The sequence below is a fragment of the Nansenia antarctica genome (assembly GCF_963989245.1).
Source record: "Nansenia antarctica genome assembly, chromosome: 19".
NCBI classification, from domain to species: Eukaryota; Metazoa; Chordata; class Actinopteri; order Argentiniformes; family Microstomatidae; genus Nansenia; species Nansenia antarctica.
This window is the reverse complement of record NC_137692.1, coordinates 5,556,488-5,628,576: the sequence shown is the minus strand read 5'-3', so window position 1 is coordinate 5,628,576 and position 72,089 is coordinate 5,556,488. Positions and strand designations below refer to the sequence as shown.

The following is a 72,089-nucleotide window of genomic DNA, read 5'->3' as shown; positions in this document are numbered from 1 at the left end:
AAAACCATAGGACTGGGACATAATACATGCAGGCTATTTCTTCACTGCTTGTCAGTTTTGTTTATGTTATCCCCGATCTGATATAGAATTCACTGAATAATAAATTGAATCATTAATATACTCTACTCAGATTTATTTGGTGAATGTGGTTGTGATAGTGGAAAAGATGTGCTGGTACCTTGTCATAATTGATCTATACAGTGCCATGTAACTGAACACACTACTTATTAATCAATGTTCACCATGTGCATAATGTATACATGCCATGTGCATATTGTACACGCTATGTGCATTTATATTATTGCATCATTTAAATATGTTCTTTGGATGGAACACTGATCTCATAGAATTCCTGTTTCCTGGGGAACAAGGAAACAAGGTACTGTATTTAAACAGCATTAAAGACTGCATTTTTGTACAACAAGAAGTCCAAACAGAATTGCACACAAACACAAAAAGTCCAATAGACTTGGTTGTGAAGATAATGCAAGGTAAAGTTACACCTATTGTTGAATCTAAGTGAACTGAATGTTATCCTCTGTTTATGCAAAAATATATGAAAATAGTTCACTGTATGCATCACTTTTGCTGATATATTCAAAAACAGTTAGCTATGCTGTCTTGGATCTCACATGAGCTTGATATTTAGCATTCTGTTACTGTTGCAACAGCCAGAAACCAGCAGGGGGCACCATGTGGCGAGGTAGACCCTCTGTTCATCCTCAAAGTCACAACCGCTGAGATGGTGTGTGGGGAGAGGAAGTATAAGTGCTCAGGGTGTCTGAGGTACCACGACAACCTGGGCACCCTGATGGGCCACATCGACCAGGGCTGGAGGGAGGGCTTCAGCTGCAGAGTGTTCTACACCAAACTGAAGATCATGGAGGACCGGAGAGCACGTCTGACCAGCGGCCGCCAGACAGAGGACCCATCCAGCCTCGCCACGTACCTGAGCTCCCTTTCGCTGGCTGCTACGCCCACACACACACCCACACTTACACCCTTGCCCACCGATGGGAATAAGAGCCACTCATCATGGGACAGGAAGGCCGACATGATCCACATGTGGTTACGGCATACAGAGATGGCTGCTACATTCCCCTGAATGTAGCTGAGATACTGTAGTATATTTTACTTGAAACATACATGTACTGTGGTTAGTAGGTACACAACAATACACACATACCATGAATTGCAGAGGGTTTGGGACAGCTTGTAAGCACAGACACACACACACACACACACACCCTTTTTTCTCAAAACACCCAGATGACCAACACACACACACACACACTGACCATATCCATATAGGGTAAAGAACGGGGGAAAAGGCTCAAGAGAGCGAGAGAGAGAGAGAGAGAGAGAGAGAGAGAGAGAGAGAGAGAGAGAGAGAGAGAGAGAGAGAGAGAGAGAGAGAAGACTACAAGTCCTAGAGTGCAATAGCTACAAGCGGATGTTGGCATTAGAGAAATTTGGCGCTGATCTATCCGGGTACTACGTTCACTTCTTCCTTTTGCGCCGGTGACTGAAGAGCCGTGCGTCCATGTGCGCAGAGACTGGGAAGTCATAGTCCACAAGAAATACAGAATCCGAGCCACGACAGAGCTTTAGCTGAACGATAAGTGAAATCAAATAAGCAGTAAACAGATAAAACTGAACTGCCTGCCTTCAGTTTAAACTGTGAACATTCAATGCTGGCATTTAATTACTGTGTCATCAAAATACTACATATATGTTTGCACTTGAACTTCAATCTTGTTATTACTCCAAAGATAACTTGAACGTAGGGTATTTTACCGGTCTTGTAAACAATTTGTGTTGCTGAAAGACTATTGGTGGAGAAATGTGTGTACGCTTGATATCACAACAACAAAGTGCTAGGCTACACCTCATAATGGTGTGAAGTATACTATTTCCAATCAGTTGTTTATCAAATGCAGTTGATTGTAAATCTATAAACAATCTGTGATGTGAAAAAAATAAAAATAAATGCCACCCACACAACCAGATGAAACAGTCCTACTATTCAACATTACAATGAAATATCTGGCATGAAACTCCATCACGTCAATCCAAATATCTATAGAAGGAGAACAACTTTCATTGCCAACACATAATACTTTTTTACGGCCTATTTGACCATAACGCAAAACACTTGGAAAACAGCGAGCTAGTCGTCTTCCATCTATCTTATAGACAGCATGTAGTTGTCTGAAGTCTGAGGTCATGTTCTCACATGAAAGTCCGAATCGAGACCCGGAGCAAGTGGATGAGTTAACAACATTGTTGCATAAATTATTTCTCTGATTTGCGTTCTCACAGCCCTTCATGTAAACAAAGTAACATACGCAATCAAAGCAACAGACGTGGTAGTTGATTGGTCAGATTGATTGATTGCCCGTTGTCCCGCTCTTATACAGATCAATTGACTCTTAACACACCTCACACCACAGGATAATCTTATAGGATAAGAGCCATCCGATAATCGTGCGTTTTCTGTCTTTGGTCGGAAGGGGGAAAATCGGCCCGATTATCTTTGTGTGTACCCGGCTTTAGTTGGCACTGTATCTGGGATGTGATGCTGCTGTTGCTGCAGTGTGAACTAGTGATGGGTATAGGCCCTAGGCCTAATGGATTTATTAGCCCCCCCACTCAGTATCACCACCAGCCGCCACTGCTGGCCTCAATGTCAATGTTTGGTCCTTGTGATGGCTTGGTGTATGATGTGGACCCAGGTGCAATGCAGGACAAGGAGTAGATAGTAGGCAACGATTGGCTAAACAAAGTTATCTTTACTGAGGCTATGTCCACACCAATACGTTTTTTTGATAAACGTTTTCTGTATATAAAAATATCACCTTCCACACGAGCACGTTTATAAAAATATCTGCATCCACATGCATACTGAGTTAGATGCGGGGCAGCTCTTACGAAGTATGTTAGTTACTTTTCTGTTCTGTATGTGTGCACAGTTGTGGCACTGCCACATGTGCCATAAATGTATATGGTGCACTATATTTAATTACCCAGAAAATAACTTATGAAAGGGGTTATTGAAATGAAATGTCCTCAAAGTTGTATATGGTGTGGGTAAATGAAAAAGGTTTTGTGCAATTGCCTTTTTGGGGGGGTTTAATTAGGACTGATCAGTCTCGTTGCGCCGTGCGTTTTTTCCATCCTGCGTTGGATTATATGACTTTGATTCAGCCTGGAACCCTGTGGACGGGCCTAATAGGCTAGGGTTGTTGAGACTCATTTTCTTTGATCGAGCTATAGTTCGCATTGCGGACAAACGGGACTGGTTAGGGATTGCTATTTGTGTTGTATATCGTTGTTATGAACTTTCATGTGATTTGGAAATACAGTTTACTGATGATTCAAGCCATTGTTTTCATGTCATATATCAATTCATTACTTTAGCAGAGGGAAGTTAACTCTATCCATAAAAGAATCCGAGTTTGCTATGGCACAGATTTGTTCACTACAGGTCTGATTGTTATAGATGGTGGCCAGTACGGGTACGGAATATATCCATTCACTATATTTGTTATTTTCCTTGAAGTAATTTTGATGTTGACTGTGCACTAGAAGTTTATATCCTGTGATTGTTGTTGGGATAACAGTGCATAATAATACATGGTAAAAAAATAAAATAAATATTAAAAAAATAATACAAGATATATATTTAATTAGAGAGAGAGGTCAGAATGAGTGATCAGGAAATCGATGAGCCTGTGGCAGAGGAGCTACCAGGCCACACAGATGACCGGTCAGCTACGTCTTCCCCCACAGGAAGTATTGTTCCTCCAGAGCTCAGGGACCATTGGGTAACAAGACGAAACCCTGTAGGGGAAGTAACATCACTGCTGAGCTCACTATACATATCCGATGAGGATGAAGCAGACGGGGTAGAGGAAGATGAGGGGGAGGAGGACGATGCCAAGGAAGATGCATCCACCTCCATACTCATAGCCCTCAATGAAACTGTTGGTCTGTTTACCGACAAAGTGAATGACCTGGAGGAGAGATTCAACTCATCAGTGGACAGTGCTATAAACAGGGAAGCAGGTCTAAGGGAGTATGTGACCAGGGAAATGGAAGACATGGAATCATGGGTCGCGACCTCTTTTAAACATCTTGATGAGCAAATAGTTGCTTGTCTCAGGAGGCGGGATGAGACGTGGAAAGCAGAGACTCAACGGATGATTCGTGCCTACACCCCTGCTATTCAGAGGACATTCCCCTACACTAGTCATTCCCCTGGCCAAGTCGCTGTTAGCTCAATCCAAGCCCATCCATCCAGCTATGGCCTGCAGAGTAGCTCAGTCCAGGCCCTAGCAATGCCCCTGTGAGTCAAGGCCCAAGTAGCTCTATTAGACACACACCATTTTCCTCCAGCCTGACCTCTCAGGGCCAAACCTCTGCAGGGCGTGGCACTAGCTGTATTATCTTGTAGATAGTACTAGTTTTTTTTGTCTGTCTTACATGTTACGATGAATTGAGAATCAAGGACCCCAATTGAAATAAGCCAGTGGCTTTCTTGGGTTTTTATCCTTTTAGTTGACCTTGTATGTAATATGTACTTTCATGTACCTACTTCTGCAAATCTTCTAATAAAGTTTTCAATCAATTCAATCAATCAATCAATCAAAGCCTCCCCTCACCACCAGGTGTCACCCCTGGCCGAACCTCTATTGGGATGGGCACTAGCCTCCCCTCCCCACTAGGGGTCAGCTTCGGCCAACCCTCTCTGGTGATTGACACTAGCCTCTCCCCACCACTAGGGGTTCCTCTCAGCCAAGCAGCTGGTGGGCCTGTACACTTTACTAAGCCTCCTATCAGGATGGACTTCCCAGTCTTTGGGGGTTCAAGGGAAGTATCAGATGTGATGAACTTTATTGAGAAGTGTGAAACATTTCTATCGATCAGACCGCTCTCAGATCCAGTACTCATTGGAACGCTGTCCATTGTTCTCAAAGGACCAGCCCACAGCTGGTGGACCGTGGAAAAAAAGAAGGTCCGCAACTGGACAGAGTTTAAAGAAGCCTTCCATGGTGCATTTCTTACCTCTGATTACAAGACAGAGGTGGAGGAGAAACTGAGGGATATGGTCCAGACCCCCAACCAATGTGTGCGAGATTTTGCATATGACTATCGTGCACTCTGCTTGAGGTGGAAGTCTGATATTTCAGAGAAGGAGCTGGTGAGAAAAATCCTCAACAACTGTAACCCCAGGATGATGGTAAGGAAAGGCCAAGCGGAGGCACCTCAGCGCTGGGGAGTGTGGTAGTCTGGGGAGCAGCGCCCAGGGCACCCATGCCCTCACACAGCCCCATTCCGTTGTCCATGGCAACCCTATTCCTAACCTCTTACCGAGAACCCCCACCAAAAAGAAGAGGAGAGAATCTGCTAGATTACTAGCTAGATCTAGTAATCTAGACGTGACGGGTAGAGTCAGGGTCGTCAGTCCTCAGAAGGCCGCCCAGCCTTCCACCCCTGTAAAGACAGAAACACCCCATGCAGTGTTCACTCCAAAACAAAAGGAACCAGAGCCGGAGGAGGAGGAGGAGGCGTTTACCACACCCATGAAGGAGGAGCCTCCAGAGGAAATGATGGACTGTCTGGAGGGGCTGACGGAGGCCATGTACGGGGACGACGAGGAGTTTGAGCGCTCCTCCTCCTTGGGAGCAGGACAGGAGGATCCAGGCTGTGTGTTCCAGCAGGAGGAGGACGAGGTGGACGCTCTTCCCGACGCCCACTACGGCCTCCTGGGCACCAGCCAGGCCCCGGCCCAGCCCCAGGGCCACATGGAGGACCTCCCGGGGGAGATACTGATGCTGGTGTTTGGTCTCCTCCCTGCCGAGGACCTCTATCGTCACGTGGGCCTGATCTGTCACCGCTGGAGGGAGATCGTCACCCAGCCTCTGTTTGTTCCATGGAAGAAGCTGTATTACCGTTACCAGAAAAGAGAGAGAGAGGCCGTTCGGGAGATCAGCTGCATTCTGAAGGCCAACAGCATCACCAAGGAGGACGACCTGAGTGTCATCAACCTTGTCAGGTTCATGGCCCAGTATAAGCCCAGGGAGAGGGTGGAGGCTGCCGCGGTGCTGCAGAGTTGAGGAGCCACAGTCTCTTCCCCCAGGCGGAGGCCTGCCTCAAACACAGGCTCCCTCAACTAGAGGGCATGGAGGAGGGTCCTAACCCGTGGGCGGCCATGACTCTGGTCCTCGTGCTGAGTGACGGAGTGGGGGACGTCCAGGCCCTGGTGGCCCGGCTGAGGCGCTGCCTGGCCTCACACACCGCCATCACAGAGTACCTCAGCGCCGTGGCAACCCTGCTGCTCGCCATGAGGAACAACAACATCAGCATCAGCAACAGGTGGCACTACAACATCTTCTATGTCCTCCACCTGATGGAGAACGCCCCCCCCTCAGCCGTCACCAGCCAGAGCGGCCCCATGTTACACAGGAGACCCCAGTGTCAGGTGACCCACGAACAGCAGCAGATCCTGAACCATGACATCCAGAGCGGCCACGTGGTTAAGATCATGGCCTTTGCAGGCACTGGGAAGACCACCACACTGGTGTGGTATGCCCAGCAGAGGCCACACCTCCGTTTTCTGTACGTGGCCTTCAACAAGTCGGTTGCCATGGCGGCGCAGCGGTTGTTTCCCTCCAACGTAGACTGCCGGACGGTTCACTCCATGGCCTTTGCAGCCGTTGGCAAGAAGTATCAGGAGAAGAAGAAGCTGTCGTTCAACGTGAAGCCCTTCTCGGTGGCCTGGGTCCTGCCCAAGGGGCGCGGCGGCTTCGTCAACGCCAAGGTGGTCACCCAGACCCTCACCGCCTACATGGCCTCGGCCGACACGCACATGACCCCGGAGCACGTCCCTGCGAGGTACAAGAACACGAAAGGGAACATGCAGATAACCAGCGAGGAACAGAAGAGGTTGTTTGTGAATGACGCCCAGGACATCTGGGACAGAATGGTGGACTTGGGACACAGGAGCAGAGATTCAGGATACCACATGTGCGCTGACGGCTATCTGAAGCTGTGGCAGCTAGAGAGGCCGTGTCTGGACAAGTATGATGCTATCTTTATTGACGAGGCCCAAGACTGCACGCCAGCCATCATGGACATCATGTTGTCTCAGTGTTGTGGGAAGATCCTGGTTGGAGACCCTCACCAGCAGATCTACACCTTCAGGGCAGCGGTCAACGCTCTTCATCTAGTGGCACACACACCTTTCCAGACCTGTTTAGAATGACTATTTTGGTCGTGATATATTGAATTTTAAACAATTGTATTGAGGAATGAAGTTAATCGGAACAGAATGCTAGAAGATACGGTACAACATGCCTCTTATCCGATTAACCTCCATATCTGTTCCCCTTTAGGTCATGAGCCTGGTTTCTGTATGATGTGCACCATGCAAAACCACATCACCCAGGTCTTTGCTAACTCGGGGAACGTCATCAAGCCCATTGGTGTCTTCAATGAACTAAAACGTGAGTGTCCACTCACAATCAGAAAAAAACTATATTACTATTTAATATATGCTTGATGGAAATATGTGTTGTTGTAAAAAAAAAAAATAATAATAATAATAACTGCCTGCAATCACATCAGAACAAAACAAAAAAACATATTTGCTGTATCAAAATAATAGATATATGGACAATATGACCAGCCTGTCAGCTAAATAGTTTTCCCTCCAAAAATGCAAAGAGAGTTGGATAGCATCACAGGTGCCAAATCCAGGGAACACACAGTATCTTCAGAAAATGTATTTTCCCTCCAAAAAAGTAGAAGGTGCTATCAATTTATTTTGGAGGGAGAACTATTTGACAGACAGCTTCTTAGCAATAGCATCCTATGCTTCCACCAAAATACCAAACGATAAGTAACAGCTAACCATAACCATGTCAATGTGATTGTTTGATGCTCTCAAGTGTTTGTCAACTGTATGGTTTGGTCATCTACCTGCCCTGTTACACCCGGTAGAGATGGCAAAGCACTTCCGCTTAGGGAGTCAGGAGGATGCCCACGAGTTCCTGCGATGCACAGTGGATGCTATGCAAAAGTCCTGCCTGCCTGGAACCAAGTAGGTGTTACTGAGGGAGTTATGGAAATCAGTGTTCAGCCACTAGGATGTAGTGTACTTGGATCTGACCTACATTCATATTTAGCTTAGAATACAGTGAGACATGATTAATAGATATGTTGCAATGACCCTCGCTTATAGAAGCGACCCTTAAAACTGACTGTAGCAAGCTCTTGTGGATAGTGGATTTCCTTTCTGCGCCAACAGGTTACCTTTCTGTAATTATCTTTGCTCTATTTCCTCTGCTGTCTCTTCCCCTTTATTTATTCTTCTCAAAGGGCTGTAACAGTTTGTGTTGCTAATGGTTAATAAACGAGTATCTTGATTTGAGAATGTACTGTAGTACAGACTGGCTGACTATTAGGAATAATTCATTCACATTTTGAGTAGTTTGTAGTTTGTCTTTTTAATTCTTCTGACATTTCTTTTTTCAATAGATTGGACAGGCAAACGCAGGCAACCAGTTTTATCCACCAAGTCTTTGGAGGGTACCTACGATCCAGGGGTAAGTTATTGGTCCAAACGTGCATTGCTCATTTGTATGCTGCTTATACTGTATGTATGTTGCTTACCCGTACAAAGTTAGCAAAGAAAAGCACTGAATCTTCAATGCTCAATCTTTCACAGTAAAATGTTTAAACTGCAAAGCAGTCTCTGACACGTTTGACCCCTACTTGGATGTCGCATTGGAAATAAAGGTAACACACAATTATACATAATCATTCTGCTGTTTCACATCAATCAAGTACCTTTTACAAGAATTATTCATCGTGATATGAGATATTGGTAATAAGTAAATAATTGAGAATTGTGTCTGTCGTCTTGCAGACGGCTCCCAGCATAACCAAGGCACTGGAGCAGTTTGTCAAGCCAAAGCAACTGGATGGAGAGAATGCATACAAATGCACAAAGTTAGTATATACCTGTATTCATTTATTTGTGCAGCCTATTGAGTTTTGATTCCTCACATCATAATGGAATGCAACTGACTAAAACCTGTCTGCAGGTGTAAGAAAATGGTTCCAGCCTCAAAGAGATTCACCATCCACCGGAGCTCCAACGTGCTCACCATCTCACTGAAGCGCTTTGCCAACTTCAACGGGGGCAAGATTGGAAAGGTAAGATCATTTTGGGAATATTTGGATTCAGGTTTAGAATGTTAAATGCAATAGGGTATTTTTTTCCCCTTCTCAGACAATCAGAAATGCCTTAGTTATTTTGAAGATGTACCCCCTGTTCGTTTCCCTGTGTGGTGCTGACCACGTCCTTACTCTCCTTACTCAGGACGTGAGGTACCCCGAGTACCTGGACCTTAGGCCCTTCATGTCCCAGTCCCACGGGGAGCCCCAGGTCTATGTTCTGTACGCAGTGCTGGTCCACTCAGGCCGTAGCTGCCATGCTGGACACTACTACTGCTACATCAAGGTATCACACACACACACACACACACACACACCCCTCATAAAAATTCAGTTCACCAGTGCATCAGCCAGTCTCATTTTGCTCAGAATTAGATGTTGATGTGATGTGACGTTAACAGTCCTCTTCTTAATTCTCAGGCCAGTAACGGGCAGTGGTATCAGATGAACGACTCCTCGGTGTCTGTCAGTGACATCAGATCCGTTCTCAACCAACAGGCTTACGTGCTCTTCTACATCAGGTGAGTACCACAGAGGCGCAAAGACATTTCACAACTTACATTTCTTGTGCATGCCCCCCCCCCCCCTGTACTGTAACCTCGTGAGCCGCACCCCAGGCCAGTCGTCCCCGCGCTCTGTCCTCACGCCCCGTGTCAACCTCGGGCCTCGCCACAACTCCACCGGCTTCATCGGCCCCCAGCTGCCCCCAAACATGGCTAAGGTACAGCCTCTATACTGCACTGTATACACACACACACTCTTTGATTGTCATATGAGCCTCCACACGCAGCTTCACACCACATTGGCATGATACTTAATGATAATTCTGATGATTATTAAAGATCAATGAATGATAATACTGTATTCACAGCAAGCTCGCGTACCAGTGTTTCGCACAGATTTGTTTTTGGCAGGGCACATGAGTACACATCCAGCGATGCCATTACCATTTACTCATTTTCTATTGAGTTCTATCTAAGCCAAAACTCCAGACAGGGGGGTCCGCCCCACCTATTCAATGGTAAGGGAAACAGCAGTGTGTAATGAGGCTTGTAGCTAACTTATTTTGGTTGTTTCACAGAACACCCTTCACGTCAACGGGAACGGCTCTCTAAGAGACAATCCATCTGGCTCCAAGCCTAGCACCAGCAGTGGTGGCCTCGGAAAACCGAGCCACGTGCTGCCCTCCGCCTCCTCTTCTTCATCCTCCTCGTCCTCCATCTCCTCAAACCCACTCTGCCGTCCCACTGGGATCCCCGACCCTGCTCTCCTTCTACAGAAGCTCTCCTTCTACATTGGCCAGGGCAAGCAGATCCGCCCCTCCTCATCCTCTTCTTCAGCCTCAGCTTCCTCCTCTTACGTCCAGCCGTCCGCCTCCTCCTCTTCCTCACAGTCTACCTCAGCCTGTATGTCCGCCCCTCGCCCGCCTCGTGTGAACGGCACGTTAGCCAGTAATGGGAATCACGGCTCCTCCTTCCTGGTGCCGTACGGCTACGAGTCATCAGAGGAGTCTGATCAGGAGGGCGGCGCTCTAGAAAACGGCCTGGCCAAGCCTAATTTCAACGGGAGGAACGGAGGAACCGTCTACGGACCGGCCCCGCGACCCCAGCCGGCCGTTAAGACCAACGGTGCTGGTGGGAGTGAGGCTGGGGCGTACCACAACAGTAACGGCATCGCCAAACCCAACCAGAACGGTCACCAGAACGGACACCACAAAGTCAATGGCCTCAAACACACTGACAAGGTACTTAGTCAAATAACATGCCAAAACGGTAGCATAGAATAGTTTCTATCTGATAAAGTGTGGTTATCTGATATCGGGCCACATATAGGATTGTTGTCATGGTATTTGGCTGCTTGCAAGGACAAGAGAAGAAGGTATTGTTGTTGAAATACTATTGCAAAGCATTATCCTGCAGTATGTCATCATGTCATTATCCTGCAGTATGTCATCATGTCATTATCCTGCAGTATGTAATCATGTCATTATCCTGCAGTATGTAATCATGTCATTATCCTGCAGTATGTAATCATGTCATTATCCTGCAGTATGTCATCATGTCATTATCCTGCAGTATGTCATCATGTCATTATCCTGCAGTATGTCATCATGTCATTATCCTGCAGTATGTCATCATGTCATTATCCTGCAGTATGTCATCATGTCATTATCCTGCAGTATGTCATCATGTCATTATCCTGCAGTATGTCATCATGTCATTATCCTGCAGTATGTCATCATGTCATTATCCTGCAGTATGTCATCATGTCATTATCCTGCAGTATGTAATCATGTCATTATCCTGCAGTATGTAATCATGTCATTATCCTGCAGTATGTAATCATGTCATTATCCTGCAGTATGTAATCATGTCATTATCCTGCAGTATGTAATCATGTCCTGTAAATATTTTCATCAGTGCGCCCATTGATGTTTGTGTTTGTGGTCTGTGGCAGGTGTCTAGCAGTGGTCCTGGGCTGTCGTCTGGTGTGGGTCCAAGCATAGCTGACGGCAGGGAGTCTCATCACAGTCGGCCAAGGTGAGACAACCCTCACACCTCCAGGCACTGTGCAGATTTCAATGATTTTAAATTATGATATTAAGAATGTAATTGTATTAAGCCTGTATGCTTTTCTTCTTCTTTTTTTCTAGCAAAGAGGTATATAATACCCAGGCCACCCCTTCTCAGAGTGAGAGTCTGCATGGTGCAGTTAGTGAGGGTCGACTCTCCCTTACACCAGAGATATGCGCCTCCACCCATGACAACGGAGCTAATCCGCTCCCTCACCACGCACCATCCTCTGCTGCTAGTTCGCCAATGCCCACTGCCACCATGAACACATCGGATGTAGGAGCTAATTCGCTAACCGATGCCCAGAGGGCAAGTAGTTCCACTACGCACCCCAACAACCAGACGGCCTTATCCACCCAGCCGACACCCTCCCTCGACACCCCGGTCACCTCTGCCTTCTCCAAGCCCCCGCCTGGCCCAGCCCCGGGGGCCTCTGTGGGCCTGGTAGCCCCACACAAATACGACACCAGGGAGATCCAGAGAACTGTCTCTGAGACCGACAGCCTGGCCACAGGGCCGGAGCGACGAGAAGAGGGCAGAGAGCCCCATCTGGACAAGCCCAGCTCCAAAGAAGCAGTGAGGAGGGCAGGAAGCAGTGAGGAGAGGCCGAACCGGAAGCGCCGTTACCATGGCGACGACCATGTCAACGACCACTCTCCTAATAAACAACGCCGCACCGACTACGATGACTTCAGCCTCCCTTCTGGTCATGCATCGCCAACGGCACCCCATCAAGGAAGCAGTGAGGAGAGGCCGAACCGGAAGCGCCGTTACCATGGCGACGACCATGTCAACGACCACTCTCCTAATAAACAACGCCGCACCGACTACGATGACTTCAGCCTCCCTTCTGGTCATGCATCGCCAACGGCACCCTTTTTTTCTCTGCATCCCTCTTTTCACACTCACTGAGACACCCTTTCTTTCTATCCTTTCTTTTAAACTCATTATTCAAGTATACAAAAAAACATAAAAAAAATAAACATGTTATCACTTTTGGCTGTGGACCTTTTGTGTTTGCTTTTTAAAAATCCAGTTAGTTTTTTCTAGCGTTCATAAGAAAGAATACTGTGAATTTAATTTTGAACTGTACTATCAGTTATTTTTTATACATAAACAGTCCTGTATCAGGAATACCAATAGAGATTTTTTTTTTCCATGTTTCTGGTTTGTTTTAGACAATTCCCACAACTTAATTTAGACCATGTTCTATGGACATAAGTCAGTGAAATGGGTATCGTTTGCTGTTTTTTCTACGTTAAAAAAAAACAGTTATGTTATACCTTTTAGTTCAACAATAGCATGTAAAATGTATACATTGTACAAGGTATATAAAAAGCCTTAAATACATTTGTTAATGTCAGAAATTGTAACCCTCACTTTGTTTGCAAGCATTGTTTGTTGGAGTGAATGCTTATGATGGGACATGTACACCACAATGGGTAAAATGTCCGCCTTTCTACCAGATGGAGTTATTATATGGAAGCTACCCCTTTTGGTTAAATCATTTTCGTATGAGTGATTGATATACTGAACTGAGTGTCACAGACTTTTTTTGGGAGGTCAGAGAATGGTTGTTTGTTGTACCACTTCTTGGATTCAGGGCTTATCATACGTATACAGTGCAATGGCATGGTCGTTTTTGTAGGTTTTTCTAGTCATACAATGACAGGATGGGTTTAACATGGGAGCTAAATACTCATTTCTTATTCACGTGACACAGTATTGAAATTATAAAGCCAAAGACTAGTTTGGAGCCAGTTAGGCCTTTAGTTGTCTAGTCAGTCTTTATACGGTACACACAGGAAGGTTGAACATCACATTTTATTCAAAGTTCTCATTTATCTATTGCTGCTGGATTGAAAAAATCAGGTGTAGTGCTGAGGCACAAATGTGTAAAAACTGCGACACTTTAAATGAATGTGCAATAACACTATGTGCAATATGACAACCCTAGTCGTTTTATCTGTACAGTATAGTATAGTGGATAGTGTACATAGCCTTTATTTATGTAAACCAGCTCCTTTCCCTTCTTGTTTTTTTAGTTTTTTTTTCTTTCCTAGCACCAGGGGAGCCACCCCTCCCAAATTTCGTTGTTTGGTACCTGTACTATAGCAATGACAATAAAGACCATTCATTCATTAATCTTTAGCTGTCTAGTTTTAGGTTTTTGTAGTTTTAGTTTAGTTTTAGATTATCTTAGACTGTTTTAGACTATGTAGTTTTAGTTACGTTTTAGTCTATATTGACGGAAAGTTTTGATTATTTTAGACTATTTTAGACTATTTTTAGTTTTAGACTATGTAGTTTTTAGTTTAGTTTTTAGACTATGTAGGCCAGGTTTTGTATTGTATTTGTTTGTGGTGGATGTTGTATGCCTGTGAACAGGTTACAATTGAAAATGAGCTCTTGGGGCTCAATGTGTTTTTTACCTGTATAAATAAAGGTAAAAAAAAAAAAAAAAGTTACGTTACCCTTAAAACTTTTAATAAATTTGTTCATTCTTAGGCTTCTCTCTGTCTAAAAATAACAAGTGCTTCTCTGTTCATAAGACCAAGGACTTCCTCGTAGTGAGATGAAGTCACTGACACTGATCTAGGGTCAGTTTTGGGTTTTCCCCGTGAACGCTAAAGGATATTACTTATTTGTGGTTGGTAAATTGATCCTTGATCCATGGGAACTAGGGAGTGGCCTCTAGTGATGACCTGGTCACACTGACCACATGATCCTTCACTGGGGATTTTTGTTTGTTTTATGTTCATGTTTTCTTGCCAAACCTTGTGAATGAAATTTACTACCTCCAACCAAATCTCATATAATTTGACCAACATGACATAGGGCCGGTTGCTCAGACAGGGCTTAAATAAAGACAGGACTAGGCCTAATCTTGACTAGTTAAACTAGGTAATTTAAGCCGCTTGCATGAAAGTATCTCAACTGTGGCTTAGTAAATCGGAGACTATGGAGTCCTGGAGTAAGCTAAGTAAGCCTTATTGCAAACACCTGGATTAAGCCTCATTTGAGGGAGGCGGAGCCAGGCTAGTTCATACAATGGTCCCCATGAAAACCCGGAATGGAACAGAAAACACAATTTTTTGTGAGAACATTGATAGAAAAAAATACCAGGAGCTTTTATTTTGAAAGCAAATGGTTTTATCTTAATTGTCTGAAAAATATGTAAGAAACTGATGTGACTGATGTGGATCTTGAGATGGAACAATGGCAGTGGCAACCAGAATTCGTTCAAAGAACTACACTGAGTTGGAAAAGACGCTACTAAAACAAATTGCATCAAACCATCCAATCATTGAAAGTAAAAACCATACTGCTGCTACCGAGCAAAAGAAGAAGAGTAGTTGGATTGCAATTAGCAGTGAATTTAATGCAAATGAACAAGTAACAAAACGAACAGTACAGCAACTTCAGGTGAGATCTTCATTCATCTCTTCATGAGATTATCAGCATTTCACTTCTTATTTGCTGCTTTTTTTGGCCTCGGCTCACCTGTAAAAGAGATGCAAATCTCAGTGTGACTTCCCTGGATAAATAAAGGTTAAATTAAAAAAAAAAAAAATATTTGTGTAAGATAATTCATATTGAATGACATCTGCTTTTATAGACTCTCTGGAAGAACATCAAACTGACTTTAAAAAAACAGAGTGCAGAAGCCAGAAGAGAGCGATTCACTACTGGTGGCGGACCACCAAAAGATCACCAAACTGATGAATTCAGTGATGTGCTTTCTGGAATGATAGAGCACCAGCAACCCCTGGATGGTATTCCAGATGATGACCATTTGGACAGTGCAAATGAAGAACTGAGCCTGAGCCCAAATGGTAACCTCCATATTCAACTGTCAATCTTCATTCTAAGGTTCATATAAGTAAATGTGTGCTTCTAACACTGTTCATTTCCCCAGAGGAAACAATTGTGACCCAAGTGACAGAGCCAGTGCACAATGAGTGTTTACCGTCCACATCTGCTGCCGCCATAACTGAAGTTGTCAGCACCTGTCAGCGAAGAAGAATAAAGATGACAATGCATGAAAAGTTAGCCAGAGAATTTCATGAAGAGAAAATGAAATATCTAAAGGAAGAACATGAATTGAAAATGAGTATACTCCAGGTTGAATTGGAAATGAAGTTGGAGGAGAAAGCTATGAACACAATGAAGTACAGTGCTGAGACAATTGTGCTTAACTCTTGTGATTCACAATAAAAGTGTCTTGTAATTTCCCAAGAGTATTTACACGAGTACTGACCATTTTATTCCAGCCTTGTCACTCATTTAATTTTACTCTTAAATGATGTACAAAGCAAACAATAAATGCATCTCACCCTAGTTGAAGTGCTGCAATGTGAAGGCATTCCTGTGTGCAAGTCCTCGTTGGTCACCGACTGCCACAACCATGGGCACATCTGCATCATCTTCACCTTCCTGTGGAGGTTCAGGACAGTGCTGCCTCCTCAGGTAGTTGTGCAGCACAGCTGTAGCAATGATCACTATGCAGCATCTTCTTGGGTTGAAGCGGAGTGTGTTGCGTAAACACTGGAATCAATTTTTCCATACCCAAAACATATGCTCAACCATACCTCGAGTGCGGATATGAGCCCTGTTGTACCTCTTCTGTGGCGCTGTTATGGGATTAATGTATGGTGTGAATAAAAATGTACTCTGGCCGTATCCACTGTCACCAAGCAATAGTCCACTATGTTGTCCCCTCAGAAACTCAGCACACAATGAAGAATTGAAAAAGATCTGTGAGTCGTGAGTTGAACCTTTCCAACGGGCAACAATATTTGAGAACTCCAAATTAGGAGTGCATACACCCTGAACATTAATGGAGAACCAGTTATTGCGGTTCCTGTACTCCTCAGCATCAGGAGTTGATGGGCACTTGATTGGAATATGACATCCATCGATACAGCCAATCACTCCTGGAAAGTGTCCATACTCATAAAACTCTACTTTATAGTTGGCTTGGCTAGCAGCATCAGGAAAGTTGATATATGTACTCTTCAGTCCACAAATGGCCCTGCAAACTTTGTGCACTATTCTACATGCAGTAGATTCATGGACACCACACAGATCACCTGTTTCCCGGTGAAAGGTTCCAGATGCCAAGAACCTCAAGGTAATGAGGACTTGGAGTGGAATAGGTACAGGCCTTCCTCGTTGAGACAGCTGAATGGATAGTCCAGGCTCAAGCAAAGAAATTATTTCTGATGCATTTTCCTTGTGTAGGGTTACTGTAAGTGCAGCCTTTGATACGGTTGACCATTCCATACTTATTGAGAGACTTGAAAACTGGGTTGGCCTCTCAGGTCCGGTCTTAAACTGGTTCAGGACTTACCTGGCTGACCGAGACTACTTTGTAGCCCTTGGTGACCATAAGTTTAAAAATTATAGCGCAACCTGTGGAGTTCCCCAGGGGTCCATTTTAGGACCGTTGCTTTTTAGCCTATACATGCTACCCCTCAGTTCTGTTATCAAGAGGCATAGCGTTAACTACCACAGCTATGCTGAGACACTCAGCTTTATATCTCAGTAACTCCCAACGACTACAAGATGATGGACCACCTGATAGATTGTATTGCTGATATTAATATTTGGATGACACAAAATGTTCTCCAACTCAATCAAGAAAAAACAGAGGTATTGATCATTGGCGAGAAAACTGGGAGAGAGAAATTATCTGCACACTTGAAAACACTAGCTCTTAACACTAAGTGTCAGGCTAGGAATCTTGGTGTCATAATTGACCCAGATCTAAATTTTGAAACTCATATTAATAATAATATTAAAACATCCTTCTACCATTTAAGAAACATCACTAAGGTACAATCATTTCTCTCCCAGGCAGACACCGAAAAAGTAATGCATGCTTTTGTTACTAGTAGGCTAGATTACTGTAATGCTCTCCTGACAGGTCTCCCCAAAAAAATCTGAACAAAGACAGATGTGTTAGGTACCTCCATCAGAACAAAGACAGATGTGTTAGGTACCTCCATCAGAACAAAGACAGATGTGTTAGGTACCTCCATCAGAACAAAGACAGGTGTGTTAGGTACCTCCATCAGAACAAAGACAGGTGTGTTAGGTACCTCCATCAGAACAAAGACAGATGTGTTAGGTACCTCCATCAGAACAAAGACAGGTGTGTTAGGTACCTCCATCAGAACAAAGACAGATGTGTTAGGTACCTCCATCAGAACAAAGACAGATGTGTTAGGTGTACAGGTGTAACTGGCAATACTGTTTTTATAAAATAAAGATCTTTTCTCAGACCAGATTGTTGATGGTTGGCTCGTCAACCTGAACAGTTCTAAGAATTACTTTTAATACCACTTACAGTACACTGACACTAATGTTGAGAGGCACATTCCATTTGTTACACTTGAGTATTCTTGCTTGAATGTGTATACATTGGTCAAAATAAGGTCAACATAAATGAAACAGCAATTGTCCCCGTTTCTGTATTTCATCATGATAAAATGTATACATTTTTCCTAAAAAGTTGGAAATGTCCCCAGATTGCATCTGAGAAATCTGGTCACCTTACCTTAGGTGAATACAAGATAATTAAATAACATGCATACAGGTCTACTTGGGGATGATAGTCAATTGTCTACAGTGGGCCTGTTCATGTTCTTCACTGTATGGATATTGCAATCATTGGACTTATCGGGAATGTTACCCTTATGAAGACGTACATTACTGTGAAGTCAATGCAGACGGTGGTCAACCTCGCGCTATACGTGCAATGAATATGAATGTAAAAAGTAAATATATTTGCATGAATATCAATATGATATGAACAGTAAATATATATGTATAGTGTGATGCGTACAGGACATGGACGAATACGATATGTGCAGTGTGCACGTATCCTTTGTGTGCACTCCTTCATAATAGCCTACGTGAGAGGCAATATTTCTTATGTCGGTGGAAATGGTATCCACTTCAAAGCGTTTCTCCTCTTTCACCCTTCTGCCAGCGGAGTCGCAGTTGCTCATTTCTGTCTGATGATGCATCGGTAACGTTAGCTACCTTAGCTAGCTAACACCTGGTGGTAACGTTAGCTACCTTAGCTAGCTAGCACCTGGTGGTAACGTTAGTTAGCTACCTTAGTTAGCTAGCACCTGGTGGTAACGTTAGCTACCGTAGCTGGCTAGCACCTGGTGGTAACGTTAGCTACCGTAGCTAGCTAGCACCTGGTGGTAACGTTAGCTACCGTAGCTAGCTAGCACCTGGTGGTAACATTAGCTACCTTAGCTGGCTAGCACCTGGTGGTAACATTAGCTACCTTAGTTAGCTAGCACCTGGTGGTAACGTTAGCTACCTTAAGGCCGGTTTAGGCTTCTGCGTCGAATTTACGTGCGGCTACGCCGTAGACTACGCGAGGGGTCTCCAAGTTTATAGTTCTACGTTGGTCCGCGGACCACGTCGCGTTGGTCGGTGTACTCATAGCGGCATAATAGCGATCAAAAAACTTGTTTTTTTTATGCTTGTTGTAAAGAAAATGTCTATAATGCATTGAAATGACAGTAAACTAATAAGATGGTTATCATAATTTTTCAAATCTTTATTAATGAGTAATTACAGAAAAGGTAAATGACATTTCTGTCATGGCTTCCGCATTTTGGTCTATCGCTGCGATGCGAAACGGAAATAGAAGTCGGAATCATGTGACGCAACCAAGCGGACCAATCACAGAGCTTACGGTTACGTGCGCTCGGACGCGTGGATAGATTTTTTGAGAGGAGCACGTCAAGGCTACGCACGGTCACGCGGGACTACGTAAGCTTACGCGTAGCCTACGGCGTCGACTTTACGCAGAAGCCTAAACCGGCCTTTAGTTAGCTAGCACCTGGTGGTAACGTTAGCTACCGTAGCTAGCTAGCACCTGGTGGTAATGTTAGCTACCGTAGCTGGCTAGCACCTGGTGGTAACGTTAGCTACCGTAGCTGGCTAGCACCTGGTGGTAACGTTAGCTACCGTAGCTGGCAAGCACCTGGTGGTAACGTTAGCTACCGTAGCTAGCTAGCACCTGGTGGTAACGTTAGCTACCGTAGCTAGCTAGCACCTGGTGGTAACGTTAGTGTAAGAGTCTCTAGGCACAGAGGGAGGTCGACACAAAGGAATAGCTGTACAAACGTGTTTGTTAACGTACAGCACGGCTCAGTACCGTCACTGACGGGCTAACACACACACACACACACACACACACACACACACACACTGCACCGTCACTGACGGGCTAACACACACACACACACACACACACTGCACCGTCACTGACGGGCTAACACACACTGCACCGTCACTGACGGGCTAACACACACACACACACACTGCACCATCACTGACGGGCTAACACACACACACACACACACTGCACCGTCACTGACGGGCTGAGCGAGACGTTCAAAATAATCAAGAATAAATACTAAGTGCAGCGCGCGGCCGTCACTGCCGCTCAAACTTTCCATACAGTGTGTGTGTGTGTGTGTGTGTGTGTGTGTGTGTTGTGGTCGCTCGTATCTGTGGACTGTTTAGCTCTAGCCACCCGCACAGTTGTTGCCAACTCCAGTGAGAAGAGCGCAAAGGCTTTTGAATGACGACAGATGCCGTTATATAGGCGGAGGGTCCCGTCCCTCGTGACACAAGCGTCGCCTGGGCCAGCCAATGGGCTGGCGCAGTGTAATTCAGTTTCTGATGAGGTCACGCAGGGGGCGTTCCCATAGTTGCCCCATAACTTGAAACCAGTTGGTCACTGAGTAGTGAGTAACAGACTCAGTGAGTACTGTTTTTGTTGCTTGAATAAAGGCTGGCAGTCTTTAATAGCCAAATGTTGTGGACTATACTGGGGAAGTATTTGTTATTATTCAGGAGTAAAACAATAAATACAAATATCGGATTGATATCGGTATCGCAGATACCTGAAGCCCAGGTATCGGTAGTGAAAAAATGGGATCGGGACATCCCTACCTAATTTCATCCAATACAGGCCTTTCAATATCTTATTGATAATCACAACCTAGAGAAACAAGATTTCTACAGGTATTTACAACTGAGGCATTACTACTTCTATAAGAATATAAAGAATAATGAGGTTTCTGAAATGAGTCTCGTCAACATTTGTATTGATGCGTATAAGGGCAACACCCACAAGAAACTGGTGTCAAGAATTATACAGAAGAGTATACAGTCCACCAAGAATCACTCCACCTTATATGTTAGGGATAAGTGGGAGACGGAAGCAAACATAGTCCTAACTGAGGAAGAATGGTTGAACATATGTAAAATACAATCCACCACCTCTAGCTCTGGACAATGGAGAGAATTTTCATGGAAGAACATTATTAGGTTTTTTATTACCCCAAGAAGAAAATACTTACAGAATGGTACACCGGGAACTGGGAATTGCTGGAGAGAGTGCAACAATTCAATGGCTCATTTCTATCACATTTTTTGGGAATGCAGGGGTGCCGGCCCCAAAAGGTGACAAAATTATTTTCACTGAAAACGACGGAAATTATCATTGCGTGGCGCCCAGGCACCTTCCTATGATGCATGCTATAATTTTTCTATACAAGCTCTGTTCAAGGGACACATATAAAGCCTGTCAGTGTTATTCAGACCTATGAAGCAGCGGTAACAATAATGAAAACGCATCTATTAGAATTAGAAGAAAGATGTATTTATTTTGTAAATATATTTTGTTTGTTTTTGTTTTTGTTTTTTTGGTTTGTCACTTAAAACATTTATTCCCACATACATGAAACCACACATCAATCCCAAAAAAGAAAAGTCGCTTTGGATAAAGGCATCTGTTAAATGCCCAAACATTTAAATGTATCATGAGACTTGTTAACCAAGGGCAGTGTGGTGAGTGGGAATGTAACGATGGACATACTGTATGTGCTGAGAGAACATTCCACAACAAACAGTATCAAAACTAAACTTCAAAATGGGAATTTCTTAACAAGGTTCCCATACGTAGGGACGTCTACAGCTCCATGAGGGCTTTTATTTCATTAATGCGTGACGCCTTCTTGTCGGTGGGGTTCTTGGAGCCGAAAGCCTTGTCCACCAGATCCTGCTTCTGCCTCTGAATCTTCACCATGTTCTCCTCCACAGAGTCCTTCACGATGAACTTGGTGATGAAGACGTCTCTCTTCTGGCCCAGGCGGTGACAGCGATCCACACACTGGTCCTCTGCTGCAGGGTTCCACGCTGGATCCATGAGGAAAACACGGGAGGCGGCTGTCAGGTTGAGTCCCACCCCGCCAGCTTTGAGTGACAGCAGCATGATCGTGGGGCCGTCAGGAGCGGGGCTCTGGAACTTCTGGATGACCTGGGTCCGCCTCCTTTTTTTTCTTCCAAAGATTCAAACATTTTTACAATATAATTGTACAATTTTTTTCTTGTTTCCCCGCCCCCTTGTATCCACCCCCTCCCCCCCACCCACCATTGTGCGGCAACGCCCAACGACAACACAACAAAAAGATAATAATAATAAGACAAAACACACATGCCTACATACACACACACACACACACACACAATAATACATTCATTAGGGATGCGCTATGATATTAACAGCAATTCACATCACCGTGCATCCCTACAAGAAACACTGTCCATCAAACAATAGTACCTGAAGCTGCCCTTCTTGCCATAAAATCTATATGTGGTTGCCATATTTTTACAAAGTCCTGACTCTTATGTCTTATATTATAGTATATTTTATCTAATGGAATGTAGCTAGAGATTTCATTTAACCAATGTGATATTGTAGGAGAGTAATCGGATCTCCAATGGATTGCAATACACTTCTTTGCAGCAATCAAAGCAAGATCAATATATATTTTTTGAAATTCATTCCAATGATCCATATTGATTGTGCCTAAAAGACACAAACGAGATGATTTTGCAATGTGAATATTTAAAAATAATGCTATCGTGTCAATTACAAAGTTCCAAAATGTTAACAACAAATTACATGACCAAAACATATGGTAAAACTCCCCTTTCTGTTTTTTGCAGCGCCAGCACAAAAAGGACATTTCATTATTAATTTTATAAAGTTTTGCAGGTGTATAATAAGTTCAATGCAAAATTTTAAAAAGAAGGAGTTTGTGCCTCATATTGTAAGAACATTTATGAACTTTAAGACAAAAGAAAGACCAGTCCTCTTTACTTATATCCATGTCTAAATCATTTTCCCATTTGAATGAATGAATGAATGAATGAATGAATGGTCTTTATTGTCATTGCTATAGTACAGGTACCAAACAACGACATTTAGGAGGGGTGGCTCCCCTGGTGCTAGGAAAGAAAAAAAACTAAAAAAACAAGAAGGGAAAGGAGCTGGTTTACATAAATAAAGGCTATGTACACTATCCACTATACTATACTGTACAGATAGACGACTAGGGTTGTCATATTGCACATAGTGTTATTGCACATTCATTTAAAGTGTCGCAGTTTGCAGGCTTGAAATTTACATATTTGTGCCTCAGCACTACACCTGATTTTTTCAATCCAGCAGCTGCCATCAATCCGTCCAGACTGTCCAGGGCCCAGAACCTAGGTCTTTGCTGTGTTCAGGGCCTGGATGGCCCTGGGGTAGAAGCTGTGTTTCAGTCTGTTTGTCCTTGCGGCCATGGTCCTGTACCGCCTTTTCGAGGGCAGCCGGGCAAAGTGTTCGTACCCAGGGTGGGTTGGGTCTCTGGAGATCTTGGAGGCCTTCCTGAGACAGCGTGTGTTGTACAGCTCTTCCAGAGAGGGGAGGGGGGCGCCGGTGATCTTCTGGGCTGTTCTCACGACTCTCTGTAGCGCATTTCTCTCCGCGGTTGTGCAGCTGGAGAACCAGTTGCAGATGCCGTAGGTGAGGATGCTCTCCACTCCGCCGCGGTAGAAGGCCACCAGTATCTCCTGCTTGTTGTGTTCCTTCCTGAGGACTCTCAGGAAGTAGAGCCGCTGTTGTGCCTTCTTGATGGTGGCTGCTGTGTTGTTCTTCCAGGACAGGTCATCCTGTATGTGCAACCCCAGGAATCAGAGGGCTGAGACTCTCTCCACGCTCTCTCCGTCGATGAGCAGTCGCTGGACCTCAGATTTTTTCCTCCTGAAGTCCACGATGATTTCCTGGGTCTTTGACTTGTTCAGCAGCAGGTTGTTAGCCTTGCACAGCTTGCTCAGCTGCTCTACCTCATCCCTGTACGCCGCATCGTCCCCCCCCGAGATGCAGCCCACCACGGTGGTGTCGTCTGCAAACTTTACGATGGAGTTGCTGGGGTGGACGGGGGTGAAGTCGTAGGTGTAGAGGTTGTAGAGGATGGGGCTTAGCACGCAGCCCTGGGGGGACCCAGTGCTGAGTCTGAGGGCTGTGGGGGCCCACCCGCACCCTCTGGGGGCGGTCGGTCAGGAAGTCCTTGATCCACGCACACATAGAGTGTGATAGACCCAGGTCTAGTAGTTTGGTCACTAGCCTGTCTGGAAGGATGGTGTTGAAGGCGGAGCTGAAGTCCACGAAGAGCAGTCTCGCGTAGCTGTTTCCCCTCTCCAGGTGGGATAGAGTGGTGTGGAGAGTCGTCGCGATGGCGTCCTCTGTGGACCTGTGGGCTCTGTAGGCGAACTGGTATGGATCCAGGTTGGGCGGGAGGCGTGTGAGTATGTGGGCCCGGACTAGTTTCTCAAAGCACTTCATGATGATTGGTGTGAGTGCCACCGGACGGTAGTCGTTTAGGCAGCTCACCGTGCTTTTCTTCGGGACTGGGATGATAGTTGAGGTTTTCAGGCAGGGTGGGATGGTGGCCTGGGACAGGGACTGGTTGAAGATGTTGGTGAAAACCCCGGCCAGCTGGTCGGCGCAGTCCCTCAGCACCCGTCCCAGGACGCCATCCGGCCCCGAGGCTTTCCTGGGGTCCACCGCCTTCAGTACGCGTCTCACTTCATGCTCTGTGAGGGTGAGGCTGCTGAGAGCTGGAGAGAGTGGTGTTTGTGTTGCGGTTACCTCCGTTCGCCCCTCGTCGAACCGGGCGTAGAAGGTGTTCAGCTTTCCCGCCAGCAGGGGGTCGTCCTCTGCGGCTGTGAGCCTGTTGGCTCTGAAGTTTGTCATCTGCTGAACCCCCTGCCACATCCGCCTGGAGTCGTTGCTCAGGAGGCATTCCTCAATCTTCTCTCTGTGGTCTGCCTTGGCCGCTTTGATTCCGCGCTTTAGGTTAGCCCTGGTGGAGCTGTACAGCGGTGTGCTCTTCCCTGCGAAGAAGGTGTTGTCCCTCTCGTTGATCAGTTTTTGGACCTTCCCAGTCATCCATGGCTTCGTGTTGGGGTAGACCCGGACCCGTTTGTCCACGGTGACTGAGTTGGTGCTGTTCACTATGTGGTTCAGAACCGACGACGTGTACTGTTCCAGGTCCTCATGCTCATATTCCTGCCATGGGGTGTCATTTAGGCAGATCTGCAGTGGAGCGTTGTACTCTTAGACTTAGACTTAGAGTGTGTTTATGATGAGATAATTAAAATAAACCTTCTGTGTCAAGAAGATAGTCTCTCCAGAATCCGAGTACACAGGTTTCTGCCTGTCGCCTTGTGCACCCTGCTTCACTGAGCTGAAAAATAAAAATACCTACGGCTTAAATTCAGATGTCAATCCTCGTCTGGTTTCTTTGAAAAACATTAGGTTTAAAACATCCAATACCAGCACATTTGGCATATTGGTGCAGTGGGGTGCACACTGCCCGTAAACATTTGACAAAGATGCTAGAAATAAATTGGAAATCCACACAATTCTGAGTAAACTAGCAAATGTGTAAAGGTTGCATCTGTCAACACAGCTTACCTGTAGAAGTTGTTCTGACCCCGGGCACATTTATCTTGTTCCTGGACTGCGGTTTGTCCTCCATCCTAGTTTTACCCCAAAAATTAGCAGTTAATTTAATGACAGTGTTATTGGCTTAGTAGCTAAAACAGCACACATTACATGTAGTTTGGCTTGGTGAATTAATGAAATTATTTACAGGCATTTTATAATTTCAGGTTCACACATTCAACACTAGAGGATATGGATTTTCTTACTTGATGAGATGCTGTCTGTAAGCGTCTGGCAGGTCTGGAAAAAAAAAACAATTTAAACTGCTGTACTGTATTGTGCTGCTTGTGCAAGAAAAGTTCATGTTGACTGTGCTGTGTTTTACCCTTGCAAAATGTTCTCCATTCTTGGAGTGCTCACTTCATTTGGAGTGCTCACTTCATTTGGATCGTCGCACACCTGCATACAACACACAGACGACAGATTAGATCAAATGAAAATATTATCAAAATATTGTCAATTCACTTAATTTAAGGAGAAATGCCATGATGCAAACTGACCACGGTGTCTGAAAGTGGACTGTCTCCAGATGCCAAATTAACCATTTGAACCACACCGTCATCATCTTCACTTGAAGACTGTCCACTGTAACCTTTGAAAAATAATAATTGGCATAATTGATGTGGGTATAAAGATGAATTTCACTCATTGCCTCAGTTTTACAGAGTGGAGCTTAAAACAAGGTGGAAACTTGCACTTACAACTGTTTGTGAATTGTTCACCAGGGCAAATGTACAGTGTTATTCTTTGGTAGGCCTTTCCAATGGCCTCCTTGTATTTCTCCACTGTGAAAGCGGTGTCTGTTCCTGGAATGTTTCGAACTTCCTGACCATCGGGGTACAGCAAGACATAGGCAACATCTTTCATGTCCTGGTTAAAATCTTTCAGCTTCTTTAAAGCAGCATCCAACAGTTGGTCAGATGACCATTGTGGTTGAACATCAAGGGGTGACTTCCCTCTCACAGGTTTAAGGAAGTCACCTGTCCTCCTCATAATGCCAACAAATATCTTGACAGAACCAGCCTACGTTATGTCTGAATACGATCCAACGGCTAATTCCCAATAAAGAATCCCTCCACTGCACAAGCTTCTACGAACCCTTCGTAGGGTGTAGGGCATAGAATGAGCCCTTCGGTTTGAAATACAGCACAAGTTATCTGCAGACATAAATAAGAAATATTATATGTACCTTTTATGTCGCCTCTTCACTCCACAACCTCTTCAGAACTGCTTTTCGGAACTTCTTCAAAAACACGTCTCCGGTCCGTTCCACTTATCGTTCCCCCCCAGAACACTTCCGTTGTGTTGTGAGAACACTTCCGTTGTGTTGTGAACTGAATTGCAGCGTTTTCTACACTTCCGTTGTGTTGTGAGAACACTTCCGTTGTGTTGTGAACTGAATTGCAGCGTTTCTCTATATGCAGCGCGTTTCTCTATATGCAGCGCGTTTCTCTATATGTAGCGCGTTTCTCTATATGCAGCGCGTTTCTCTATATGTAGCGCGTTTCTCTATATGTAGCGAGTTTCTCTATATGTAGCGCGTTTCTCTATATGTAGCGCGTTTCTCTATATGCAGCGCGTTTCTCTATATGTAGCGCGTTTCTCTATATGCAGCGCGTTTCTCTATATGTAGCGCGTTTCTCTATATGCAGCGCGTTTCTCTATATGCAGCGCGTTTCGGTATTTGCAGCGCGTTTGCCCTTGTCGGCCACCATATTGATCAGCTGTCATCAGTGTTATTACGGGACAAAACCTTGTTTTCAGTCAGATCGCCCATCTCTGAACGCTCCCAGAGCGCAGAGCTCTGAACTTTGGAACTTTGTTATGTTTTGATATGTTTTGATATGACAAATTTGAAGTGGTCAGTTTATGAAAACAATACCATAGAATACTAAATAAAATATTAAAATAATAGCCCCCTAGCGTTTGCCGCCATATTGTGACACCCCCCCCCCCCCCAAAGTCAGATCAAAAATGAATAAATATTAGCATCATAAAACAGCAATTTGGAGAAATGCAACACCAGCACACTTAAAAAAAACTAACAATGTTAGTTGTAATGTACAGTTCTGCAGCCTACTGTTTGTTCTGCATCGGACATGTGTGAAATTGCTGCTGTTCCGTAGCAGTCTGTTTGTATTCTCTGATGTTGTCTGAGTTTGTTTAACACTCAGAAACAGCATTTTTATTCACATTCACATGGCTTTTCTGCTCTCTGGTAAACTAATGATAATGATATTCCAACTGCCCAGTTAAATCCAATCTATTATTTGGCATTCAGTGACATGCTGTTTAAATTATATAACACAGAATATTAGTCAACATTAATATTTAGAAGAAAATAAGCCTACTTTTTTTGATGGAGGGGGGGGCGGTAAGAGGCCTGGATAATGGTCAGGGGGGCGCTGGCTGGCCCAAAAAAGGTTGAGAACCACTGATGTAGATGAAGCTGCATGCCTATAGATAACATCACCGTAATCTAATACGGACAGGAATACCGCCTCGACAACTCTCTTCCTACAAAGCAAGGGGAAGCTAGACCGATTACGGTAAAGAAAGCCCACCTTTTGCCGAAGTTTGGAGGCGAGGCCGTCGACATGCGTTTTGAATGATTGCTTCTCATCCAACCACAGCCCAAGATATTTGTAGTCGGTAACTCTCTCAATGGAGGAGCCGTCAACTGTGGATATAAGAAGCTTTGTAAGGTCCACATTTCTAGCCCTAGTAAACAACATGAATTTCGCAGGATATGTCCTTGGCCTCGGCTCACCTGTAAAAGAGATGCAAATCTCAGTGTGACTTCCCTGGATAAATAAAGGTTAAATAAAAATAAAAAATCATATTTGTGTAAGATAATTCATATTGAATGACATCTGCTTTTATAGACTCTCTGGAAGAACATCAAATTGACTTTAAAAAAACAGAGTGCAGAAGCCAGAAGAGAGCGATTCACTACTGCTGGCGGACCACCAAAAGATCACCAAACTGATGAATTCAGTGATGGGCTTTCTGGAATGATAGAGCACCAGCTCTGTGAAAGGAGGGAGGAGGGATTGATTAAGAGACATGAAATATGTCTGAATATTTATGAATATTTATGACTGAAAACATTGAATATGAATGAATTAATGAATATGTAAACGAACGAATGAATACGTAAACAGATACGGCCAGCACTAATGTTGTTGGGGGGGTTTTCAACATAAAAGGACATGAACTAGAGTGATTGTTATTTATACTCAATATACCTTCACTCAATTTCCATTATGATGTTTCACAAAGCTTTATCATACTGTGTCAACTTCAAGTTCCTAATTATCATATGTTGCAACTTTGAGACTTGTTGATAGTCACACCTTGTTCAAGAATAAACAATTTAACAAAGAAAACAAGCTTCCTTGGTTTCATATTTGTTCACCTATAGCCTACATTGTGAAGGAATGCCCCACAACAATAGAGCAATGAATGAGATAATTGATGCACTATAGCTAGCTAGTAGTAGTAGCATAAGTAGTAGTAGTAGCATCTATGGCTCATCCTCGCCGTAGAATTGTAGTATTGTTACGTGCGCCGTTACCATGGCGTCTGTGGTTGTTACCATGCACGCGCGAGCTTCCCCACAACTGAATGCTGATCGTGTGCTCAAGAAAGGCCACACGCTCTTCACTTTCCCTTATCGTTGACGAAAACAGGGTAAGACACGTTTAAAATGACCTGTTTCTCTGTTTCTCCTGGTGTGTTGCGTTGCTATAGGCCTGTCTCGTTGGCTAAAGCCTCTCTCAGCCTGGGTGGGAGGAGGGAACAGTTGTCGTAAACGTGCGTGTTCTGCACGAGCCAGCCGTCAAGTTTGTTATTTGATCAATTCTGCCCCCTCCGAAGTCATGATGTGGTTCCTGTAACTAGGCACGCTGGACGAGAATTCTACTGTACACAAACGTTTACGCCCCTAACACCCTACTGTAACGTTGTCACGTGTCCGTGAATCTAGTGTGTACGAGCCATTTATTTGGTACAAGCAGGCGCATTTTTAGTTTGGCAATATTATTCGGTGAAATCTTATTTAACGAACGGTTGTATCGGTGGGCAAATTCTTAAAGTGATAGGAATGTTTTGCCATGCATTGTAAACCTGGTGGTTAATATGACATACTAATGGATCTCCATAATACACTACTATGCTCCAAATGCTTCTAGATGTATGCTTATTCCTGTGCGTATTACTGACACTGTCCCTCACTTACTTAGGAGCTCTATCTCTCTTTCCTTCTCTTTCTTAGCTATGTACATTTGATTCAAAAACCAAAAACTGGCTTGGGTTGCTAGCTACTCTTTTTGTGAACCCTTCTTTGTTCCTCAAGCTTTCATTTGAAACGATTTTGTTCTGCCATATTTCATGGGGATTGACTGAGTATCATAAGCCCCTCTCAGTACCAGACAGGGAGTCATTCCTGCTATAATGTATGAATAGATCCACCAACTGAATCTGTCATACCCAGAAGTCACCCATTTATAATAGAAAATCAGTGTGTTTGATTTAGATGCTGGACAGAACATGCATGCATGCAGGTAGCTAAGGATGACACTGTATTAAAGTGTTGCTTCATAGGTTGTTTAGAGCATCCTATATACACTGCACTTTATTTGGCACTCTTGGACTACAATCGGAATATCATAGCGTAATACTAACCCACTAGAGCTCCAGTGAAGATTGTATGTGTGCTTGGTTCAGATACAACTTCACTAATCTCTACCAGGGTTATCATTCCTCAACTAGTTGTCAATACTTACATATTAAATAGCTAACACTTTCATCTGTGTTTGTTGTTTTTGCCCATCAGCAATGAACAATGACCATAGTTGACAGATCTTCAGAGAAGTCTGACCTTGAGTCAGTCGGGTGCAAGCGCTCCCCCTTCAGTAGTGGAGACGGGATGGACAGCAGCTGCTCCAGCTGGGGGGTGGGCCCCTCACCCAATGACACCCCCAGGGTGAAGACAGGCGGCTGCCTGGGCCCCACACCTGGAGCTACCATCTACAGCAGTGCGACCCACTCAGTGGATCGGCCCAAGGAGCAAGGTGAGAAGATATGGTTTGTTAAATCAAAAGGTCTCTTGATGCTGGGTAAAAACGAGGGCAAATACCTGCACTCACTGTAAATGTATTCACTGTGTGTGCTGAGGGAATTCCCGCCCAATTGACCGACTGAACAGGTTTCCTAGGTGTTGTGTGTCTTTTCTCTATGGCATGGCAAGTTATGTAAGCATGTTGTACTGTGAGGGGAGGTAATCAATCGCTTAATGTAGCCCCAAGCAAATGACCCAGAATGAGGTTCTCTCTTGTAGAACCTACTGTGTGATGTCAGTAATAAAGACAGCATCTCTCTGCCCTCTGCTCTCACCTAGCACTCCATCGCTTGTTTCCAAGTTGAATGAATGAATGAATGAATGAATGAATGAATGAATGAATGGTCTTTATTGTCATTGCTACAGTACAGGTACCAAACAACGAAATTTAGGAGGGGTGGCTCCCCTGGTGTTAGAAAAAAAAAAAAAAAAACTTTTAAGAAAAAACACAAGAAGGGAAGGAGCTGGTTTACATAAATAAAGGCTATGTACACTATCCACTATACTATACTGTACAGATAGACGACTAGGGTTGTCATATTGCACAATAGTGTTATTGCACATTTATTTAAAGTGTCGCAGTTTGCAGGCTTGAAATGTACATATTTGTGCCTCAGCACTACACCTGATTTTTTTCCCATATAAACAAAACGTAAAACTTTCTTTAAAAGTATTTTCCGCCTGTGACTAATCTCAGTGTTTTTTTTGTGTTTCCCCACCCTCCCCAGTGGTGCTGAGCAGTGGGGACGGCATTGGCCTCCCCCAGAAGGTCCTGTTCCCTATGGAGCGGCTCAACTTGAAGTGGAGCCAGATCCACCGCATCGGAGCGGGCCTCCAGAACCTGGGAAACACCTGCTTCCTCAACTCGGCTCTGCAGTGTCTCACCTACACCGTTCCCCTCACCAACTACATGCTGACCCGGGAACATTCCAAAACATGTATGTGAATGAAGATATAACCAATCTGGTTTCCAGACTGAATGACTATTTAGGTCGTGATATATTGAATTTTAAACAATTGTATTGAGGAATGAAGTTAATCGGAACAGAATGCTAAAAGATACGGTACAACATGCCTCTTATCCGATTAACCTCCATATCTGTTCCCCTTTAGGTCATGAGCCTGGTTTCTGTATGATGTGCACCATGCAGAACCACATCACCCAGGTCTTTGCTAACTCGGGGAACGTCATCAAGCCCATTGGTGTCTTCAATGAACTAAAACGTGAGTGTCCACTCACAATCAGAAAAAAAACTATATTACTATTTAATATATGCTTGATGGAAATATGTGTTGTTGTAAAAAAATACAATAATAACAATAATAACTGCCTGCAATCACATCAGAACAAAACCAAAAAACATATTTGCTGTATCAAAATAATAGATATATGGACAATATGTCCAGCCTGTCAGCTAAATAGTTTTCCCTCCAAAAATGCAAAGAGAGTTGGATAGCATCACAGGTGCCAAATCCAGGGAACACACAGTATCTTCAGAAAATGTATTTTCCCTCCAAAAAAGTAGAAGGTGCTATCAATTTATTTTGGAGGCAGAACTATTTGACAGACAGCTTCTTAGCAATAGCATCCTATGCTTCCACCAAAATACCAAACGATAAGTAACAGCTAACCATAACCATGTCAATGTGATTGTTTGATGCTCTCAAGTGTTTGTCAACTGTATGGTTTCGTCATCTACCTGCCCTGTTACACCCGGTAGAGATCGCAAAGCACTTCCGCTTAGGGAGTCAGGAGGATGCCCACAAGTTCCTGCGATGCACAGTGGATGCTATGCAAAAGTCCTGCCTGCCTGGAACCAAGTAGGTGTTACTGAGGGAGTTATGGAAATCAGTGTTCAGCCACTAGGATGTAGTGTACTTGGATCTGACCTACATTCATATTTAGCTTAGAATACAGTGAGACATGATTAATAGATATGTTGCAATGACCCTCGCTTATAGAAGCGACCCTTAAAACTGACTGTAGCAAGCTCTTGTGGATAGTGGATTTCCTTTCTGCGCCAACAGGTTACCTTTCTGTAATTATCTTTGCTCTATTTCCTCTGCTGTCTCTTCCCCTTTATTTCTTCTTCTCAAAGGGCTGTAACAGTTTGTGTTGCTAATGGTTAATAAACGAGTATCTTGATTTGAGAATGTACTGTAGTACAGACTGGCTGACTATTAGGAATAATTAATTCACATTTTGAGTAGTTTGTAGTTTGTCTTTTTAATTCTTCTGACATTTCTTTTTTCAATAGATTGGACAGGCAAACGCAGGCAACCAGTTTTATCCACCAAGTCTTTGGAGGGTACCTACGATCCAGGGGTAAGTTATTGGTCCAAACTTGCATTGCTCATTTGTATGCTGCTTATACTGTATGTATGTTGCTTACCCGTACAAAGTTAGCAAAGAAAAGCACTGAATCTTCAATGCTCAATCTTTCACAGTAAAATGTTTAAACTGCAAAGCAGTCTCTGACACGTTTGACCCCTACTTGGATGTCGCATTGGAAATAAAGGTAACACACAATTATACATAATCATTCTGCTGTTTCACATCAATCAAGTACCTTTTGCAAGAATTATTCATCGTGATATGAGATATTGGTAATAAGTAAATAATTGAGAATTGTGTCTGTCGTCTTGCAGATGGCTCCCAGCATAACCAAGGCACTGGAGCAGTTTGTCAAGCCAGAGCAACTGGATGGAGAGAATGCATACAAATGCACAAAGTTAGTATATACCTGTATTCATTTATTTGTGCAGCCTATTGAGTTTTGATTCCTCACATCATAATGGAATGCAACTGACTAAAACCTGTCTGCAGGTGTAAGAAAATGGTTCCAGCCTCAAAGAGATTCACCATCCACCGGAGCTCCAACGTGCTCACCATCTCACTGAAGCGCTTTGCCAACTTCAACGGGGGCAAGATTGGAAAGGTAAGATCATTTTGGGAATATTTGGATTCAGGTTTAGAATGTTAAATGCAATAGGGTATTTTTTTCCTCTTCTCAGACAATCAGAAATGCCATAGTTATTTTGAAGATGTACCCCCTGTTCGTTTCCCTGTGTGGTGCTGACCACGTCCTTACACTCCTTACTCAGGACGTGAGGTACCCTGAGTACCTGGACCTTAGGCCCTTCATGTCCCAGTCCCACGGGGAGCCCCAGGTCTATGTTCTGTACGCAGTGCTGGTCCACTCAGGCCGTAGCTGCCATGCTGGACACTACTACTGCTACATCAAGGTATCACACACACACACACACACACACACACACACACCATAAAAATTCAGTTCACCAGTGCATCAGCCAGTCTCATTTTGCTCAGAATTAGATGTTGATGTGATGTGACGTTAACAGTCCTCTTCTTAATTCTCAGGCCAGTAACGGGCAGTGGTATCAGATGTACGACTCCTCTGTGTCTGTCAGTGACATCAGATCCGTTCTCAACCAACAGGCTTACGTGCGCTTCTACATCAGGTGAGTACCACAGAGGCGCAAAGACATTTCACAACTTACATTTCTTGTGCATGCCCCCCCCCCCCCCCCCTGTACTGTAACCTCGTGAGCCGCACCCCAGGCCAGTCGTCCCCGCGCCCTGTCCTCACGCCCCGTGTCAACCTTGGGCCTCGCCACAACTCCACCGGCTTCATCGGCCCCCAGCTGCCCCCAAACATGGCTAAGTTACAGCCTCTATACTGCACTGTATACACACACACACTCTTTGATTGTCATATGAGCCTCCACACGCAGCTTCACACCACATTGGCATGATACTTAATGATAATTCTGATGATTATTAAAGATCAATGAATGATAATACTGTATTCACAGCAAGCTCGCGTACCAGTGTTTCGCACAGATTTGTTTTTGGCAGGGCACATGAGTACACATCCAGCGATGCCATTACCATTTACATATTTTCTATTGAGTTCTATCTAAGCCAAAACTCCAGACAGGGGGGTCAGTAGTGAGTATGGGGCACTTTTCTTTGATCTCGATTTCCTTTGTTCTTTTTTATGAGGGGGGGTCATAAAACATGGGCTCTTTTACAGAAGGGGGGGGTTTATTTACCCCCCGCGTTGTGGTTTTATTAACCCTCGCCATTTGCTCAGAACACGCAGGTGTTTAGGAAGGGGGGCCAAAACGATTGTTGTTAGAAAGAGACTTAGGGTTAGAAATGAAATTAGAGGAAAAGATGCCCAGTGGGAGCGAACTCTCTCTCCGGTCGATACAATATATAATAACATATAATACTCACATTATCATGTCCTTTCGGGCTTTCATGTGGCCAGGGGATGTCATACTGTCTCCCTAAAAAAGTATGTACATCTATGTATATCTATCTGACTCTAACTCTAACTCTTAAGAGAGTGAACGTGGGTTTCGTATCAGCAGTCAGATATGCGTTCAGACAGCCTCTGTTGTTAGACAGACACATCGAGTTGCTTTTTCACGCCTCTCTGCTACTCCCAACCCCTCTCTCTCTCTGAAGCGTCATTCTGACAGCAAGAGACAATCTTGGTCTCTGACAATCTTGGTTACCAGAATGGTCCTAGAGTTTGCGTCGACATCGAAACTTTCAAACTTTCAAACTTTGGCAAAAGGACACCCCCGCAAAAACACATCTAGAATGCCAGGTTTGATCAACCTGAATGTGATACCTTCCAACCAGCTGCATCCCAAAATACCCTGCATCCCAAAATAGTAGTAGTTGTCATCAGTTGTCTTTTAGCGGACCTCTAGGACACCCAATTTATGCCAAGTTATAACAATAGTAGCGGCCAATAGTAGTGACTACCCCATCCCTGGCATATTACTTTTTCAGCTATCGCCAACATTCACAATGTTATTAACATGCTTATAGAAATAGACTGTAAATTGTAGTAATGACAACAATTGACTTTATCGTAACAATTATAATTAGAAATTATGTTGAAACACTCTTGACTACAAGAGAACCACAATGAATGAATCAAATGAATCAATGTAATCGCGTTATTTCCAGATTGTAAGCTTTCAAATGATGTGTCATACATAGACATCGGGGAAAAATGTAAGACAACATGAGTATTTGAAACTTGTTAACCCTGAAAACTAAACATTTCAGGGTTGTAGATGTTGCGTGGCAGAGCATTGAGATTGTTACATCATCGCGTCTTTTTGAGAACGCACTAACGGTATCCCAAATGCTTGGACGCACAGCCGAGTGCTGGCGAACGGGTTTTGATTTGATTTGTTGGTGAACTTATAATACAGGGCAGGTATTATAAGCCCCCTGTGAGTAGGCTACTCGGAATTCACTATTCTAGCCTATTTGTTCGGTTGTCAACCGATTGTCAAGTCAAAAACAGAAATGTATCATTTTACGCACGAAAATAAATCCTTATCCTACCTCACTCAATGAGCGACATCTGAGACAGCTGAGACAGCTGGGACAGCTGGAACAGCTGGGACACCTGAGACACTGAGACACCAGGTGTCCCAGCTGTTCCAGCTGTCCCAGCTGTCCCAGCTGTCCCAGCCCACCCAGGTGTCTCAGGAGACACTTTTCAGGAACCCGCTGCCTAATACCGTCAATCATACTATCATATACCACATAAATTATTAGATTGATTATCTAAATATTCTTCTAATCTGTTTAAAAATGACACAATGGTAACACGTTTTGTGAAAAAGTTGCAACCGTGTGTGTGTGTGTGTGTGTTCATAATGTGTTTAGTTGTGTTCAACATGTTCAGACAATTGTGTAAGATTGTGCAAGTCAATAAAATGTTGGTCAAATAAATTATCAGAGTTCATGTATCATTACAATCATTTTTATTTAGTCAAGCAAGGGGTTTAAGTCAAACAATAACATAGTCATTCACAGTCATTCACAATAAAAATAAAAAATACAAACATTGTATACAAATTGGCGCAAGGGGTTTTAGTCAAACAATAACATAGTCATTCACAGTCATTCACAATAAAATAAAAAATACAAACATTGTATACAAATTGGCTGTAGCAGAAATACATTCACAATGTTAACAAGGGTTAAAAATGTTAAAACAAAAAACAAGTAAATAAAAGAAATTAAAATAACAAATCTAGACCTAATCATGCCACAACAAGTCTCTATGAGATTCTGGATTCAGAATTCAGACATTTCAGCCACTCGTCTTCCTCTGTTTGTACACAACCTGATAAGGGGAGCATAACGCTGTTCTGAGACGATAGGCCTCTGGCGTTTTAGCTTTATAATCAACCAACAAATACCCATAAGGGGCTTCTGTAGCATCTTTAAATGACTCCATAAAATATTTAGTATTACCAGGATACATTTGTCTAGCCAATACAGAGATTTGATTATTATCACGGGGGTTTTTAAATAACACTAAATAGTTTGTGTTCAAGCTAATTGTCCTACTGGTTTTACCTTGGAAAAACAAATTCTGTACTAGATATAAAACACTGAGATTTCTATGGTGAACATACTGGGTAAAAACCTTCTCAACTTCGAGGCTATTACTGGCGTCATTCATGACGTCGTCAATGATTAACAAATTATTCTTGGACACCGGCAGGATTTCATCATTGTCTAGTCTTTCGGGAATCCCCTCGACAACATTGATATCCCTAATCTTTAACAAATCATCATATAACGGTTGCCAGCAAGCATATATGTATACAATATTTTCTATGTGATGCGAGAGTAAAAGCTCTGCATTAGTTAACAGCTCCTTAACAAAATAGGTTTTACCCGAGTTAGAAGGGCCCGACAACAGCAAGCTGAACGGATGCTGTAGTCTAAAATCAAAATCACTATTGCCAAAATCGGCCATGATTCAAAAACCATACGTGTTATGAAGGCCCACAATTTAGAGCCAGTTAGTTTCCCCAAATCAGCCCTATTTTGCCCCTGTTATTTCCTTAATTATTTTCCATACTATTCATGTACGTTTTCATGAAGGTGTATGTATGGTTATTGTAATTGTATAAGTTCTGTCTTGGATTTGTTCAGTGTTGTGCAAGCGCCAGATTAGTGGGCGTGGTTTTGATTGGCGTACGTGACTTGATGTATGTCCGGTTGGTATATATAGCTACGGAAGTGGTCTGTGCGTTAGAAGAAGAAGAAGAAGCTTCGCGGGAACGTGCTCAAAACCAATGTGACAGCTCTGTGTGAACTTTCTAGCTAGCCAGCCAGGTTCAGGAAGTTTGCTCAATAAAGTCGCTCTTTATTCTGAATGTCCAGGGAACTGTGAGCCGTACGGAGTTTAGTGAGTTAACAGCGCTAGCCCAGTTTAGCTGTGTCACCGTTAGCCAGCCTTGCTAGCCGCCGGCTGCTAACGTTGGCGCATAGCGAGACCCAAGCCGGACAGAGCCGTCGCCTCCGAGGTGGATTGCGACCGACCGCTGACACCACCGGAGCTGACCGTGGACCACCGGACCTGAGCCATTCACCAACCTCGTCGTTTGCTACGAAGAAGCCCCTTTCCCTTCGAATTGCAACGTCACTCCCCCCCCTTGTCTGCTGCCTTCCTCGAGTCGCATGCGGGCTCCGACCAGGCCTCAACGCGCTCATTTTCAGTCCGGGACTCTAAGCCTTTTCAGGCCAGGTACTGTGTGTGAGTGAGTGAGTGAGTGTGTGTGTGGCCGGCGGGGAGGGAGTATATTGGGATGTATATATAAGTTGTATAAATAAATGTGTTTGTTTATATTTGATACATTGCTGTGTGTTTAGTTGTCTGTATTGTTTAGTTTAACAGCAAATCTAGTATTGGGTTTAAGTATTGTCTTATCGTGTGATTAACTGAGTTATAGCTTGTATTATAATATATTATATATATATAACTGTGATATGCTAGTCTAAAGGGTTGCTGGCGCCCCCTGCCTCTATCCTCCTACACTGCCGATTTAGCTCAGAGTTAGTTAGATAACCAGCCCTTCCTAAAATTCTACAGTCCTTTAGCTACTCCCTGGTTACAATTGGTCCTTCGAGCCGGATAGGTTGTGTAGTGATAGCATGGCTGAGCGCAGCCAACCAGACAAGACAGTTACCCCCCCTTCTCCGCCCCCTGAGCCAGAGCCACGACCACAGAGAGTCCCGCGGTTGCCTCAGAGGTTACAAGAGTATGAGCTTGAGCTCGAAAGCTCACCGAGTGGTAGTGAGGAGCGCACTCCACGGGATACAGTGGTCGGAGAGGCCGAGGTGTCCGCCGGCGCGCGGGTGGCTAGCACCGAGACAGCCATCAAAGAGCACCAGCCTGAGGATGAGATGGCAGAACAGCAGGGTTTTGCCGTAGAAACGGAAGAGCAGGAAGGAGAGGCCCGGTCTGACAGCGCCTGCGGGCGGAAGAGGGAGGGCCTCAGCCTTAACGATCTGCCTCCCAGTACGGCGCGCTCGAGACCTAGCTCCTGCCGTTCAGTGGCTTCCTCCCGGTCCAGGGTTTCCGTGGGCAGTTCTGCCTCTGGGGCGGATAGCATGCACTCCAGAGGGAGTAGTGCCGCGCTGTCAGAATGTATGCGCCACCAGGCCGAGATGGCGTTAGAGCGGGAACGCCTCCAGTTCGAGCGTGAACGCCTCCAGATGGAAGGAGCGGAACGTGCGGCGGAGAGACAGCGCCAGGAGGCGCTAGAACGTGAACGCCTCCAGATGGAAGGAGCGGAACGTGCGGCGGAGAGACAGCGCCAGGAGGCGTTAGAGAGGGAACGCATCCAGTTCGAGCGCGAGCGCCTCCAGATGGAGGGGGCGGAACGCGCGGCGGAGAGGCAGCGCCAGGAGGCGCTAGAACGTGAACGCCTCCAGATGGAGCGCGACCGCCTCCAGATGGAGAGAGAGCAACTGCACGCGGAGAAGATGGAGGAAGTGATGCAGACCATGCGCGACGTGTGAATCAGCAGAGCTCCGTCGGCCCGTAGCTCCAGAGCATCATCCGCACGGCCCTCTCGAGTGCCATCTCCTGAACCCCCCGCCGATGGCTCCATGACCCCCGCCATGACTGTCCAACTACAGGCCCAGCTGACCACCTTGAAGGAAGAGGACCAGGGACCCGACCGCTACGCGGCCCAGAGGGAGCCAGCGTCGCTGCCCGGGAGGGGAGCCATTCCCCAAGAGCGTAGCACACCCCTAGGTCCTCCAGTGAACCAAAAGGCATGCAGGCCGGACACCCAGACAGTCACTCCAGCCCCGATCATCCACTACAGGATGTTTCCCCAGGTGGAGGGACGCAAGTTCCCCTTCTTCAAGGACGAGGACAGGAGCCAGTATGTGGAACTACGCATCTGCCTAGACACGCTATTGGACGACTCCTGCTCAGAGTCCTACAAATATGCGATTCTCCTTCAGCATGTGAGGAACCCCAGAGCCCACAACATGGTTCTGGCCCATGCCTCCGCACCGACACCTTACACCAGAGCGCTCGCCGACTTGGATGCCCGCTACGGTCGTCCCTGGAACCACGCCCTTGCTGAACTGCAAGCCCTCGAACAGCAGGCCCCCATCAAGGATGAACGGGCGCTGGATGACTTCGCGCTCCGCGTGCACACCTTGGTTGGAATGCTGAAGACGCAGGGCCCAGCTGGCGCCAGCGAGATCAACAGCACCTCCAACGTAGAGCGGCTGCTCCGCAAGATCCCACGCTTCCGGCAGGAGAGGTTCCGGCGACAGCAGCGCGTTCGTAACCCCGGGAAGTTGGGTCTGAGCATGGCGGCCTTCGCGGAGTTCCTACTGGAGGAAGTGCATGACACCAACGTAGACGCCATGGGTTACGCTGAGCCGAAGAAGGAGAGGGAGAAGGGAGACCGCTGGGACAGGCCGAGCTCGAACAGAGGACGCCCAGTAGGAGTGCTGCACACGGAGGAGGAGCCTCGGAGAGAGAGGAAAGCCCGACCTGAGGGAAAGGATTCCTCTCAACCCCCTCAAAAGGGACGGAGAGGTCCACCGCCATGTCCGTACTGCACCAGCGAGCACTGGTTCAATGAGTGCAGTGACTTCAACAACCTGAGTACCGAGGCAAAGCAGAGGTGGCTCGAGGAGAACAAGAGGTGCTGGAACTGTGGGCGCGACCATCTGGCTAAGAACTGCACCTTGAGGAGAAAGTGCAACCGCTGTGAGGAGGTCCACCTCAACATCCTACACGAGGTCTCCCTCGCCAGGTCCACGGAGGGCACCAGAAGCCCTAGGTCCGGTAGCGCACCGGAAGAGGAAACACCTGTCTACTATCTAGACCCAACCCAGAGCAGCGGCTCCAAGGTCCTACTGAAGGTGGTGAAGGTCCGACTTCACCACAACAACGCTGTGTACGACACGTACGCCGTTCTAGACGACGGGTCGGAACGGACCATCCTTCTCCAGGAGGCAGTGCGCCAGTTGGGGCTCCAAGGGACTGAGGAGAAGCTGACTCTGCGCACGATACGTCGCGACCTTAAAGAGGTCACCGGGGCGAGAATCAACTTCTCTATCTCCCCGGCGGGGCGGCCGTCGGACAGATATCGGCTTCAGAATGTCTTCACCGCAGACCAGCTAGCGCTCTCCCGCTACGACTACCCCCTGGAGAGATTACGCGCAAGATATTCCCACCTACGGCGAGTAGACCTACATCCGATAGAAGGAGCGGAGCCAACCCTTCTCATCGGCTCGGACAACGCTGCACTGATCGTGTCGCTCCGTCCTCCGCTGAGAGGACCACGAGGCTGCCCGATGGCTGTTAAGACTGCGCTTGGGTGGGCCCTCCAAGGCGCTACCGAGTGGAGAGATAGAGACGGGAGAGCTACGTCATCCCTCCATGTCCGAACCGAAGAAGTGCAGACCATCAACTGCCTTCACACCAGTGTGGACTCCATGAATGCGGCGCTACTAGACAACGTCCAGAAGCTGTGGACGCTAGACGTTGCGCCCTACAAGAATGAGAAGCTCTACGTACGGTCAAAGGAGGACGTCTACGCCATAGACCTCCTTAAAGCAAAGACAGTGCGTATCGAAGTCCAGGGCGTGAAGAGATACGTCACACCACTACTCCGAAGAGAACCCATGCCAGAGTTTCGAGTATCCCCTCGAACCGTCCTACAGTGTCTGACCAGCACTGAGAAGCGTATGAGGAAGGACGAGGTCCTTGCTGCTTCTTACAGAACGGAGATGAAGAAACTGACGGAGTCCGGTCTGGTGAAGAAGCTTGAGCCAGCCGAGGCGAACCAGAGTGCCGAGTCTTGGTACCTCCCGCACCACAATGTTCACCACAACGGGAAGAACCGAGTGGTCTTCAACTGTAGCTACCAGGTGGGGAAGCTCAACCTCAACCACTATCTTCTCCCTGGTCCAACCTTGACCCCAGCCCTCTTGGGAGTTCTGGTGCGATTCCGTCAGCAGCCGATCGCAGTCAGTGGTGACATTAAGCGAATGTTTCACCAGGTCAGGATGTTGGAGGAAGACAAGCCACTCATGAGGTTTCTCTGGAGAGAGGACCCGAGCGACCCCGACCCCTCTATCTACCAGTGGGAGGTGCTACCCTTCGGGACAACCTGCAGCCCCTGTTGCGCCACCTATGCGCTACAGACTCACGCCGCGCAGGAGACGGCACCTCCTGGAGTGTTTGACGCCGTCCATAAGAGCTTTTACGTGGACAACTGCCTCCACAGTTCGAAGACAGCCACGGAAGCCCGCCAGCTAGTCCAGGACCTGCGTGCTCATCTCCAGGAGGGTGGATTTGAGATCTGCCAGTGGGCCAGCAACGACCCGCAAGTCATCAGAGACCTCCCGGAGGAGGCCACCTCGACCAGCAGCGAGGCTTGGGTCTCTCACTCACCAGATGATGCTCAGGAGATGACGCTCGGACTTATCTGGCAGTTCCAGACCGACACTCTACGCTATCGCAATAAGCCTGCCAAGCCCCAACGCGTCACGATGAGAACGATATACAGCACTCTAGCGAGCCAGTACGACCCACTGGGATATATCGCTCCCTTCACGACGATGGCCAAGGTGCTTGTCCGGGAGCTGTGGGCCCAAGAACGAGGATGGGACGATCCTCTGCCTCGTCACCTAGAAGAGAAGTGGAAGGCCTGGGAGCAGGAACTTCCCACTCTCCAGCACATCAAGCTGCAGCGGAGCTACTTCCCTCCCTCCACGGACCTAGAGAGGAGTGTCATCACGCTACATGTATTCTGCGACGCCTCGGAGATGGCGTACGGGTCCGTGGCATACGTCAGAGCGGCAGAGCTTGGAGGTGAAGTCCACGTCTCGTTTGTCCTGGCACGTTCCCGAGTGGCGCCGAAAAAGCAACAGTCCATCCCAAGACTGGAGCTGTGTGCTGCCCTGAACGGCGCGCAACTGGGAAGGTTCCTGCTCGACGAGCTCCAGCTACCTCTGATGAGCGTCACCATGTGGTCAGACTCAACTACCGTCCTCCAGTGGTTGAAGTCCAGCTCATGTCGGTATAAGGTGTTCGTGGGCACCCGAGTCGCAGAGATTCTGGAGTTGACTGAGGTGAACTGCTGGCGTTATGTAGACACCAAGAGGAACCCTGCTGACGTCATCACGAGAGGGGCAACTCTCCAGGATCTGGCTGAGCCCCACCTGTATCACACGGGACCAGACTTCCTACAGGAGCGGGAGTCAGAGTGGCCAGCCACGCCGGCGTTAGCAGAAGACAGAGAGGACAAAGAGCTGCGTAAGACATTGTTCTGCGGAGCCACCCAGGTCGTAGACCCTGAGACTACTCCGGGAGAGGAGTGTGAGACGCTCGAAGAGCTGCAGAAGAGGATGTTCTGCTCCAAGGCCGGTCTACCCCTAGATACTACGCTCAGCGCCGAAGATTACACCGCGGCGGAGCTCCTGGTGCTGCAGAGTGCCCAACAGGATGCCTTCTCCCGAGAGCTGGAGTGTCTCGAGAAAGGGAAGCCGATCCCCTCGGACAGTAGACTCCGCGGCTTAGCTCCAGAGCTCGACGGTGTTCTCATTCGCGTGGGTGGCAGACTGCGCCGCGCTCAAGATCTAGACCTAGACACGAAGCATCCCATCGTGCTTCCCACTAAGCATCAGGTCACCAGATTGGTCATCAAGCACCATGATGACAAAGTGCAGCACGCGGGTGGAGAGCGTGTCTTCGCGGAGGTACGACGGAGATTCTGGATACTCCATGGACGGGAGGCGGTACGGAGATATCAAAGGTCCTGCTCGGACTGCCAGAGGTGGCGAGCCACGCCGCCGCAGCCCATGATGTCCGATCTGCCCGAGGACCGGCTGCGACTGAGACAGGCTCCGTTCCACTCTACTGGGGTCGACTGTTTCGGGCCACTCCTAGTCCGAAACCGGCGAGCCTCCGAAAAGCGGTGGGGCATCATCTACACGTGCCTGACGACGAGAGCAATGCACCTTGAAGTTCTGCACCAGCTCACAAGCGACAGCTTCCTCATGTCCTTCAAGAGGTTCACCTCCAGGCGAGGGACCCCTAAGACCCTCCGGTCGGACAGAGGCACCAACTTCGTCGGTGGTGAGGCCGAGCTGAGGGCGAGCTACGCTGCGATGACTGAGGAGGCCCGTGACAGACTCGCCTCCCAGCAAGTGAAGTTTGAGTTCAACCCCCCAAATGCTCCACACTTCGGGGGAGCCTGGGAGCGGGAGATTCGCTCAGTAAAGAACGTCCTACGTACCATTCTCGGACAGAAGGTGCCTACCGATGAGGTGCTCGAGACTGTACTAGCAGAGATTGAGGGCATCTTGAACTCCCGGCCCCTAGGCTATACCTCCAGTGATGTAGCAGATCTGGATCCCATTACGCCCAACTTCTTGCTGATGGGGCGGCGAGACTCTGCACTGCCTCAGGTAGTCTACGACCCTGCAGAGCTCACCGGAAGAAGATGGTGGAGGCACAGCCAGGTGCTCGGCGGACCAGTTTTGGAGGCAGTTCATACTGCACTACCTGCCGACCCTGCAAGTCAGGCAGAAGTGGACGAGGGAGAGAGACAACTTGTCCGAAGGTGCCGTGGTACTGGTGATCGACCAGTCCCTTCCACGCGCCGCCTGGCAGACAGGCAGAGTGACCAAGGTCCTGCCGGGTCCGGATGGAAGGGTGCGGACGGCCATCGTGGACGTTGGTGGTCGCACGTACACCCGACCTGTGGCACGCCTGATTGAGCTCCCTCAAATTACAAAGAACACTATCACCTCATACCTCACGCTGCTAGAGCAGCCTAGCCAGTGTGCCTTCCATAGTTAAATGAAACCGAGGGTTTCATGGGGCGGCTGTTATGAAGGCCCACAATTTAGAGCCAGTTAGTTTCCCCAAATCAGCCCTATTTTGCCCCTGTTATTTCCTTAATTATTTTCCATACTATTCATGTACGTTTTCATGAAGGTGTATGTATGGTTATTGTAATTGTATAAGTTCTGTCTTGGATTTGTTCAGTGTTGTGCAAGCGCCAGATTAGTGGGCGTGGTTTTGATTGGCGTACGTGACTTGATGTATGTCCGGTTGGTATATATAGCTACGGAAGTGGTCTGTGCGTTAGAAGAAGAAGAAGCTTCGCGGGAACGTGCTCAAAACCAATGTGACAGCTCTGTGTGAACTTTCTAGCTAGCCAGCCAGGTTCAGGAAGTTTGCTCAATAAAGTCGCTCTTTATTCTGAATGTCCAGGGAACTGTGAGCCGTACGGAGTTTAGTGAGTTAACAGCGCTAGCCCTTGCTAGCCGCCGGCTGCTAACGTTGGCGCATAGCGAGACCCAAGCCGGACAGAGCCATCGCCTCCGAGGTGGATTGCGACCGACCGCTGACACCACCGGAGCTGACCGTGGACCACCGGACCTGAGCCATTCACCAACCTCGTCGTTTGCTACGAAGAAGCCCCTTTCCCTTCGAATTGCAACGTCACTCCCCCCCCTTGTCTCCTGCCTTCCTCGAGTCGCATGCGGGCTCCGACCAGGCCTCAACGCGCTCATTTTCAGTCCGGGACTCTAAGCCTTTTCAGGCCAGGTACTGTGTGTGAGTGAGTGAGTGAGTGTGTGTGTGGCCGGCGGGGAGGGAGTATATTGGGATGTATATATAAGTTGTATAAATAAATGTGTTTGTTTATATTTGATACATTGCTGTGTGTTTAGTTGTCTGTATTGTTTAGTTTAACAGCAAATCTAGTATTGGGTTTAAGTATTGTCTTATCGTGTGATTAACTGAGTTATAGCTTGTATTATAATATATTATATATATATAACTGTGATATGCTAGTCTAAAGGGTTGCTGGCGCCCCCTGCCTCTATCCTCCTACACTGCCGATTTAGCTCAGAGTTAGTTAGATAACCAGCCCTTCCTAAAATTCTACAGTCCTTTAGCTACTCCCTGGTTACAATACGGTAAGGTTGTGTAGTCTTGCATTAAAACCCTTTTGTTGTAGACTATTCTAAACCTCTTGACAACGGTTGTGTTCTTCAATGTGAGATATTTCTTAACACGTACAATATTTTCAGTGCGGGCCAACACATGACTTGTGCTGTTCCTGTCGGCTACGAAATGATCAACTAGCTCCACCAGAGTGTCTAGTTTAACAACTTTAGAATTCTCAGCGTTCAGGGTAATACCTTTAGCTTTCATGCATGTAACACCCTTTAAAGTTCGATAACCATATGTTTTAGGCCCCCCTGAACAAAACTCCACAATATGGTCGCCGCCCCCTATCTCGTCAGTTAAATCCCCCAAGTATGGGCCTAGTGGAGGGACCCAATCACCTGGCTTTGTTACAAAGATCACCGAATCCGTGTCACTGTACAAAAGTCTGTCATCCAGTTTATACATCAGATCATACAACTCGAGCCTGGCATGTGCAGTTGTGAAAGCTCCTAGAAAGACATTGATATCCTTTGTATTCCATAAAGCCCCGTCAGCATGAGCCCACTGGACCAATGCAACTGTGTCAGATATGAATGCAAAGTATTTCAAGTCCACATCGGCTGAAAATATGTATCTAGCAAAATCTTCAGGATCCTTCAACAATTCAGTGTTGGGGAGATTCTCTCTCATGGAGAATCTACCCCACAAGCTCTTTAGGAGTAGTTTGTTGATAGATCGTCTGGCTTGATTTAAAACTATTTTGGTAGGATCGAGTCTTATCCCTTCCTTGGCGTAATAATTATCCACATAGGTTTGCTTGTCGACATCAGACACAACATGTTCAGGGTAACCACTGGCTTCCTGCTTATATTGCAAGAATTTTTTTACATATCCTGCAAACAAGTCATCACTCTTTTGAGCAAAATGCCATACTTCGTCTACCCTGGTGACTATGTAACCAAGCTCTATAGATTTTAACAATTCGATACTAACCCAGGTACCTGAAATGGCTCTCTCGTCATCTGTATGGGTACACAACCCTGACTGATTCTCGCTCTCTGCACAGCTGCAGCACAAGGAAAACATTAGTTTACCTCCGCATCTATAGGGTAGAACAGGGTGGAGCAGCCCTCTGGGGGGTAATACAGTAGCCTTGATTAAACCGTAATAATTCTCCAGGGGCTCAAAATCGTTGAAGATGATTTGGGGGTGACCCACTGGGTAAGACTTACGAGCTTGGCAGAAGGGGTATAACGATGTGAAGTCTAGATATTGTATCTTCTCATCAACACTAGCCTTGTGGTAGAGTTTATAGGCATTAGTACGGCCCCCGTAGAGTGCGTCCCTAGGTTTCAATCGCTCTGTGTGTGTGTATGTTGACATGAAATTAATAACTTGCTGATCATGGCGTTTAGCCCTCTGCCATTGGCATTCCCACATGATTTCGACAGTCAGCCCATGAACCCTCTCAAGTGTCTCGGCTCTCACATCAGCCTCTGCTCTCAATTCTCCATATGTCTTTTGAAGGAGAGGGTTTAAATGATTTGGATCATGTTTACAATTGTGTCCATGGTGGAAACAACCGTTAAATTCCAAAGCCACTTTACCCCCGTCTTTCTCATAATAGCCGTCAACGTGGTATGCCCCAAACTTTCTCTCCCCATCGTTTAAAGCATGTTGTACACAAACAGATCGAGTGTGTTTAACATACTCCAACCATTCAATCGACACAGCAGAATAGGTCTTGTGTTGTTTTATGTACGCATTGTCATAAGTCAAGGCGACAAGATCCTTTGGCAGGAATTGTGTTTTGTAAACAGCCATGCAACAGGCGGCTAGTGTTGATTGGTTAAATGGATCAACATCTGTGCACGCCAGGAATTCAAGCCGGTATTTTAGACAAGCCTCTCTTAACAATACAACATCATTCACGCCATATGTGTGCAACTGTTTCTGAAAGTCAAACACCTCATCTTTGACCCCCTCGTACCACCTGTCAAAAACCTTTTGATCCTTATCGGACATATACTCAAAGCCGTACATGTCCTTTGAAGGGTATGGGCCTATGTAACGATCATTCACACGTTTGTTAAATTTGTGAGGAAAAAAGCCTTTATCCTGGGTTTGTAAGTCAAATGCAGCAACGGTCTTTGACAACCTCATAGGTATAAAAGAATAACTATCAATATAACGCTGTTTGAACACATCATCAATCATTAGCACCAATCGACCCCCACTCATTATGATTTTAACTACCAACCCCACGCTCGATAAATATTCTGCCAGAATATGATGGTCAAACCCAGCAGCGTTATGAGCAATGAATGTATAGCCCTCAAACAAACTGTTTCTGAAATGTTTGACAAGTTTTTCAACACAATCCTCCCCCGTAGCATGGAATTCTCTACCGTCGTATGTCATAGCACAGACAAAATTAACAACATGCTTGCCGTCTTCAAATCTAGTTTCAAAATCGTAGAAGATTAGTTTGTTGTTTGGCTTACCAGCTTTCATAGGCTGTATAAAGCATTCATGCTTGGAATTTGGGACGAGATTTACCCTGCAATACTTGCATCTACCTATGACGCATTTATGCTTTTTACCTGCGCGGTGATAAATTCGGTCGCAGGTTTTGCAAAATATCAATGTATTGCATTGTGATGGTATTGTGCTACCTCTGGGGGTGGTCATACTCTCTTTGTGTCTGTTGTAGCATTCTAGGGAATGACACCATCTGTTACAATCGCAACAGTACACCCACGATCTACCATTGTCACAACAACCTTCCGTTGCACACGTCGAGCAATGATGTGGACAACGATGCGACCTATAACTATTGTGACCTTGGCAACAATGTTTACAGAAATAGCTGGTCCCCAAGAACCTGTGGACACTAGTTATTAAGTGGTAATGATTGTCTTGCAGGTACAAGTATGCGTTATTGTTGTTTGACGTGCTACCTGTCATAAACCACTGCATCTGATTGTTTACACTCATGGTTACTACAGCTATTTTAACATCTAACACCCTCTCAAACGAGGCTATGTCACCCAGGGCTATTTCAGCATCCTGTGTAAACCCTGCTTTTGCATGTATTTCGGTCGCTAGGCGGGGTATTGCTCTGTCGGTCACATTAGGATTCATATGTCGGGCTAGACAGTGTGAGAAACACATATTGTCTGCTGTATTGTTTGGAGAGTATACATTTAGTTTCTTTCTGATCAAAATCTCATCACGGGCTAGTCTGGTCAGCTTCTTTGTGCGGCCTCCACCACTCATGTTACGTGCAATAGAGACTACAGCTTCTAAGCTGTCATCAATCATAATGTTGTCATTACTCTGTAAAATCTTGCCAAACTCTTGTAAGATTAACTCGCTTACGTAACCTTGTTTAGTGTTTAACAGTCTGTTAACAGAGCTCTGTATGCTAGAACCTCTTATGGTAATATTCAGAGATGCATTATCACCCCCCACCCTTCTGCTAAAATCTATGATCTCTGTCATTCTGGCTGTTATGCCATCCATGTATTTAACAATGTCATTCGTAGCAACCCCTCTAAAATTGAGGTTTCTGTTCAATGTTAAACCCCTGAAATGGGGTCTGGCTGTAACTCTATATTCGCCCACAATCCCACCGTACAATCTGATGTTTTCAACATCTCGTGAATTTAATGAGTCACTATTTGCAATATTAACACTGGACCCTACACCACAAACCCCCAGGGCACCACCTATTTGACTAGCTGCTATTTGACTAGCTGCTATTTGACTAGCTGCTATTTGACTAGCTGCTATTTGACTAGCTGCTATTTGACTAGCTGCTATTTGACTAGCTGCTATTTGACTAGCTGCTATTTGACTAGCTGCTATTTGACTAGCTGCTATTTGACTAACTGCTATTTGACTAGCTGCTATTTGACTAGCTGCTATTTGACTAGCTGCTATTTGACTAGCTGCTATTTGACTAGCTGCTATTTGACTAGCTGCTATTTGACTAGCTGCTATTTGACTAGCTGCTATTTGACTAGCTGCTATTTGACTAGCTGCTATTTGACTAGCTGCTAGTGTAGTACCACCGTCTACACTATGTCGACTGTTAAATGCTTTAAAACCTTGATTGATTAACTCTATGCTACACCCATCTGTTGTGGGGAGTGAGGCATCACCATGACACTGTCTTGTTAAAAACATGCTGTCTCTGTTGGCCATATTAGACTGTTCAATTGTGGCTTGTTGTGTGTTAAAACTCGCAAGCTGTTGATTGATAAGTCTAATTGCCTCAATATTAGACCTAATTGTCTGTGTATCTGGACAAACCCCAGACCCCTGGATGTCTGTTCTACGCCTCTTGTCCTGAGGCTCCATTATCAAAAGGTATAAAATACAGATAAATCAATATTAAGAAATGAGTAGGTACTTAAGAAGAGTTAGATGAAAAATAATAAATGAAAACAATTCATATTTACACAACACTACGCCTAAATATGGGTGACTTACACCCTAGGTCTCTTTGAACCATTACCATCTGTAAAACTGGTCGATGCTTGGGGGGCATGCCCCAATTCAGCATCTCTAGCCTCAGCCACAGTAGGGTCTTGTTGAATTCTTACGTTTTTTAAAACAGTCATAATCGCCGTATACGCGGACACCCAATTGAGACCAGTCACCTCTGATAGGGGCCTAGACAGAGTTGCTACATTGGTTATCAGCGCTGTCGTCTTGGCTTCAATTTGACCCAAAAAGACATTTACACTATACAGCATACGCTCTAAAATACCCACGTTGCTCTCTAGCCTTTGCAAATATTGATGAGTGGCTACTGCATTAAGTCTCACAACATTGGCAATATCTTCCTTATAAGTCAACCCATTACACTCTAGCCTTTGCAAACATTGGCTGTTTACAGACGTAAGTAGGATAACCTTGTCAATAGCGTCCTGGTTATGCTTCACAGCTTGCTGTAGATCGTTAAGACCTTTTGCATTAAGAAACTGATGCTTTTTCAATGCAGCCAACAAGTTACGATTATTTACAACACGACCAAACGAGTTGGGGGTTATCTTTGCAACACAGGGTTCAGACCTGGGTCGATGATCAGCAATATTCAATAAGAGTGGCGACGACCTCAACCTCCCTCCGTCTAGGCCTTCAAGGGGGGCTTCAGCAGGTCTGATAGCCGGGTTGTATGGAGGGGTGTCCAGTCCGCTGTCTGACGATTGGGGTGTGTTGTTGACCCTCTCAATCACTCGTTGTAATCTATGGATATAGATAGTTTCAACATATTGTTAGAAATACATTTGACACACATGTTTCAAAATCATTTCCTTTTCTGCTAATCTTTCAAACATCATACCTCTGTGTATAGGGGGTGTCAGCGACGTCCTGTTCTCCCTCCAAATTGTCTAAGAATCCTCTACTGAGTTCAGCGTCGGCCGATTCTCTCTCCGCAATGTCTAAGGAGCCCGAGAATACAACGTCACCGTAGTACTCTGCCCCATCAACAGCAGTGTTTTGCAGTGTCTCTGCAGCAGATAATATTCCGTCCCAAACGTTTTCAAACAGATCGCCTAGGTCTGGGAGGCCTGCGTCAAGCCTGTGTACACGCATATAAATACAACCATATTATTAATCAGTCACGCCCCCCCCCCCACACACACACACACACACACACACACACACACACACACACACACACACACACACACACACATACACACGGTTGCAACTTTTTCACAGATGTTTTCATTTTATGACTTGTATACATAGTGTAAACATTATTTGATTATTAATCATTTGATTATTAATACACATTAAAGGCCTTGCCTTACCTTACATATTAACATCCATGGCGATTTCGGGTCTCTGAATGCACTCGAGGCTGGAGAATTCGTCAGGATCTGAAGTGAAAGGGAATAATTCGACAGACCTTCTGCTCTCTCTCTCATGAAAGTGTCTGCATCAAGAGCTGTCTTATATACCCTTTAAACAGCTCCCCTCCAAACGTCATCATGCTTATTGAAGCATTCGTGAACCTTTTTTTTAAAATGAGGGTTAAAATCAACATCTTTATGAGCGTCTGCCGAGGGTGTGATCTGCCGAGCGAACTCACGCTGTGACTAAAGCCAGACTCAGACGCCATGCGTATCGTTTGAAACTTGCATATCACATGGTCATATCAAACTTATTAAAACCAACACCTTAACCAAACATTATTTTAGACAGACGTCTGAGCAACACCCCGCCATTCCACATGACACGTTCTCTGTGACACCTCGGAGCCCCCCAGACTTGAATGCCCCAGAATGAAATAAAGCCATACGAGTAAATGTTCTTCGTGTTAAAACGTTTTTATTATAATCGACACAAACCACGGTGTAAACAGCCCCACAAACCACACACACACACACACACGAGAAGTAAAGAAGTCTTGTTAATCAAACTCCATCATCTCATCGTCGGTGTAGTGCAACAACTTCCTGACAGTCGACCATTCAAAGATCTGGTCTATTTCAGCCAATATTTTCTCCATAATCATCCACTCATCCCAGGTCACTAACATTTTAAGATGCCCCCACATTGCGACATATTCCATGTTGAATGTATATCTATTTCTGCCAATACCACCGTAACACAACGCCACATTTTTCATTGCATTAGTCGGTTTGTACTTAGAACCATTGTCAACATTGTCAATTTCCTGGATGCAACTCAAACACACATAGTATGTCATTTCAGGGTCGTCTGCAATCCACAATGTTTGACAGGGAGGGTCCACAGCTCCTGCCATTTTAGGCATTACATGATTACGTAACATTTTCCAATCTCCAGCACTGAACGGCACAACTGCAGTCGTTTGATCATGTTTGCCCCCCGCTTCTAACACATAGAGCTGCACCACACGGTCATCATTGTTGAAGGAATAACAGCCGGTGCGCCCCTCGTTCAAAGTGACAAAACCAGTGACATTTTCAGCCTGTGATCTCATGAAAAGTCCGAATGTCTGAGCAGGATAATGCTTATTCTCCCTCTTACTCTTCCGCGGTGCCAACACTAGCGATCCCAGCCGGTCGATCTCGGCGTCTGATTCGATGTCATTGAAATCCATACATGCGAAATCATCACAAGTATCCATTGTTGAGTCCTTGACATTAAAGTGATAGATACAGCAAGTCTATTTAAATACATTTCAACCTTGCCAGTCATTTGGGGGAATCCCCTTTCCTAACACCTCCTCCTCTACGTCAACTTTCGTTTTGACCCAACCCATCCGTTTGGGGGGTGTTGTGAACAACTGGCTGGGTGAATAAAACCACAACGCTGGGGACAAATAAGCCCCCTCCCTGCTGTAAAAGAGCTTATGTTTTATGACCCCACCCTCATAAAAAAGCAGGATTCATTTGATTCATTTACACAGTATTATAAGTTCACCAACAAATCAAATCAAAACCCGTTCGCCAGCACTCGGCTGTGCGTCCAAGCATTTGGGATACCGTTAGTGCGTTCTCAAAAAGACGCGATGATGTAACAATCTCAATGCTCTGCCACGCAACATCTACAACCCTGAAATGTTTAGTTTTCAGGGTTAACAAGTTTCAAATACTCATGTTGTCTTACATTTTTCCCCGATGTCTATGTATGACACATCATTTGAAAGCTTACAATCTGGAAATAACGCGATTACATTGATTCATTTGATTCATTCATTGTGGTTCTCTTGTAGTCAAGAGTGTTTCAACAGAATTTCTAATTATAATTGTTACGATAAAGTCAATTGTTGTCATTACTACAATTTACAGTCTATTTCTATAAGCATGTTAATAACATTGTGAATGTTGGCGATAGCTGAAAAAGTAATATGCCAGGGATGGGGTAGTCACTACTATTGGCCGCTACTATTGTTATAACTTGGCATAAATTGGGTGTCCTAGAGGTCCGCTAAAAGACAACTGATGACAACTACTACTATTTTGGGATGCAGGGTATTTTGGGATGCAGCTGGTTGGAAGGTATCACATTCAGGTTGATCAAACCTGGCATTCTAGATGTGTTTTTGCGGGGGTGTCCTTTTGGCAAAGTTTGAAAGTTTGAAAGTTTCGATGTCGACGCAAACTCTAGGACCATTCTGGTAACCAAGATTGTCAGAGACCAAGATTGTCTATTGCTGTCAGAATGACGCTTCAGAGAGAGAGAGGGGTTGGGAGTAGCAGAGAGGCGTGAAAAAGCAACTCGATGTGTCTGTCTAACAACAGAGGCTGTCTGAACGCATATCTGACTGCTGATACGAAACCCACGTTCACTCTCTTAAGAGTTAGAGTTAGAGTCAGATAGACTTTAGTCAGATAACTTTTTTAGGGAGACAGTATGACATCCCCTGGCCACATGAAAGCCCGAAAGGACATGATAATGTGAGTATTATATGTTATTATATATTGTATCGACCGGAGAGAGAGTTCGCTCCCACTGGGCATCTTTTCCTCTAATTTCATTTCTAACCCTAAGTCTCTTTCTAACAACAATATTCGTTATTGGTTAGGGTTAGGGTTAGGGTTAGGGTAACCCTGTGTGTGTGTGTGTGTGTGTGTGTGTGTGTGTGTGTGTGTGTGTGTGTGTGTGTGTGTGTGTGTGTGTGTGTGTGTGATTGATTGATTGATTATGTTTATTTTGGTCCCCTATACAATTCACAATACAGATATAAGAAAATGTACATAGTCACAATTTATAACATCAGGACCAAAAAGGTGTAGGCTGAAGCCGTGGCTTATTGCGCCTACCCTTGTTACATGTATGCATGTCCCCCCATGAATGCATAATCAAAACATTGAAACTTTTATAAACAAAATGTCACTTACGCATGTCAACAAAAAGTTAAAAAAATAAAATAAAAATACCAAACAAAAACTATATTTAAACCTCTGTTTTATACTTGTTAATCATCTTATTTTTAAATAATTTTTTTAATCCTTTTAATGTACTACACATTTTCATTTCCTTTTCAAAAGTATTCCATAAATTAACTCCTTTAACTGTTATACATCTTTGTTTTGCATTTGTTCTAATCTTTGTTTTCATAAACATACATATTCCTCTGAGTTCATAATTACTCTGTCTAACTTGAAATAGTCTCTGGATACAGTCTGGAAGCATCTTATTTTTTACTTTATACATGACTTGTGCCATTTTGAAGTCCACCAATTCTTTAAATTTGAGATCATAGGTGTTTATGAATAATTTGTTAGTTGGTTCTTGATAGGCAGCTCTGTTTATAATTCGTATAGCTCTTTTCTGTAGTAAATAAATTGGATTTGTGATTGTTTTGTATGTGTTTCCCCACACTTCCACACAGTAGGTTATGTATGGAACTATTAGAGAACGGTACAATATGTGTAATGAATTTGGATTAAGTATGTCTTTTGTTTTATGCAGTATTGCAATAGACTTTGATATTTTAGTCTTTAAGTAGTTTATGTGTGTTTTCCAACATAGTTTGTGGTCTATAACAACTCCCAAAAATTTGTTTTCATAAACTCTTTCAATTTCAACATTATCTATCTTGATTTGTACTTGATTATTTATTTTTCGATTTCCAAATATCATAAGTTTAGTTTTTTCTAAGTTCAATGACAACTTGTTTGTGTCAAACCATCGTTTTATAGTTTTTAGTTCCGTTTCCACTGTATCCAGAAGCTGCATCTTTGCCAGAACAAAATAAATTAGTATCATCTGCAAACAAAACAAAATTTAACAACTTGGACACATTGCAAATATCATTGATGTATAGAATAAACAGCTTTGGACCCAGCACTGAACCTTGTGGGACCCCACATGTGACCCTTAGCAGTTCAGATTTATCATTGTTTATTTGTACATACTGGTGTCTATTATCAAGATAGTTTCTAATCCATAAATTTGCTAACCCTCTAATTCCATATCTATCAAGTTTTCTTATTAATAATCTATGATCAATAGTATCAAATGCTTTCTTTAGATCTATGAATATCCCTACAGTATAATCTTTACTTTCAATTTTTGTGGATATTTTTTCAATCAATTCCATCACTGCCATTGTAGTGGATCGATTTGCTCTAAATCCAAATTGATGGTCACTCAGTAGGTTTTGTTTTTCTATAAAATCGTCCAGTCTTACTACAAACAGTTTTTCTAATATTTTTGAGAACTGAGGAAGGAGAGAAATTGGTCTATAATTGGAGAAACTGTGCTTGTTTCCATTTTTGTAGATAGGAATGACCTTTGCTATTTTCATTTGGTTGGGAAATATGCCGGTTTGAAATGATTGGTTACAGATATGAGTCAGTGGCTTTGCAATATATTCTATAATATTTTTTACTAGTCTCATATCTATGTCATTACAATCTGTAGATTTTTTATTCTTAAATTTGGTTACCACATCAATCAGTTCCTTCTCTTCAATTTTCTTCAGAAATATGGTGTTGGTGTTTATATCAATAATATCTTCGTCTACACCGTCCTTCGTTATCGGGTCCACAATTTCATTTGCTAAGTTATAGCCAACATTGACAAAGTAATCATTAAACTCATCGACAATCTCTTTGGGTTTAGTTATGTTTAGTTTATCTTTATTAAAGTAATTTGGATAGTCCGATTTTTTTGTACCCTTTTTAATTATGCTGTTTAGCACTTTCCATGTACCTTGTGGATTACTTCTGTGTTGTTCCAATAGTTTATTATAATATTCCTTTTTATTGTATCTCATTATACTAGTTAATTTATTTCTGTAGGTTTTGTATTTATTTTCTGCTACCTTTGATCTGTCCTTTAAGAACTGTTTTTATAGTATATTTTTCTTTTTGCATGCATTTTCTAGTCCTCTTGTGATCCAGGGCTTGTCTTCATATTTGTGTTTTCTCTGTTTTTGTAGTGGACAGTGTATGTCATACAAGGTGAAAAATGTGGAGAGAAATTCATCATAAGCTTTGTTTGGATTATTGTTTGAAATGACCCTATGCCAGCTTTGCTTCCTTAAGTCTCCCTTCAGAGCCTCTATAGCTTCTGATGTTCTGTTACGAATCAATTTCTGAGTTTCGGAATTTCTATGAGTTTTAATCTTGGTACAGTTCTGTATGGTTGCAAAAACAGGAAGGTGGTCACTTATGTCATTTAATAGCATTCCACTTACAATTTTACTCCCAATTTCATTGGTAAAAATGTTGTCTATTAAAGTAGCACTGTTACTTGTTATTCTGGTTGGTTTTAAGATTGTAGGAAATAGACTTATACTGTACATTGTGTCCATGAAGTCTCTAATTTGTTTGTGTTCATTTGGGTTCAACAAATCTATATTTAAGTCCCCACATACAAAGACCATCTTTCTGTCATTTAGTTTATCATACATATCAACCATCATATCTTTGAATGTGTCAAGACAGGATCCTGGAGTTCTATATACACAGCTTATTATTATGCTCTTAGATTTCTCCATATGTATTTCTACAGTGACACAATCCATAATGTTTTCTATTGTTATTGACATATTTTTTACTATTTTACAGTCAAAGTCATTATTTACATACAAGCAACAGGCAACTCCTCCTCCCTTCTTGTTTGTTCTGTTGGTGGTAAATAGTTCATAGTCCTCAAGTTCCACATCGGCTTCTTTCTCTTTACTGAGCCATGTCTCCGATACAGCAATGATGCTGAACTTGGTGAACTGTCTCAAATAGTCCTTAGTTTTTGTAAAGTTTCTATAAAGACTTCTACTGTTGAAGTGTATTATTGATAAGTTACCATCCATTTTTATATTACTTTTGAATTGTTCCTCTGTGTAGTGTGTGTGTGCGTGTCAACTAACACCTGCGTCTACTATCGTTTTGGCCCCCCTTCCTAAACACCTGCGTGTTCTGAGCAAATGGCGAGGGTTAATAAAACCACAACGCGGGGGGTAAATAAACCCCCCCTTCTGTAAAAGAGCCCATGTTTTATGACACCCCCCCCCCCTCATAAAAAAGAACAAAGGAAATCGAGATCAAAGAAAAGTGCCCCATACTCACTACTGGGGTCCGCCCCACCTATTCAATGGTAAGGGAAACAGCAGTGTGTAATGAGGCTTGTAGCTAACTTATTTTGGTTGTTTCACAGAACACCCTTCACGTCAACGGGAACGGCTCTCTAAGAGACAATCCATCTGGCTCCAAGCCTAGCACCAGCAGTGGCGGCCTCGGAAAACCGAGCCACGTGCTGCCCTCCGCCTCCTCTTCTTCATCCTCCTCGTCCTCCATCTCCTAAACCCACTCTGCCGTCCCACTGGGATCCCCGACCCTGCTCTCCTTCTACAGAAGCTCTCCTTCTACATTGGCCAGGGCAAGCAGATCCGCCCCTCCTCATCCTCTTCTTCAGCCTCAGCTTCCTCCTCTTACGTCCAGCCGTCCGCCTCCTCCTCTTCCTCTTCCTCACAGTCTACCTCAGCCTGTATGTCCGCCCCTCGCCCGCCTCGTGTGAACGGCACGTTAGCCAGTAATGGGAATCACGGCTCCTCCTTCCTGGTGCCGTATGGCCACGAGTTATCAGAGGAGTCTGATCAGGAGGGCGGCGCTCTAGAAAACGGCCTGGCCAAGCCTAATTTCAACGGGAGGAACGGAGGAGCCGTCTACGGACCGGCCCCGCGACCCCAGCCGGCCGTTAAGACCAACGGTGCTGGTGGGAGTGAGGCTGGGGCGTACCACAACAGTAACGGCATCGCCAAACCCAACCAGAACGGTCACCAGAACGGACACCACAAAGTCAATGGCCTCAAACACACTGACAAGGTACTTAGTCAAATAACATGCCAAAACGGTAGCATAGAATAGTTTCTATCTGATAAAGTGTGGTTATCTGATATCGGGCCACGTATAGGATTGTTGTCATGGTATTTGGCTGCTTGCAAGGACAAGAGAAGAAGCTATTGTTGTTGAAATACTATTGCAAAGCATTATCCTGCAGTATGTCATCATGTCATTATCCTGCAGTATGTCATCATGTCATTATCCTGCAGTATGTAATCATGTCATTATCCTGCAGTATGTAATCATGTCATTATCCTGCAGTATGTAATCATGTCATTATCCTGCAGTATGTAATCATGTCATTATCCTGCAGTATGTAATCATGTCATTATCCTGCAGTATGTAATCATGTCATTATCCTGCAGTATGTAATCATGTCATTATCCTGCAGTATGTAATCATGTCATTATCCTGCAGTATGTAATCATGTCATTATCCTGCAGTATGTAATCATGTCATTATCCTGCAGTATGGCATCATGTCATTATCCTGCAGTATGTCATCATGTCATTATCCTGCAGTATGTCATCATGTCATTATCCTGCAGTATGTCATCATGTCATTATCCTGCAGTATGTCATCATGTCATTATCCTGCAGTATGTAATGATGTCATTATCCTGCAGTATGTCATCATGTCATTATCCTGCAGTATGTCATCATGTCATTATCCTGCAGTATGTCATCATGTCATTATCCTGCAGTATGCCATCATGTCATTATCCTGCAGTATGTCATCATGTCATTATCCTGCAGTATGCCATTATGTCATTATCCTGCAGTATGTCATCATGTCATTATCCTGCAGTATGTCATCATGTCATTATCCTGCAGTATGTCATCATGTCATTATCCTGCAGCATGTCATCATGTCATTATCCTGCAGTATGTCATCATGTCATTATCCTGCAGTATGTCATCATGTCATTATCCTGCAGTATGTCATCATGTCATTATCCTGCAGTATGTCATCATGTCATTATCCTGCAGTATGTCATCATGTCATTATCCTGCAGTATGTCATCATGTCATTATCCTGCAGTATGTCATCATGTCATTATCCTGCAGTATGTCATCATGTCATTATCCTGCAGTATGTCATCATGTCATTATCCTGCAGTATGTCATCATGTCATTATCCTGCAGTATGTCATCATGTCATTATCCTGCAGTATGTAATCATGTCATTATCCTGCAGTATGTCATCATGTCATTATCCTGCAGTATGTAATCATGTCATTATCCTGCAGTATGTAATCATGTCATTATCCTGCAGTATGTAATCATGTCATTATCCTGCAGTATGTAATCATGTCATTATCCTGCAGTATGTCATCATGTCATTATCCTGCAGTATGTAATCATGTCATTATCCTGCAGTATGTCATCATGTCATTATCCTGCAGTATGTAATCATGTCATTATCCTGCAGTATGTAATCATGTCATTATCCTGCAGTATGTCATCATGTCATTATCCTGCAGTATGTAATCATGTCATGTAAATATTTTCATCAGTGCGCCCATTGATGTTTGTGTTTGTGGTCTGTGGCAGGTGTCTAGCAGTGGTCCTGGGCTGTCGTCTGGTGTGGGTCCAAGCATAGCTAACGGCAGGGAGTCTCGTCACAGTCGGCCAAGGTGAGACAACCCTCACACCTCCAGGCACTGTGCAGATTTCAATGATTTTAAATTATGATATTAAGAATGTAATTGTATTAAGCCTGTATGCTTTTCTTCTTCTTTTTTTCTAGCAAAGAGGTATATAATACCCAGGCCACCCCTTCTCAGAGTGAGAGTCTGCATGGTGCAGTTAGTGAGGGTCGACTCTCCCTTACACCAGAGATATGCGCCTCCACCCATGACAACGGAGCTAATCCGCTCCCTCACCACGCACCATCCTCTGCTGCTAGTTCGCCAATGCCCACTGCCACCATGAACACATCGGATGTAGGAGCTAATTCGCTAACCGATGCCCAGAGGGCAAGTAGTTCCACTACGCACCCCAACAACCAGACGGCCTTATCCACCCAGCCGACACCCTCCCTCGACACCCCGGTCACCTCTGCCTTCTCCAAGCCCCCGCCTGGCCCAGCCCCGGGGGCCTCTGTGGGCCTGGTAGCCCCACACAAGTACGACACCAGGGAGATCCAGAGAACTGTCTCTGAGACCGACAGCCTGGCCACAGGGCCGGAGCGACGAGAAGAGGGCAGAGAGCCCCATCTGGACAAGCCCAGCTCCAAAGAAGCAGTGAGGAGGGCAGGAAGCAGTGAGGAGAGGCCGAACCGGAAGCGCCGTTACCATGGCGACGACCATGTCAACGACCACTCTCCTAATAAACAACGCCGCACCGACTACGATGACTTCAGCCTCCCTTCTGGTCATGCATCGCCAACGGCACCCTTTTTTTCTCTGCATCCTTCTTTTCACACTCACTGAGACACCCTTTCTTTCTATCCTTTCTTTTAAACTCATTATTCAAGTATACAAAAAAACATTAAAAAAATAAACATGTTATCACTTTTGGCTGTGGACCTTTTGTGTTTGCTTTTTTAAAATCCAGTTTGTTTTTTCTAGCGTTCATAAGAAAGAATACTGTGAATTTAATTTTGAACTGTACTATCAGTTATTTTTTATACATAAACAGTCCTGTATTGTAAGGGGATCAACTTCTCCAGTATCGATTTAATTGAGTCATCACTTACAAGCGAGTTCGTTTAATCTCAACGAGACGTCCTTGATATCACTTCTTAAGATGATATGATCCAATCAAATATTAGGCACCACTACTGAACTGTTCATTAAGATAATATTTATTCAAGCACATCAGCAAGCAATAATAGTTCATTTCCATGGAAAAGTGGTCTCATCTAGTTTCACCTCTGCAGGCCCGTCTCAGCTAGCCGTCAACAAGTTAACTGCAGGAGCTCCACCAGACAAGAGTCCCGTTTAGCCTTGGTACACAGTCTTTATACATTTGATTTAACATTTGGGGCTGGGTGGTGCCTCCCCCCCCACCTATCTAGTAGTTTTCCAATTGTCCGTACGAAATCCGTTGCAGCTGCGAGCAAGTGTTTTAATTAGGTATGTGGCCTTCACTCCTCTCTGTGTGTTATCTCCTTCTGGCGTCCCGTTGTCATGGTGATATCCGTACTTGTGTGAGCAGAGCAGTGAGTTGAGTTCTTATCAGTAGCTTGTGAAAACATTTGAAGTTGCACAGTAATATGAGTTAGGATTCGATTTACAAGTTAAAGTATAGTATAGAAGAATAGACTTATCATTAATCATTAGTTATGAAAGTATAAAATCAGTACAGAAAAATAGAATATCATAACAGCAGGTATACAATGGTTGTTAGCACATAGGTAAAAAAGTAATTTACAGGCAGTTTGAATCATAAAACGTTCTTTTAGTCAGGAGCTTGTATTTCTTCTTGTTGCTCAAAAACAGAACCTCTCTTTTGGCTTTGCGTGACCTTCCTATTGTTCTCAACTGACCGCATTCACATATTATTTAAATGAGCACATAGTACATGATTTATCACTTCTAGTGATTTTAATACAAATTCCCAACAAATCCCCCCTTTGGTCATTAAACAAAATTATGACCATTACAGAGAATTTGTAGCCAGAAAGGTGAGATGGGTCGTAGACCGCAAATGCCTTTATTTACACCATTCCTTCACAAACCTCCTTAATTACAACATATCTTCAACTCCTGTATCATGATCCATGATCTCCTCACCCTCCAACAGTGACTGCTGCTGTTCAGCAATAAGCATTTGTAATTGTCTCTGTGTACCAACATCAACCTTGGTTAGGGCCGTAGTAATCAGTCGCTGTGCCAGGCCTCTAATGCAAGGGACAATGCAGCAGCCAAACAGGATCAGCACTGTGGCAGAGATGAGGAGGACAGTGAGCATAGACATAGACAGATTTTTTCCATTTACCAAAACCAGAGTCGAACCACTCTCCAATAACATTGCTAACTCCAGCGTTTGCATACACCTCTTGTAAACATCCTCATCACCATCTTCCAAATTTCTCATTATCAGCGCCCAAGTGTCTCGCACCGACCCATGAGTGGGACCATGTGCCTCAGCACCAATAACATTCATTAGACCTGCACGGGCCACTATTCTTCCGTCATGCGCTCTCCACAACCAGCTTTGCGTCACCCCCCTTGTTACCCACACTGACCTTTCTTGGGGGGAGGCGGCCCCCTGTATGTCATCTATAGTCTGTACAGAGCATTTAGGTTTGTCTAGCTGGATTGAGACCAGCTGATGTTCTCTGGGGACATATCAATGGACTGCGCTTACATACCGCCTTTATCCAAAGCGCTTCAATGGCTTCTCATTCTTCTCTTTCACCAACACACACATTCACACACCAATGGAGGCAAGCTGCCATACAAGGCGCCGGCCCTGGGAGCAATTCGGGTTTCAGTGTCTTGCCCAAGGACACTCTGACATGTGGCCTGCCGGGGCTCGAACCGCCGATCTGCCAACCTTGCGATCATTAGAGGGCGGCTCTACCTCCTGCATCACAGCCACCCCCTCCTGATTTAGCGGCTGCATCTGCAGCATAATTTCCTTTTTCTTCGTCTGTGTCGGCTTTCCTTCAGCGGTGCCTCTAATCTAAAAGCAGATATCTATGGGGTGAGCCCCCACCTTTCCAAACATGTCTGCTACAGGTTTACTGAAATTGCCTGGCAGTCACGCATTCTAAGGAAGCAAAACAAATTGAAAGGCATTTGGACAAGAAACTGTAAAGTGATGATTAGGCCCAATGGATCTCCTGAAATCTCCAAAGGGATTATGGTGAGAGAACAAATAATGACTGTGAAATACCTGAACAGACAAATGACTCAAATCTGAGTGGAAATACTTGAACAGACAATGACTGTCAAAATGGGAATGGACAAGGATTACTAATTCCCACTAAACGATATAAATGATGATGAGTTTGGAGAAATGGGATCACTGGACTGTGTGAATTATAATCCAGCTGCACCTAAAAACTATGAAGAGTTGAACTTTGAAAACCTTTGATTTTACAGAGGACAAAATGTATGACATTGAGAACAACATCGACCACTTCTATAACAATAATAACAGCGAACCACTTCTACAGCAATAATAACCGTCTGCAACTGCGACACACTACACAGAGGAACAATTCAAAAGAAAACATTATGGATTGTGTCACTGTAGAAATAAAATATGGAGAAATCTAAGACCATAATAATACGCTGTGTATATAGAACTCCAGGATCCTGTCTTGACACATTCAAAGATATGATGGTTGATATGTACAGTGGCGGATAAACGCATAGGCTTACTAGGCTGCAGCCTAGGGCCACCACCACTAGGGGGCCACCTAACATTGGATTAAAAAAAAAAAAAAAAAAAATATAATAATAATAAAATAACATATTATTTTCTATCCTGAGGCGGCGAGGCCCCCCTATATTTTCTATCCGCTTGTTAAGTCTGAAGTTCAAAAGTGACGTTTAGCCATTTCCGTTTTGGAAACCAAACCAAACCAAACCAGAAATTCAAAAGTTGCAAAAATGAAGCGGACGCACATGAGTGGGGCCAAAAAACGAAAAGAACTAATGAAAAAAGAACTAAATATAGCAAAGTTGCCCAAGATTTCAACATTTTTTTCTAATAATGCTGCTGCGCCTGAAACGACCAATGTTGTCGAGAGTGAGAGCCACGAAACGGTTAGCTCTGGGTCGGGTGTCGCTAGCACAAGCAGCGCTGAGGCGAACATGGGGGGGGAGATGCAGGCTGTCGAGGCTGAGCGCGGAGAAGAGGCACTAACGTTACCAGTACCACCACCAGCTGACAGTGACACTGATACCGAGCAGGACAATCAAGAAGAGGAGGCAACACGTGGACCACCAAGTCCAGACACAAATCCTACCACCACTTACAGCTCGGATCCTGGATTGTGGGATACAGTTGGTGAAGACATGAGAACATATTGGATTAAGATGGGGCCACAATGTTGTCAAAATGAAGATGCTAATGTCGCCGCTTCAGAAACACAGCACAAGCATCAGAAGAGGTATCAAAAACACTATTTAAAAGAAAAAAGTCAAATGGCGAAACCATGCCTCGAGAATGGTTAATTTATTCACCTGCAAAAGGAAAAGTATTTTGTTTCGCATGTAAATTATTTGCAGACGGTGCTCATAAATCAGGACTCAAAACAGGCTACAATGACTGGAAAAACGCAGCAGTGTGTATGTGATGCGCAGCGCTGCTGCTGGCTGTATTGACTCAGAACTAAAAAAGCAGTTTAACAACGAGTGTGCTTATTGGACAGATGTGTTAAAGCGAGTGGTTGTAGTGGTGAAGTTTCTTGCAGAGCGAGGATTACCATTGAGGGGACACTGTGAAACCTTTGGCCAGCCTGATAATGGGAATTTTATGGGTGTGTTGGAAGCGATCAGTGTGTTTGATCCATTCTTGAAAGCGCACATAGACAAATATGGAAATGCTGGCAAGGGAACCACATCTTACCTCTCATCAACAACATGCTTAGAATTTATTGAATTGATGGGAGAGCATGTCCTAGCTGAGATAATCAGTCAGGTAAAAATAGCAAAGTATTTTTCAATCAGCGTCGACTCTACACCAGATGTTGCACACACAGACCAGCTCACATTCATCATACGATATGTGTCACCAGATGGATGCGTGGAGGAGCGTTTTCTCAAGTTTTTGCCAATTCAGAGTCATTCAGGGGAGTCACTTTATCAGTCTGTTCTTGGCGTTTTGGAAGAAATGGGCATTGACATCAATAACTGCCGAGGCCAATGTTATGACAATGCAGCCAACATGTCCGGCATTTACAGTGGTTTGCAAGCACGCATTAAGAAGATAAATAATTTGGCCGAGTGGGTACCCTGCGCAGCGCAAATGAAGCGGGGTGGAATGACAGGTATGAATGAGTGGGCGTGTCAGGGTGTAGTGGTGCGAATGAGTGTTTGTGTGTACGTCATCTGCTTCTCCACAGGTGTTCCAAATCACAATCACTCCCATGATTGTGAGTATAAAGGCCGGTGCTTCCGTTCTACGAGAGGCCCGACCTTCCTTCCACGCACCGGCGAAATCGAGGGCTCGAACGACGGGAACGGACCTACGATTCCACGCCACACGAGAGACTTTATACAACGCCCTCAATTCATCACAGTAAAGGGAAGTCGTACTACCCTTGCCTGTGTGTGAGTTGAGCAACACCGGGTTCTCCTTTTGTATGTGTCTGACGACTGATTTTATCCTTCCCCCTCCTGAACTACAGCGCGCACCGGACCGGACCAGCCGACCAGCACACCGGACCAGCCAACCATCACCGAACGCCGGGCGACGAGTGAGGATTACGGGAACGATCAACACCTATCCACGGGCGCCTATCGCGAACAACCCGCTCCCTGGACTTCCACCGAGAGTCGCAAGACTGAGCGACATCACTGACACTGAAGTGCTGGGATTCCCCCTCTCCCCTCTCCCGATTAGACGAGACTGTGGGTTGGGCTTTGAGTGGGCGGCGCTATCCATTCGAACTATCCTCACCATCAGGTTTAGTAGTTTTAGGTATACTAGTATTTTTAGCAGAGTTCCGGTTAGAAGCCTAGTCTCGGCTGCCCGCTTGGAGGTAACAGTATAGTTCAGGTAGGACCAGTGTAGTCAGCTGCAGTGTGCAGTGTTTCGCATGCCTTATTGGGTACAGCCTACCCCATACGTTATTTAACAGTGTATTTGCAGTGATACGTTTTGCAGTGTATTTGCAGTGATACGGTTTTGTTGTGGTTTACTGTGTGCAGTGTTATTTTAGAGCAGCATTACTCAGACTCTCCATCAGGGGGAGCCAAACTGGGCCCAACTGTATCGTTGTCCCAAAGCATAGTGGCTGTGACTGGTGCCGCCTGACCACTCTGCCGTAGAGATTGATTTTATACTTTTAATATTACTCGTCCTGATCCTGGTGCAGGTGTTTTTTATGAATTGTTAATAAACTTATGGTTGCAATATACTGTATATCGCCTCCTCTTGTTGTGTACTCAAGGGTCCTAGTATATCCTGTACGGCTACAATTTTGGTGTTGTCGGCAGGACCCTTGACCTACATAGCAAGATGGTTGACGTTGACGATGCTGGCGGGCAGCCACAGGGAGCAGTAGTTATGCCTTGGTTTATGGGTGGGCCTTGGGTGCCCCGGTTTGATGGAGGAGAGTCATCAAAGTTTTCAGAGTGGAAAACTCAGATTGCGGCATGTATTCGAGCCCAGGGGCTAAATGCACAGCAAAGGGTCGATTTTGTGCTGAGCGCATTAGATGGAGATGCCAAAAGAGAAGTGGCGCTGTTAGTTGCAGGGGAGCGTAACACTGACGCTAAGATCTTAGAGGAGCTAGAGAAACTATATGGGGGACAGAAGTCAGTAGCACAGCTGCGAGTAAAGTTCTTTAACTGCAAACAAGAACCTGGAGAAGAAGTGAAGGCATTCACCCTCCGACTGCGGGAACTGCACCACAGTTGGAGAACTCAAGACCCCCACGCGGGGTCGGACGACGAGCTACTACGGACTCAATTCGTCATGGGTCTGAGACCCGTACCCATGAAACGAGAGCTACAGCGGCAGCTCAGGAGGAACTCGACGACCACCTTCACAGAAACTTGTCGGGAGGCACGAGCACTGGAACGAGAGTTAGCAGGGTCTGAAGAAGCTCAAGCCTACCCTGTGTTTGTCCCTGCATCTAGGAGAGCCCCACCAACAACTCCTGATTGGCAGCAGATCAAAGAAGACTTGCGGACAGAGCTGCGCCAGGAGCTGCGCCAAGAGCTTAAAGAACAGCTGGCCCTCCTGAGTAAGTCTGTGGTAGACGAGCTGCAGGAACGCCTGAGCACAGCACAAATTGCCACACCCCCAACAGCCGCTGCAGCCTCTCAACCACTCTGGCGCCCGCAACCGAACAACCCCCAACGTCAGCGCCTGGAGTCGGCGCCTCCGGGGCTATCACACTACCAGTGGGACGGCCAAGGCCGTGCAATCTGCCGTGACTGCGGGGACGCCGGACACATCCAACGGTTCTGCCCTCGCCGACAGCCACAACAGGATTTTCGGCAACCCCGGTCACAACAGGGCAAGTGAACCGGGAGGGGCCCCCAACTGCGCCCCCACAAAGGCCCGCCATGGTAGGAAGGTGCCCAGAAATTGAAGTGACTGTCCAGGGTAAGACCATTCCATGCATCCTTGACACTGGTTCACAAGTCACACTCATGAGCCAAACATTATTTCAGCGGCACTTCGGAGAGGAATGCATAAGTGACCCCGACCGCATATCATGGCTGGCCTTGAAAGCAGCCAATGGACTTAACATCCCTTACGTGGGTTACGCCGTACTCGATTTCAACATTGGGGGTATAGAGGTGAAGAAAAAGGGGGTGGTTATTGTTCGTGACGACTGTATCAATACTGAGTATGGGTTGCTAGGAATGAATGTAGTAACAGATTGCTGGGCCAGTATTTTTCAGGGTGGGCACCCCGGGGCTGCAGCCTTTAAATCGGTCTTCTCCCCCTCTGCAGAGAAGTTGTGGGACGTGGCCTTTGCGGCCTGCCAGAGGGCTGAGGCCTCAACCACTCGAGTGGAACTAGAGGGGGTGGCCAGACTACAGCGACAGCCCCCCGTGGTGCTGCCTCCCTCAACAGAGACAATTATCTGGGCCCAGGTACCACAAGCTGCTGGCCTGGCAGATTGCCCTGTCCTGCTGGAGGATCTGGACGGCTACGGTCGGAAATGGCGGGTGGCTAGGTCGCTGGCCTGGACCCGAGGGGGGAGAGTCCCCCTACGCATCTGCAACCCGAACCCTTTCCCCCTTGAACTGCCCCAACGGTGCCCCCTAGCCACCGTTACCCAAGTCGACCAGCACGAGATTAGGGGGAAGACGACCCTGACGCTGCGCAGCGCTGGCCCCCAGGCGATTGAGGTGGACGTCCAGCACACTGCACAGACTGCAAGTGAGGACCACCCAGCCCTGGCTCTAAAGGGCGACAGCCTGGATAGGGATCAACAAGCCCAACTGGAAGTCCTGCTACGGAAGTGGTCGCACGTATTTGCCACACACGACGAAGATTTTGGGAGGACAGCCATCATCACTCACCAGATTCCGACTGGCACAGCTCCCCCGATACGGGAACGCTACCGCCCCGTCCCCCCAAATCTCTACCCAGAGCTCCGGTCACTGCTGCAGGGTATGCTGGACAGTGGAGTCGTGCGGGAGAGCTCGAGCCCTTGGGCTGCCCCAGTGGTCCTCGTCAAGAAGAAGGATGGGTCTTGGAGATTCTGTGTGGATTACCGCAAATTAAACGCAGTGACCCACAAAGACTCCTTCCCACTGCCACGAATCGAAGAGTCACTCACAAGCCTGTCCAAGTCAGAATGGTATTCAACCCTCGATTTGGCTAGCGGATATTGGCAGGTGGAGGTGGCGACAGAAGATCAGGAGAAAACGGCCTTCACCACGCCCTTCGGCCTCTACCAATTTGACAGGATGCCCTTCGGCCTCTGCAATGCCCCGGCCACGTTTCAGAGGCTCATGCAGCGCTGCTTGGGGGCCCAGGTCTACGACCATCTTCTCATCTACCTCGATGACGTAATCGTCTACTCCCCCAACTTCACTGCCCACCTGCAACACTTAGAACAAGTATTCGCTCGTCTCAACGACCACGGCTTAAAGCTTCAGCCACGCAAGTGCCACTTGTTCCAGAAGAAGGTGACTTACCTTGGACATATAGTCAGTGGCCAGGGGGTGGCGACAGATCCCGACAAGGCCGCTGTTGTCCGCGACTGGGCACCACCTATTACAGTCAAGCAGGTGCGGTCCTTTCTTGGCTTTGCAGGCTACTACCGGCGATTCATCCAGGGGTTCTCCAAGATAGCAGCCCCACTCCACCAGCTCCTCCAAGGCCAAGCCAATAGGCCCGCAGCCCCCATCCAATGGACGACCGCTTGTCAGGTGGCCTTCGACAAGTTGAAGCAGGCCCTCCTCAGCGCCCCCATCCTGGCCTACGCAGACTTCCATCTCCCATTCCGACTGTACACAGACGCTAGCCTGGATGGTCTCGGGGCTGTCCTGTCCCAGGTCCAAGAGGGGAAAGAGAGGGTCATTGCATATGCAAGTCGTAGTCTCCACCCCGCCGAACGCAACGACCAGAACTACAGCTCCTTTAAGTTAGAGCTGTTGGCACTGAAGTGGGCCGTCACGGAAAAATTCAAGGATTACCTGTGGGGCGCGCAGGTCACCATATTCACCGACAACAACCCGTTGGTCCATCTCGAAACGGCGAGGCTTGGAGCAACTGAGCAGCGATGGGCAGCCCAACTTGCCAACTACTCGTATGAGATCCGGTACCGACCTGGGGCGAAGAATCAGAACGCTGACATCTTGTCACGACTACCCGGGGAGGCGACGGGCGCCATCGTAGGGGCCACCATATCCACCTCACCCGGGGCTACGAGCCAATCCTCCGAGCTGGAGCTATGGAGGGAACGACAGATGGGAGACCCCGACTTTCGACTGCTCCAGGCCTGGATAACCAAAGGTGAGCCCCCTGCATCTATTGATCGTTCAGTTTTGTCCCCCCAGCTCCGCTGCCTGCTCCGCGAATGGGCGCACCTAGAGCTCTGTGAGGGGATCCTGGTGAGACATGTGACTGAGCCAGACACGGGCGCTCCAGTGAAACAGATCGTTGTCCCGGAATCCCAAGCTCGTGCCCTGTGGGAGGATTACCACAAGGCGGCAGGACATCCAAACGGTGACCGAATGATGTCATTGCTAAGGAGGAGATTCTACTGGACGGGTATGAGCAGAAATGCCCGGGCTTGGTCAGCAGAGTGCATCACTTGTGTGGTAGGAAAAGCAGGTGCACAGCCAAAGGCACCTCTGTGTTCCATTCTATCCAGCTATCCCTTCGAGACTGTAGCCATAGATTATTTGACCCTCGGACGGCCTGCTGACACTTACCAATACATTCTTGTCATCACAGATCTGTTCTCTCGCTATGCGCTGGCAGTCCCCACCAAGGACCAGACGGCTGCTACTACAGTGAAAGCCCTCTGGACTGCGCTCATCCTTCCCTTCGGCTGCCCAGAACGCATTCTTACGGACCGAGGGGGAGCATTTGAGTCGGCCCTGATGCAGCAACTCTGTGCAATGTATGGCTGCCAGAAGGTGAGAACAACCCCCTACCATCCACAAGGCAACGGGGCCTGCGAAAGGCTCAACCGCACACTCCTCTCGCTACTGAGTACGATTGAAGCCAAGCACCAAGCCCAGTGGCCAGCCCAGCTCCCTGCACTTCTACAAGCCTTCAACAACACCACCCATGCAAGCACAGGCATGACGCCCCACTACGTCGTCTTCGGCCGCCACGCCAGGCTTCCAGTGGACATGCTCCATGAAGTCGCACCGCCTCAACAGAGAGACGACCTGGACGGGTGGGTCAAAAGACATCATCAAGCCCTTCTGCAAGCCTATGTCACGGTTCGCAACAACGTAGAGCGGCGCAACAACTGGAACGAGGAGAACTACAACCGGAACGCACGGAGCTTACCACTGCTACCAGGAGAGAGGGTGTTGATGAGGAACTTTCGCCGCCAAGCACAAGGGAAGCTAGCCCCCCGGTGGCTCCCAACACCTTTTGTGGTGGTTTCCCAGCTATCGGATCAGCCAGTCTTCGCCATACGACCAGAAGGGAAAGACGGCCCCATCCGAACCATCCACCGCAACAACTTGAGGCCATGCCCAGGAGACTCGGCGATGAGGGACGACCAGGGTATGAATCTTCCAGCAAGCAATCCAGATCGTGCTCAACATGGACAACCGCAGCCCGTTTGGCCATGCAGGTGGATGGTCCAGCCACAGCCACCCGCTCCGCCTCGACACGGCCGTACATCTGGACCACCAAGTCCAATCCAAGGACCACCCTTCCCTCCAGCAATGGCACCGGATCCGACTGCCCCAATTGCCCAGCCTCAGGAGGCCCCAGAGCACCAACTCGGGGCAGACCAAGGCGATTCACGGCGGTATTCACTCCGCCCCAATCGTGGCAACCCTCCATCACGGTTTTCACCTTAAGGGTCGAAACAGACTGACTAGAGTCG

At 45.7% G+C, this 72,089-nt stretch overlaps 1 pseudogene across 1 annotated transcript; it reads left to right on the top strand.

Moving 5' to 3' along the window:
- Positions 1-30,541: 30,541 nt before the first annotated feature.
- Positions 30,542-66,403, top strand: LOC308173838 (ubiquitin carboxyl-terminal hydrolase 42-like; annotated as a pseudogene). The gene is made up of 14 exons: positions 30,542-30,770; positions 31,546-31,755; positions 31,931-32,041; positions 32,539-32,638; positions 33,076-33,143; positions 33,266-33,336; positions 33,467-33,549; positions 33,645-33,756; positions 33,923-34,063; positions 34,200-34,504; positions 58,234-58,901; positions 60,473-60,555; positions 60,828-61,294; positions 66,231-66,403. The product of its transcript is annotated as a ubiquitin carboxyl-terminal hydrolase 42-like (transcript).
- Positions 66,404-72,089: the final 5,686 nt, after the last annotated feature.